The sequence below is a fragment of the Mesocricetus auratus genome, unplaced genomic scaffold (genome assembly GCF_017639785.1).
Source record: "Mesocricetus auratus isolate SY011 unplaced genomic scaffold, BCM_Maur_2.0 Super-Scaffold_6730, whole genome shotgun sequence".
In the NCBI taxonomy this organism is placed as follows: Eukaryota; Metazoa; Chordata; class Mammalia; order Rodentia; family Cricetidae; genus Mesocricetus; species Mesocricetus auratus.
Window position 1 is genome coordinate 49,238,350 of NW_024429184.1, and position 72,089 is coordinate 49,310,438.

At 38.8% G+C, this 72,089-nt stretch overlaps 1 protein-coding gene across 1 annotated transcript; it reads left to right on the top strand.

Annotated features, from left to right (window-relative positions):
• Positions 1–17,993: 17,993 nt before the first annotated feature.
• LOC121139013 (solute carrier family 7 member 13-like) lies at positions 17,994–29,515 on the top strand. Its single transcript, XM_040741994.1, has 4 exons — positions 17,994–18,678; positions 19,902–20,033; positions 28,081–28,442; positions 29,267–29,515. The coding sequence occupies exons 1-4, from the start codon at positions 17,994–17,996 to the stop codon at positions 29,513–29,515; spliced, it is 1,428 nt and encodes a 475-aa protein (XP_040597928.1).
• Positions 29,516–72,089: the final 42,574 nt, after the last annotated feature.

The following is a 72,089-nucleotide window of genomic DNA, read 5'->3' on the forward strand; positions in this document are numbered from 1 at the left end:
TCAACAGCAATGTAACTAATAGAGTCTCTGTGTGTTATTTGGGATTGACATGACACTGGGACCAGGCTGGCAAGAAGAGTTATTGTAACAGAGAACTACATGGCCCCCTGGAGAAGGGAGAAAGAGAAGAGCTCCTGAGCAAATTATGAGCATGTGGGGAGAAGGGAAGGAGACAGGAAACAGAGAAGAGGAGCAGAAGAGGGATGCGGAGAACATAAGGGAAAAAATAGATGAGAGAAAGAAAAGAGGTACCTTAATAGAGGGAGCCATTATAGGTTCAAAGAGAAATCTGGCACTAGTGAAATGTCCAGTGATCTACAAGGATAACCCCAACTAAGAATCTAAGTAATACTGGAGAAGCTACCTTAAATGCCCTTCCCCTATAATGACATTGATGACTTTACAATCTTAAATGCCATCTTAGAGCCTTCATCCAATATGTGATGGACATAGAAGCAGATACCCATGGCTAAGCAATTAGCTGTACTTCTGGAATCTAGTTGTAGAGAGGGACAAGGGATCAGCAAAGGGGTCATGATTGTGCTGAAGAAACACACATAAACAGTTGACCTGACCAAATGAAAGCACACAGACCCCAGCTGTAAAGCTGGGGAGCCAGCATTGAACAAAATCAAGCCACCTGAATGTGGGTGCCAGTTAGGAGGCCTGAGCAGTATAAGGGACTTCTGGCAATAGAACCAGTATTTATCCCTAGTACACAAATGGACTTTAGGGGCCCATTCCCCATGGAGGGATACTCTCTCATCCCAGATACATGGAAGAGGGCCTAGGACAAATGTTGTGGCAACTTTGATGATTCCCCCATGGAAGGCCTCATGCTCCCTGGGGAGTGGATGGGAGGTGGGATGGTGAGTCAGTGATGAGAATGGGAGGATGGGAGAGAGAGGGATCTGGGATTGACATGTAAAATAAAACTGTTTCTAAATTAAATAAATAAAACTAACAAGAAAACCTGAATAGGTATCAAGGGTGTGGTATGCATATTTTAATTTTTCAAATTATACAGAATAGTATACCCTCCTCTACCATATTGCATTCCTTTGAGTACCCTAGTTTAGTTGTATGAAATACAAGTAAGATATTTGCTTATAATTTCCTTGGCTTGTTGCTATGTACAGGAAAGTCTTTTTTCAAACCTTTGTTATTGACATGGTGTTTTTTAGTAAATTCTGAGGCCTTCAGCACATTTCCTACCAATAGTTGATCAATTTCATCATTACCTTGTGCTAGAGTGCCTGGTAGATGTGTTTTGGAATGCATGGGTGAAGTATGTGTGTATGTATGTATGTATGTATGTATGTATGTATGTATATGGGATGATACCTGTCCCTGAATATGTCTTATAATTAAATAATGAAGTCAATTATATATCACCTGGCATACATTCAGCAGTTTAAATACAAAAGACAACTATTTCTGCATATTGTGAATTAGTGACTGTGTTGAACCTTTTTTTATGATCAATTCAATACCAAAAGAATGGCATATAATTCTGACTTTCAGAAGGATCCAGTAGTTCTTTTTATAAGCTTAATTCTCTTGCTTTTTTTGATAATTGTTGTTAACCTCTCCCAAAAAAATTATTACAAGCATTTTGCCAGGGTTATCTGTAAACCCATGATTTGTCAATTTCTTCATTAGCAAAAGATACTATAATTTCTGCTAGATCTATTGCTGCTAATTGATGAAGTGCCAATTTTCATTTTAGAATCAACTCAGAGATAATTTCCACATAAGTTTTAAGTGTTTTACTTGCTTTATGTAGTAATAAGATCCATTCTCAGGCTGGAAAGATGACTCAGCCATTAAACGCTAGGATTACAACCAAAATATAAAATGATCCAGTCTATGACAATCGTCCAAATATAACATTATTTATTTCTACTTTAAGCTTCAGTCTTTGCTCATTTATAAAATCTTGCCAAAATACACGCTTTCTGTTTCCTCCTTGACATTTTGATTTATCCTCTAAAGCTATTGTATCATCCAGAGTAGTATGATACCTTACAATAGGCACAGGATTTCCTAATTGTTCTGAGTAGGATTATCCTCCACAGTGATCGGACCAATTTCAACATGGAGGTCTTTGAGAAGCCCCCCAAGGAGTTTCCTGATTATAAATGGTTTCCTTGTTTGTTTCTTGACAATCTACATTTATTGATCCAATATCGGCCTATGCTGCATCTTCTACATAATCCAGAAGGTTGGGGTCTTCTATTTGATATTTCTCAGAAAAACCATTATTTGTAGGAATGCCTTGCCTAGAATTTCTTCTCAGATGACCTGTTCCACCACAATTAAAGCATTAGGTATTTTGATGTCTCCTCATTCCTTTAGAGATATCTTCTCCTACACAAGCCTCAGTGTTATATTCAAAACTTCAACATTAGATGTGTGAAGGATCTATTCATCCATTGGTTCTGATCTGATCTTTAGGGCCCAAGTACCATTTTCCCCTCTAAATTAACATTTTTAAAAACTAGAGATTCAATGAGTACTCTTCTAGCCTCTGGATCTACTACCCCTATTTGCACAGCTTTAGTCAATCTTTGCAAAAAGTCACTAAAGGTTACTTTTGGGCCTTATATAGCCTTACTATATGACTCAATTCTTTTCCCTGGTTCTTGAGTCTTCTCCAAAGCATTCAAGGCTGCTGTATACCATAGGAAAAAGATATGTTCATTGTATTTAACTTGAGTTTCTGAATCAGAGTAATAGCCTTCACCAAGTATTTGATATTAGAAAGTCTCATAACCTCTGATTCTGCCTTGATGGACAAGGGCCTCAGTCTCTTTCCTCCAATATGACTTCCAATGCAACTATGGGCCAAGTTATAAAACTGCCGAGACTAATTGAAACAGGTAATTTGGAATTATTATATTTCTTGTAGCCCATGCCTTTACTAACTGCCTGACTTATGGTGAATGAATACCATAAGAAACTACTGCTTCTTTAGTATCTTTTAAATCTTTCATATGTATATGCTCCTATTTGTAGTCTGTATATCCTTCTGAGTGTACAATATTTGCTGACTTTTGAGTAGTAGTTACAGGATAGACCATAGCAGGTGATGATAATCTGCTATCTTTGAATCTGAAAGTTAGTGGCGATGTTAAATCTTTTTTATTATCTTTTGTTTGTACAGTAACTCCTAATGTATCAGTTTTCAGAAGGCCTTCTATGGCCTATATTCTAGATACCATTGTTTCTTGAACTTCTTGAACTGTAAAAACTTCCAAAGATTTCATTAAATCAGTCAGTTTCCTTTTCTCATCATTTATATTTGATTCCAGGGTTTTAATATTCTCATCCTTAGAAATTATATGTTGACATACAGATAGGCTTCCCAAAACAATGTTCTATCATCAAGCTTGCCATTACTCTTAAACATGAAATGTATTTTTTTCTGTTAAGAGTTCATTACCATGATCCATTTTGTGAATTATGTTTGTCAAATTATGATTGTTATGATTCAATTGTATGAATCCTTTTTATTAACCTCTTACTATCATTCTGTAAAGTCTGTATCATTTCTATAAGTTCCTCACTTTAGCTCTAGTATCAAATCATTTCTTTAAGGATATGATATGGATTACCAAGCTAATAACAATTAAGGCTAAGATTGCATATGTCCCAGGTAGGTTGTATATCTTTTTTCAAATTCCATCCATAGTAGAAGCAAAAACACTTTTTTCAATTCCTGGATAGTGATGGCATCCATCATTATTGTAGCACTAATTAGCAAATTGTAAAAATTCTTAATTAATTTACTTACGACCTTAAAATGAAAGATATCCAATAATTTACCTCAAATTAAATCCTTGCCTCTTGTGATCTTAACTTTAATTTACAATGGCCATGTTTGGCCAGCAGGTGGCAAAGGCATACCACCAAAGCACATCCAAGGACACTGACCCTCTGGTCTGATTTGTCCCAATGTTGTTCAATGTTTAGATTCTCCTTAGCCTCTCAGTAGACAAGAACAAGAATTCCTGTTTCTCCTTGTTTATAACCAGTCCACCCCTTCCCTGCAGCTATCTTACTTCGTGTCTGTCTGTACAGACCTCCAGTCGTCTCTGGTTAGCTAGTGGCCAACTCCAGTCTCTGACATTCAGAATGACTTTATTTGTACAAGCAAAGTATCACCACATACATTTGTGGACTGGTTGGATGAATATAGTGAAAAACACCATTCTACAAATAGCAATCTACACATTCAATCCATTTCTCCTCAAAATTCCAATACAGGAACTTATAGAAATGATACAGATTCAATTCCCAGGCCTTTAAAGAACAATATTCAGCTTCCAATAGAAGCACAAGAAACCCAGGATAACTAAAGCAATCCTGAATAATAAAATAACTACAGAGACATTGCCATCTCTGATTCAAGTTGTACAAAAAACCTTATAATAATAAATGTAGTATACTATTGGCATCAAAACAGACACATAGGTAATATATTCAAAATAAAGACCAAATCCAGATACCTGTGAACACCTGGAATTTTGTTGTTATTGTCATTTGTTTGTTTGTTTAAAGAACCAGAAATGTGCCCTGGTAAAAAGACAGAATATTCAACAAATGGAGTTAATTTGGATTGCTTCAAGTTGAAGAATCCCTGTGTGTGTGTGTGTGTGTGTGTGTGTGTGTGTGTGTGTGTGTGTGTGTGTGTGTGTGTCTGGGAGAAACTGCACTCCAAATGGATCAAATACCTGAACATGAAACTTGATAAATGGAATCTGTTGAAGAGAAAGTTGGAAAGAGCCTTGAACTCACTGACATAGTAAATGACTTTTTGAACAGAGCCCCCATTATCACGGGCACTAATATCGGCAATTAATAAATAGAACCTCATGGAATTGTGAAGCAGGAAATCATGGCAAAGGACACCGTCATTCAGAAAAAAAACTGCTGCCTACAGAACAGGAAATGGTTTCTACCAACAACACATCTAATATAGGGCTAATGTTAAAAATATATAAGTAACTCAAAAAACTAGATAAGAGGAAAAGAAATAACCCCACTTAAAATGGAGTACAATTCTCAACAGGAATCCCCCAAGGGGGAGAATCAAATGACTGAGGAATACTTACATAAATGTTCTACTTCCCTAGTTATCATGGAAATACAAATCCAAAACACTGTTAAATTTCATCTTATAACCATCATAATAAAAAATATCAATATAGTAAGTGACAGCTTATGATGATGAGTATGTGGAGTAAAGGCAATAAGCATCCATTGCTGGTAGAGTTGTAAATGTATACATCACTATGGCTATCAGTTTGGTGGCTACTCAGGAAGATGGGAATCAATATACTACAAGACCCACCAATAGCACTCAGGCATATAACAAAAAGATGCTTCATCTTATCACAAAAACATTTACTCAACCATGTTCATTTCTACTCTACTTATAATAGCAAGAAATTAGGCACTATGCAGATGTCTCTCAACATAAGAGTGGATAAAGAAATTATGATACATTTACACAATGTATTAATTGGCTGTTAAAAATGAAATTTACATGTAAATGTAAGGATCTATGAAAAATCATCCTATTTGAGTCATTCCAGACCCAGAAGGACCAGTATGACATGTACTATATTATAGGTTGATAATTAACTATAATGTCATTAATTATCAAGCTAAAATCCATAGAGCCATAGGGGTTAGATGTAGAAAAAGAAACTTGGGAGACAGATATATTTCACTAGGAAAGGGAATTAGAATAGAGAGTTATGGCTGGATGGGGAGAATAGCTAAAATGGGAGAGGAATGGTGTGGAATATTATTTTAACCTGGCAAAGATGTGTTGCATTTGTTTATGCTGCATGTGTTTAATGATGTAAGGATGTGTGTTTAATTATGTAAAAATGTGCTGTATCTGTTTCATATTGCCTACCTAAGGCAACTGATCGGTCTATTAAAAAGCTGAATGGCCAATAGCTAGGCAGGATACGGACAGGCTGGGCTGCTGCATACAGAGGAAAAAATAGGAAAAAAAGAGCAAGGAGCAAGAAAAGGAAGGAAGGAGGAAAAGAGAGGGACAGGCCCAGGGCAAGAAGGCAGGCAGGTGCCTGACAGACAGACTCAAGACAGAAGGAAAGTAGGATATACAGAAGGAAAGACAGGCAAAACGCCCCAACGCAAAAGGTAGATAGGTTAAGTTAAGTTAAAAAAGCTAGACAGAAATGAGTATTCAAATATAATAATATTTTTTCTCCATTCTTGATATTGTCATCTGGGAATGAGTAAGAAGCTAGAATCCCGGGGACTGGATTTAGCTATTCCCACTGGTCCCAGGTCTACCCTTTATGCCCAACATCTGTTCTCTTTTGCTGTTGCTTATTCTATATAGGTTTTTTTAAAAAAATAAAGACCTTTAATATCTCCCTTAATAACATTAAAGTTTTGTGAATATTTAATGATATGATTATTTCTGTTTAGATGGAAGGAATATGAATTTTGCTTCTTAATATACTAAGCATACACATATCATTTGATTGGGGGAATTGATACCATTAAAATTAAAGTTGAATTGAAAGTTATGTTTTTTTTGTTGTTTCATTGATGTTTTATGTTTTTGTACTTGGTCCCATTTTGTGCTTCAGTAACTATAGATTTATGTTCATTTATATTTTTGTCTACGCTTTTCACATTCCTTAATTAGAAGTGTTGCTCCTAATAATTTAGTAATGATGGTTGGGTGACATGAATTTTCTTAGCCTGCTTATATCATGTCCACATGGCTCAGACTTGGACCTCATTTTAATCTTTCCTCAAAGGTCCTCTTCCCATTGACACTCAGATACATTTTCTGTTTTCAGGCTCTAACTCCCCAATATATTCTCCTTAAATCTTTAGCCATCCAGATATTTCTTCCTATAATGTATCATATAATAAGACAGTATGCTATTTACATATTTATTGATTACTGTCATTCTCCCAAAAGAAGCTAAGTTTCATATTGACAACTATGTTGTCTCTTTTATCTATCAATGGTATATGTGTTCCTATAACAGTATCTGGTTCATACCTAATAAATATTTGCATTATGTACGAGTTTCTTGTCATTGACCTCCCCATGTCATTGAAGTACATTGTAAACTGATGATCATGTGGGACTTGTCTAAAACTCAGTTTATACGTATAGCTTCATGAAGAAAAAGCTTTTTCACACAGGGAAAAAACTGAAAAAGTCCAGGAGAAGAAAAATTATCTCTCTTCTCAGTCCACTCTTCTCAATACCTTGTGATGTAATTGAAGACAGGTCATAGGAAAGATAAAATTATCTGAGAAAGCTAAAGCTGAATCCATGACAACAGTAAGACTACCTGAATTTGAACTAAGCTCTAGTAGTGGCTGTAGAGGGATGTTGAAGGGTCTAATAACAAGACCTTCTTAGTCACTTCCCTAAAAATTCTCACAGTATTCTAGTAAATCTACACTAGGGACCAAGACATTAAAACCCATGGGCCATTAGGAAACATAATCCAAACTATTGCATTTGTATTCTCCATCTATAAATCATCCTTTCCTCCCATGAATACAAGAGGAAGATGAAAGCAATAACATACAGTAGTTCTGCCTTGAGAAAAAGTTATTTTACAAAGATGAGAGTTTGCTTAGTGTAAGCATTTAAGGAAGTTTAAAGAGTTTGAAGAGAAGAAGTGAGTAGGGGGCAACTTTAGGTTAAACAAACCTGAAAGTACAAAGTTGTGTAAATATTATATAAATTGAAAAACTTAAGTAACAGTAATTTGTTTTTCAAAGTCCTGGCTTTCTATGTGTACATTGATACACACACACACACACACACACACACACACACACACACACACACACACACAATTGTATATACACAAACCTGCAAAAATGTGCCCTTCTGTGCTATTTTTCCGGACATGAATTTTTTTAAAGAAATACCTTAAGTGGTAGCTGATGCATACCCTTGTCCTTTCTCTCTCCTTCCCCTGTTTCAGTTGCCTTAACATTAATATGGACTTTACTCTCTTTGAAGAAGAGTGTAAAAGCTACAATTCAAGGATAGGCAACAGAAATTTACAGGCAACCTGGTAATAGGACATGAAATTTTAACACTATAGAAATCACAGTAAAATATATGCATCAAGAGAAAGACAACGTATTGTTTATAAGAATGTGAAAATTAACTTTTGGTTGTAGTCATGTAATGGTTAATCACAATTTTCAACCTGATTGCAATGATAATCCCTTTAGAAGTTAGTAAATCCATGCCTTGGTGTGCCTGTATCTTGTTCAGTAAGAAGTCATGTTGAAGAGCCAGTAGGAGACAATACGTGTATTTTTCCTATGAATCAGTTAACCTCAGTTATTACTTACCCATAAAGCCTGTGTAGGTGAGGGATTCATATTTCTGTTTGTTTCTGTGAGTTTTAATTTTTTTCTGTAATTAACTTGTACCAAAACCCTTGTACCATACCGTAACTAAAATAAACAGTGGTGGACATAGAGATGGGTTAGAAGTTAAAAATGAGCATGGGCCTAGCACTTGTGAAGCATGATTTCATTACCCCTCTCTAAAACAGAAGGAAGGAATGAACAAATAAGGGGAGGAGTAAGAGGAGTAACTGAAATTGGCTGGCCTATATTTAAGTCTGAGCTTCTTTTGTAAGTAAGACAGTGATAGTAGTCAATTCTTGTATCTGATACATCACTCCTCCCCAAGTGAACAGGATAATATGAAAGGCCATTGCAGGAAGATGTGGAGAGCATTTGACAAGTAAGGAGCACAAGGTGCTAACTCCATTTGAACTCACCATTTAGGGATGGCCTTGTGTGCTTTGAAATGTTAATGTTAATGTTTTTAAAATTTAGATACTTGCTCTCTTTGATTACACTGGAGATTCTGGGACCTTCAGGGTTCAGATCTGTGGACATGGATTTGGATTCATGATAGGACTGTGGGGGAGGGAAGTATATTAATGAAGCATGTGTAGGCCTGGAGTGTGCTGAATTCTGCCTGTCACAAGAAGCAGAAAAGAAGGGATCCTGGAGATAGTCAAGAGGACCAGGGATAATGTGTGGACATGCCATGGATGAACTGAATTCAGGCCATATGGCAAAGCCACAAAATTTGATTGTCAGGTTATGACTTCAATAGTTATAGAATCTTTAAAGGAGAGGTTAAGGTCAATTGAGATCATTAGGGTAGGTCTCACCGCAAATGACTGGTTGTGATGCAAGAAGTGAAAAGTATACATGCTGAGGAAGATGATCTATGAAGACAGAGGAAGAAGATATAATCCACAATGAAAGCAGAGAGATCACAGAAGCAGCTCTATGGACACACCCTGGATTTTTAGGCTCTAGAATTATGAGGACATGAATATCTGTGGCTTTATGGCAACCCTAGCAATGTAACACTGGAATCTGGAAGGAAACAAATGTAAGAACTCTCAGTGACAAATCAATTTGTGAGAAAACTCAGATTATGGAGGAGGACAAGCAACAGGGCAGAGGCAAGCTGATTACAAGGAGTGGTGACTGGGCTACAAGGTACAGTCCACCTGTAACCGCATCACAGGGGCTTTAGATGAGACTTGACATCCTCAGGGATGAGTAGAGAGAACTGACATGGAGTCAGGCAACCTCATCATCTGCTCTGGCCTGCTCAACAGCTCTGAAGGCTTCAGATTATGAAATTTACATGTGATTATTCTGGAAAATGTTTGCACAGCCAAAATGTAAAAAATATTGTTATTTGAAGCATCATCTGATTGAATGCTCTGTCCCTCCATTCCCTAGCGCAGGTGATCAATGCACAAAGGCAATTCTCAGGATTCTGACTCTAGGCTCTAAGACAATGCCGTGGGCTAGCATGGGGAAACAAGAGACAGGATTCTTCTCCTGTACATTCTCATCTGTGGTCACAGCAGGAGGGTCCAATAACAGGACAGCATGGGGAGTAAGCAGCCAAGAAGCAGGGCCCAACGTCATGGAGCTTTTAGAATCTGTTCTATTTAGTGTCAGTTCTGCTGAGATTCCTGATTCAGCTCTAGGGAAGAAGGGATGCTTTGACTCCTTGTATGTAAAAGGAATGGGTATCATTGACATGAACCACAGTTAGTTACACTGTTAAGAAATGGAAAGAATGCAGTGAGGGCAGCTGCAAGGGAAGTTACACATGATGAATTTGCAGGGACTCAGATGAACCTAGCAGACATTATATTTCTTCATTTCTCGAGCCCCCTTTGGATCCACTTTGGCCCCGGTGACTCACCAATTAGAGACTGACTGAAATAGGTATTTAAAAACACACAAGTAGGATAGACAGACAGTCCTGAGTTTTGCTTTTTCCCACATCCCAGCTGGAGATACCCAGTAAAGTCAGAAGGAGGGTCCCGATAACTGTTCAGTGCTGGAAATGGAGCCAACTCTTCTCCTGAAATGACCCTTTTTGAGAATCATTGACATATTGATAAATTTATCTGAAGTGTAGTCAGATGTGATGCGTAGGACTAACCATGACTACACTCAGAAAATGCAATTACTACCTGATATTTTCCAGAGAGCAAATTTGCACCTTGATGATCCTGAAGAAAATTGGGAGGTAGAATTTTTTGTCATGGTATATTATGGGGTTATGATGATGTGTTGGTTACATTTCTATTACTTTTATAAAAAACACCATGATCAGGCAACTTACAAAGTCAAGAATTTAATTTGGCTTATAGTTTCAGAGGTTTAGAGTCCATGATTGTGGATCAAGTCACAGTAGCAGAAACAAAACCCTTTCATGTCAGAACTTCTAGAAGGAGGCAAAGAATGTGCTGGAAATGATATGAGACATATGAAACATCAGGCCTACCCACAATAACACCTTCTACTTCTTCCCAAAGAATTCCATCAGCTGTATACCTATTATTAAAACCTATTTTCCCATGGGGACAATTCTCATGCAAACCACCACAACTGAGAAGAAAATAGAGTAGAGAAGTTTCCTATGGAAGGTCTTGGGCTATCATGTTGATTTCTAAACTCCTCTGCATCAAGATCTTCTTTTTTATCCCCTCTCTCTGTAGTGATAGGATCTGGAAGAGAAGGATGAATACTCTGACCTATCAAGAGTGTATGTCCAGGACTTGGGCAATTGAGTCAAAAGTCTCTTAAACTCACATCTCTCCTCCCTTAAGGGATTAAGAAGTGTTTGATACAGTATTTCAGTGAAAATTAGAAATAAAACAGATTGTAGCTGACTATAAAAAACAATAGGTACTCCTATTATCAGGGGAAGACAAGAAAAATTAAATTTACCAGTGAATGGACCCTAGCTTCCAGGGGTGTCTCCTCATTGGTGGCCTTAGTCTCCCCTCCCTACATCAGATATGTGTCTCTCTGAATTGCTCCTCACTTCTGAGATATTTTATCCTCTCTGGGATTCTGTGTCCTTAGTCTTCACTCACCTTTAGAGGCTGCAGTCACTTCATATGGGGCCCTTGGTTGTCTCAAGGCTTATCCTTGACAGCATCACCGATCATATTCATCTAGGTTAAATGTGTACATGCTGATGTTGTGTCTGATTTTCTAAAAACATCTGTCTGTGAATGACTCGGTTTATATAGGGCGGTGTGGAAAGGAAGAAGCATGATGAATATTCCTGTAAGTTTGGCAGGATCTATAATAGCAGACAGACTTTTAGGCATCCAAGTGAGGGATTATCTTAGGTTTGACTATGCCCAGATGTGTGAGGAGATTATTGGCATTTGACTAACAGAGGTAGAAAGACCTATTCCCAAACTGGGAGGCACCATTTACTAAATCTGTGTCCTGAACAGAGTAAGTCAAATACAGGCAGCTAAGCAGGAATATTCATTGCTTTTTTCTTCCTGACTAGGTGAATTCTGTGTGACGCAGATGTATCAAATTCCTCCTACTATGACTGCCCCACCATGATGCACTATATCCTTCTACCATGAGCCCACCTAAGAATTTTCTTCTTTAAATTGTTTTTAACATGGTATTTTATCACAGCAATAGGGAAGAGGTCACTAAGACAGACAATATCACTGACTAGGTCTGAACCCACTGTGATCTGAAAACCAGTTCTATGCTTACTGATTCCCAGATTTCCAGATCCTCATCTTGATGCAGAATCTATGGTGCCACAGACTTATATTCAGATTCTACCCAGAACCTCATTTGCTTGAAAAGAGGGAAACACCCAACTTCACTTCTGAGCTACTTTCACTAGAAATGTAATACTCAAATCCAGCATCCTCCAAACACTCTTTTTTCATCTTCAGATCAGGTCACAAGATGCCCATTAGTCAGTGAATTGTGTTTACCCACAGGTCAAATGTCAACTCCCAAGGACAGTGTTCTCACAGTAAGGAGTTCATATGTGATCTGGATGTGGTTTATCCCTGAAATATATGTGCTAGAACCTTTATCCCAGTGTTTTTCAGGTTAGGTAGTGAATAGCAGAGGTGATGTCCAGTATGAAGTATTTAGGTCATGACACCACACATATTATGATTTGTAGCTACCTTAACAAATGACTTAGGTCTCACAGGGTATTAGTTTTCAGCATAGTTGGTTTTTGTAAGCAAGTAAGTCTGGTGTGTCTACCATTTTTTGTTTACTTTATTGTAAAAGGGTCCTTCCTGAACAGGGTTATCTCCCTTTCTGCTTCTTGACCCTGTTGTGACACTGTCATTGAGGTCCTTGCCATGGCTATTTTGCAAGAGACAGGCAAAAAAATCTAACACTGTGTAATCACAGGTATTAATGGCGTATTAAGATAAAAGCTTAAATTTTACTTGCGCTCACAAAATTGTTAAAATTTTGCAAGTAAATCCCTTGCTATGTGTTGTGGAACTTTCATGCTTCACTTAATTGATAAAAAAAGATTTAATATTAAAATTCTGACAGTTCTTTAAAACTTGTCTCTGGAACTCTTGGTTAGCTCATCAACAGCTCTTCCTACTCCTCCAGCTGAATGAGGTTTCTCTTCTCTTCTCTTCCTCTTCCTTCTCTGATTTCACCTCCCCTCCTGCCCTCCTCCTCCAACTCCTCCTTTTATGTGCTACCTTTCCCCCCTTCCTCTTGCTCTGATAGCTGCTCTGTAACTAAAGCCCATGTGATCATTGTGAGCTTGATGGGTGTAAGCTACTAAGAGAGGGCTGTTGTATCCAATATCCATGTATGAAACAAACAGAATGGCACATAAAATTCATTTGTAAAACATTCTAGCCAATAAAATGAAATATGATTTTATCAAATGCTTAGAGGACTAATAATATTGAAAGTAAACTGAACATTGTTCCTTTTCTTAGACCATGAAAAATTTTAAAGTAAATATCAAAATTGAAAAGGAATTATCAATTTTTTCTCTCCTTCCATTTTACCAGCTTTCTCTCTAAGTCTAGTTATACATATTGTCTCTTACAAATAAGGTGAACTTGTGTTTAACAAGGAAAGGTTTTATAAATTGGATATTTCATCCCCAACATTATTTGATGTGGATAGTTAGCATGAATGGTGCAATTTAATTAATAGCAAAAGGATCAGCTGTGTCCCTCTCATTTTTCATCTCTGCTTCTTTTGCCCCCTTTAATGCTGGTGTCTTCATACCTGCCATGCCTCTGTCTTTCTTACATTGATCCTTTTATCAGTGCAATATTACATGGTTTTTTTTGGTTTTTATGAGACAGGGTTTCTCTGTATTGTTTTTGAGGCTGTCGGTCCAGCCCAGCCTCGAACTCAGAGATCTGCCTGCCTCTGCCTCCCGAGTGCTGGGATTAAAGGCGTGCGCCACCACCGCCCAGCATAATGTTACATGTTTTTAAGGACATTTCCCCTGTTTGTCTTTGTAACTGGCACATTTTGTTTCATAATTCTGTGAATTTTTCCCCTCAATGATTCCATCAAACAAAATCAGCAACAGAAATATTTTCCAAATTTTCATTTTCAAATAATTCCTTCACATTTTTCTATAAAAATATTCTTATCTGAAGTACATGACATTATGTCATTGTTGCAATTTTTGACCAACCCATGTCAAATTATAAAAGAACAAATAAATGCCAGGTGTGGTGGCACATGCATTTAATCATAGCACTCAGGAGGAAAAGACAGGCCAATGCCTGAGTTCAAGTACATCCTGGTCTACAGAACCAGAAGACCTATGTGAAGACCCAGTCTCCAAAACAAAAGAACAAATAACAGTCAGCATTTCATTGTTTACAATATTATTCCAATACATATGTATAGGAAAAAATGAACATTTTATACTATGCTTCTCAACTACATTAAACAGACCTCCACCAGTGTTTGAAAAATAAGGCAAATCAAAACAACATACTTTGATATATGATAAATATTTCAAGCTATTGGATCATGGAAATGCTTACTTTTGAGGGCAACATATTAGATTTAATTTTGAGTACAACATACTGCATGCACACTCATGGCATTTTCCCTCACAAAAAGAGACAACTGGATGTTGTACAAATGAGTGAAACAAAGCATCCATTCTTTCTAATGCTGAATGTTTGAACACAGAGGATGGAAGAACACATTACAGCAATGTTTATTTTCCTGTGTTGTCTGTAAATGTAAACACAACATAATCAGATTCCTAATCCAGGGTGAAAATAGTTCAACTATCCCTACTTTTAAAATAATAGTCTATGAGGAGTAAATCATTACTCTTCATCTGTAAATTATTACACTAAGTAAGGAAGTTCCTAGTTCTCTTTGCCAGCTTCACAGGCAATGATTCACTCTGTTTTTTTGTAGGGACAGCATCTTGGGTGAAGTTCAGCGGTGCAGATGATACTTAGTATGCATGAAGCACTGGGTTCAAGCCACAGAACTAGAACAAAAAGAAAATCAAACAAGACGTAAAGAATACAATGGAAGGTGGGAAAGAAAGAAGGGAGAAAGTAGTAAAGAAGGTGTGAGGGAGGGAGGGAGACATAGAGAGAGGGAGAAATGGAGAAAGGGAGGGAGGAAAGAGCAAGGAGGATATTTCTCCTAACCATGTAGAGATTAGGTTATTTAAGATTGCTAATAAATCGGAATAAAAGGATTATAAGGAGAAGACATACGAGTTGTTAAATGCACACGTGTTCCAGATTCACGCATACTGTGAAACTCAAAGTCCAGATGATTGATGCTTCCAATGGAAGAGATTGATGCTTACAAAGGGAGCTGTGGACTATTTTACAGCAGGTAGTAACTGGTTTGTAGGTGGAATAAATAGATTTAGAGTGGCTGAGGGCAAAGTTCCTCTAGAGTCTAATTTTCAACTTTTTTGTGTGTGTTTAATTTTCAACTTCTTTGTAATATGTTTCATTTTCTGTGATGAGTGATTTTTTTCTGTTCTTTGGCTAGGGTTTTAGAATATCTTCTGTCCTTTAACTGTTAGTAATATACACAGCAAGGCACTTGTGTCTGCTTGTCATCTGTTTAGGAGTCTTCTCAGTGTATAACATCATGAAAATGGGACAAGAGAACCATCTTGAGTTTCTGTTTATGAAGCTGCTAATGCTGTCTTAGTCACCTTGTCTAATTACCTCCTCTTGGCTCAAAAAGATTCACAGAGACTGAACCAACAACCAGGGAACCTATATGGGACTGACCAACGCCCTCTATTTATGGTACAGCTGTGTGACTTGGCCTTCTTGTGGGACTCCCAACAGTGGAAGTGGGGCCTGTCTCTGACTCTTTTACTGGCTTTTCCTATTCTTCATACCGTTCAAAGCCTTAATACAAAGTAAGGTGCTTAGTCTAACTGAAACTTGATTTGTCAGGTTTTGTTGATATCCATGGTTGACCTGCCCTTTCCTGAACAAAAATGAAGAGGGAGTGAATTGGAGAGGGGGTGAAAACATAGGGAGTTGTTGGGGGTAATTGTTGAAATCAGACTGTGCATTTATATAATTTACTCCTAATTGTAAAGGAGAAAAGAAAAGCAGTGGTTTTTTTAAAGTTGTGTGTTGGTCAAGGAGACTTCCTTTTAAAAGACACTTTGAGTCTATCTTAAGGAAGAACAATAATTACAGCCTGTGGATTGACACATAAGTTAAATATCTATCAAATACTACTCACTGATCACAGAATGGTACATTTTGAAAATAGAAGGGAGCCACCCTGTAATTTGTCCAGGTGAGAAGATACTGTAAGGCTATACGGTGTGTTAAAATCATATCAGAGAAACCAATCTCCCAAATTTATCAAACAATGTCAAACCTAGGAAATGGTATAATTCCTTCACTTGAACCCCATAAAGTGATGGACATTTAATTTGCTATGGCATGGTCCCACACCATTGTATCAATTGATACCTGCTATATATATTAAGAACCTACAAGCAGAAGATTCCACAACTGCCCTTGGAGTTTGACTCTCCTTGCATCCTTGGTTTTGATAGGACCTATTCAACTGCCTACCCATCCACTTGCTTGCCCATCTAGACTTGGACTTGACCTTCCTATTTCCTGATCTCAGACCCTGGCTTTGCCTTTATACTGACATATGGACTAACTTGTTATAGTTTGGGTTGTGAGCTTGCCGTTAATGGCTAAGCCATCTCTCCAACCCAACTAGACTTACTTCTTAAACCGAATCTCTAACAGCTCCAGAAACAGCTATCTCCACGCAATAATTTAGTTCATTATATTATCAGTATAGACTCTCTGCCTAAATCAGATGTGCTTGAACTCTTGTCAGGCTCTTTCTTTATCTCATATTCATTCTTTAAATAAATATATGTACACAAATAGATACATTTATTGTGTACTGTTATAGAAGAGTTAATACTTGTAATTGAGACTGACAAAAGAGTTTGCATTCATGTTGGCCAAGCTACCAATGTAGGTGGAATTAAGTGCCAAGGAAACTGCTGAACCTTGTGAATTTATAGTCATTCAATAAGTTCTGACACTGTACCACAAAGGTGTTTGCATGTTTCTTCCAAAGTATTATGAGAGTAATCAGCTTTATTTCCTTGGTGATATGTACATTTATGGAGCTGGGAATTTCAATTAAAAATCATTTTATTATGACTTCTAAAACTTTTTATAAAAAATACATTTTCTATAAAATCTCCTGTGCCTGTTAAAGCATGACTCACAGCATGACTTTTGTTAACAACTTTTCTTTATCCTATAGCTCAAATTATGTGTTTGAACAGTAGAAGACCATTAACACAAGCCTTCTAATCAGATGGGAAAACAAAATGGCTTTTTAAATTACATACATATTCCCTTTTAAATGTTTTTCTGTGTATCTGGTTTGATAGGCTATTTTTTAATGTGAATATGAGTTATCATGTAATGTCTTTTAGTCTGCTAAAAGTCAGTTAGGACAGATCTGCTATTTGTGAATGACTTAGTTTTTCTTTATCTTGGAAGTCCTATGAACATTTCCTCCAAAAGATGGAGTTTTGTTTTCCTAAGCTAAACAAAACAAATTTTAAAGATAGAAAATTGTGTTAAACAATCACAGTTGGTCACTTCAGACCAATGACCTGTAGACAGAAATTTCCCCACTGAACAATTTCTGATCAGAACAATTAATTTATGCCCTGCAGCCAGAGCATTTTCCAAGAGCTAAGAGTTATTCTTAGAGCCTGCATTAGAGTTAGGAACAGTGTCCTAGCATTGGGAGTTCTGGCCGAGCTTCACACTATAATCATGGCCTGTCTTTTTTGAAGTTCCTTTCTTTTTCAACTGAATGTCCTATTTTGATAATAATTAAAAGACAAGTCAAATTAAATGCTAATAGGTAATCTATTTCATTTCACTTAACTGTGTCACAAGTATTTTGCTAATTATTGAAAATAGACTAGTTTTATTAAAGTGGAACAGATGGGCTACACAATTTTAAAACTGCAGAGGGTCCATGAATATATCTTACAGTAATACGTTGAGACATATTTACAGAATATAATTTAGATAGAATTACTTTTTTCAATTATAATGGATAAAAGAAAGCAAATACAGCTTAAGAGAGAGCTTGGATATTTCTGGGGGGTCAATTTTTTAATTATTAATATAATTGGTGCAGGAATTTTTGTGTCCCCTAAGGGGGTGCTTGAGTACTCTTGCATGAATGTGGGAGTCTCCTTGTGTATTTGGGCTGCCTGTGCTGTGCTATCCATGACCAGTTCTCTCTGCTTTGCAGAGATAGGGATAGCCTTCCCATACAGTGGGGCTCACTACTATTTTATCAAGAGATGCTTTGGCTCCTCGATTGCATTCCTGAGACTTTGGACATCCTTGTTTATGGGCCCAGGTGTAGTTGCTAGTCAAGCTTTGCTACTCGCCGAGTATGGCATTCAGCCTTTCTTTTCCAGCTGCTCTGCCCCGAGTCTACCAAAGAAATGTCTGGCCCTGGCGGTGCTGTGGATTGTGGGGATTCTGAATTCTCGTGGTGTAAAGGAGCTGTCATGGCTTCAGACAGTGAGCACAGTGCTAAAGATGGGCATACTCGGCTTCATATCTCTCAGTGGGGTGTTTATGCTGGTGAGAAGAAAAAGAGAGAATATAGGAAGACTTGAAAATGCTTTTGATGCTGAGTTTCCAATGATCTCTCAGTTAACAGAAGCCTTTTTCCAAGGATACTTTGCATTTTCAGGCGGGGAATGCTTTACATATGTAGCAGGTAATTATCAAACTTCTGGGGGGAAATCAGGTCATGGTGATACAGTGCATGAATGAAATAAACATCTTTAATTGTATTTTGAATTAATATTAAAGATTTAATTATCATCCTTTACTTTCTCAATGTTTTTACCAATCTGGCAATTACTTTCATGGCAAAATTTGTCTTGTTGAACAATCTCTCCTTTTCCTCTTTCTTTTCTGGGACCAAATATTGGAGACTCTGAAATGAATCTAGTTTTCTTTCTGTGAATGTGTGAATGCTCAGGTTGTAGAAATAGTTGGCCCCTTGGAACTGAATTCAGGAAGACCAGATTGTGCTGGTGTAGTGACCATAGCACATTTAGGCTCTTTACTATTGTTGCTCATTCAATTTTTTGGATTATATTTTCTTATAGCGTTTTCCTTTTGTTGATGAATGTAATCTCACACCCTCCTCTCTCTGTCTCTGTCTCTCTGTTTGTCTCTCTGTCTCTGTCTCTGTCTCTGTCTCTGTCTCTGTCTCTCTCTCTCTCTCTCTCTCTCTCTCTCTCAGCTACTTGAAGTAGTTTCATGTTGTTTCCATGCCAGAGATGTCTCAGACTTACATAGCTGTCTCTGCATTAGAAGATCTAGAACACTGCTATCAATCTCTTGAATAATGTTGAATTTTGTTCAGACTGATGACAGTAAAGAGAGGGGGGCATGTGAAGATCCTTTCTTGAGGTTAAATCTCATGAAGTTTCTGCTCACTTTCTATTCCTATACTCTGAATACAGACCCTACTTCTTACTTGGGTTGCTTGGACATGGAGAAAGGATGCAAATGGAACAGGCATCATGAGCCCATTCTCTATGTCTTCAGAATAGAATCAGTGTGCCACAATTTGCTTCTTAGTGTGTGTGAGTATGTAAGGTGAATTTGTGTGTGTGTGTGTGTGTGTGTGTGTGTGTATGAGAGAGAGAGAGAGAGAGAGAGAGAAAGAATGCAGTCCAAAATTTGACACATAAACAATTTAAAGATAAATTTAAGATACATTTTTTTATTTTTGTTTTTCGAAACAGTGTTTCTTGTGGCTTTGGAGGCTGTCCTGGAACTCACTCTGTAGACCAGGCTGGCCTTGAACTCACAGAGATCTGCCTGCTTCTGCCTCTGGAGTGTTGGGATTAAAGGAATGCGCCACCAACACCTGGCTAAGACACATATTTTAAACAAAGATTGATGTTTCTCTTTTATTCATTATAGGAGAACTGAAGAAACCCAATAAAACAATTCCTAGATGCATATTTACAGCACTGCCTCTGGTAACTGTGGTGTATTTACTGGCTAACATTTCCTACCTGACGGTTCTGACACCCAGGGAAATCATCTCAACAGGTTAGTACCCAAATGACAAGACAATAAATAAAGTGCATTCCTTACAGTACAATTAATTGTCAGTTTTGCTATTCATTATGAATTCACATGATGATTATTCTATAGTGGGTCCACTTATTTTCAAATCTGGTTGAAAAGAGTATGATTTGGTTTATTAGCAAGATTCATGTACCAGCACAGTCTTGCATTTTATCATAGCCTGGGAAAGGTATGTAGAGTACCTGTAATGTCATAGATCAAATCCAAAACATTAATTATTATGACTATGGTTAGGGTTATATTGCTTTTGTGATCTCAGTTGAGTGACAAAATCAGTAACAGGATTTCAAAAACTTTCAAAATGTTTGCTTTTCAATAATTTCAGAAGCAGTAAGAAGTACAAATTTGAAATTTATGATATCAGTTGAATAAGGAAACACTGAATGTTAACTGATAACTATCATTAACATATAAAATAGTTATCTTAAAGTATTCTAAAATTTTGTGGTGGACAAGGGCCCTGAATATATTGAAAGTTCTTTAGAAATTATTATCTTACATCCCAAATTGTAGAATGAAAACAAAAAAAATATACCAGGTTGTAAAGGGAAGCCTTTTTCTTGAGAGAAGCCTTCCCACTAGCCTGGTTCTAGAGCCGCATCTGTCCCAAATAAACACACAGGAGGCTATATTAATTATGAAGCTGTTGGCCTTATTTGTTTCTTACTGGCCAGCTCTGACTTAAGTAATTACCCCATAATTGTTAATCTAAGTATTTCTCTTACCGGAGAACTTTCTGGGCTTCCTACCCCATGGCGTTACATCTTGACTCTCTGTGTTTCTCCTTCCCAGAGTCCTCCTGGACTCCTAGTCCCACCTATCTAGATTCCTATTGGCCGAACAGTGCTTTATTGACATAATCACAGGACTTCCCACACCATCTCCTCTTTTCTGTCTAAACAAAAAGAAAGGTCTTAACTTTAACATAGTCAAATTATATATAAAAGAACAGTTATCAAGTAAGAGCATAGTTACAATATTTTGCTTATCAACATTTAGCAAGATTTAAAGAAAGTATCATCCATCCCATCCTTGTGAGTCCAAAGTTCTATATGTAGCTTATCTTTTATCATAACTAAGGAAAACTATAATTATAACTATCTATCTTCAACTCCATCAAAGACCACAGAAGGATAATATATAAACACTAGAAATGACAGAGACATCTTGCCACCTGGACAGTCACCCAAAGTTCCTCTGTAACGTTCGGGCATCCATCTTCAGCCCATAGGCCACAGTGTGTCTGGAACACTTCTCAGTAAAGCAGGAAATTTTAAACTGTCCATCTGCATCAGCAGTCTGTCAGTCATTTTTCTGTGTCCTGCAGAAAGTCTCATAGACTCTTCCATGAAGCAGGAACCCTATAAGACTGAGTTCAGCAGTCACTTTCCTGTGTGTCCTGCATGTCCAGATTATACAACAACAGTCAAGCAGTATAGGCAAGAGCAGTTTCTTGCCCAAATGGCTAATCTTGCCATGTTGAAAGCAAACTCCATAACAAGTTTCTTCAATGCCCATCTTCCTCTCAGACGTAATTGGTGCTGCCAGGAGCAGACATTTCTCATTGTCAAGAAAAACCCTAAACCATTTTAAATGCCATTTTCTGAAGGTCTTTGAGAGGTTTGAAGACTGTTTATCTATCTCAAATATATTTCTGTATATCTAGAAAACCTAGCTTACCTAACTATAAATTCAGACTATTATAACTATCTATAGTCTGTATTTAATTATGCATTATGTTTTAAAAGATCAGTATAAGCGCAATACTTAATCAAGAGGAGAAATATACCCATCACAAAATTGACCTTGAATTAGTATCAATAAATGAAAAACAATACCCATACCATAATTCCCCTTTTTACCATTAAAAAGAGATTGGTTGTGATCATTAGCCAATTATAAACAACCCCATTTAAATGAAAACAGAGATTTATAAACAAGATGGGAATTAGGACGTCGCTCATTCCAAACTGCTTCATGCTGGAAGGGGGCGCTGTTCATACCATGGGGATCATGACAAAACTCAGAAACATATATAAGTCCTTATTTTCAGGGTCTGTGAAGCTCCATCATCTTAGCTTTCTCAATTGTTGAAACACCTGGTCCACTGCTTTCTGGGGTCTTGGTTCATCAAACCACAGAAGCCTGGAAGGAATCCTCAGCTTTTCATTTTCTGTAGAAACATAAATGAAAACTCCTTTTCTAAGTAACATATCCTTATACTTAAATTTTGAAGTCAAAGCCGGGTGTTGGTGGCACACGCCTTTAATCCCAGCACTCGGGAGGCAGAGGCCGGCAGATCTCTGTGAGTTCGAGGCCAGCCTGGTCTACAGAGCAAATGCCAGGACAGCCTCCAGAACAATACAGAGAAACCCTGTCTCGAAAAATCAAAAAAAATTTTTGAAGTCAAGGCATTTTCAAAAGATAGAAGTTGGATTAATTCAGCAGCATTTATAATCAAGTGTACTTTAGCAGCTGTTCCTGAGCAATCAAAAAACTGAAAAACACAATAGCATACAGTATCCAGACTCTCTGTGTATTTTCCATCTTTACATGGCTTATTTATTTATCTATTATTACTTTATTTCTTTTGCTTTTATTTATTTTTCTCTGAGGCAGGGTTTCTCTTTGGAAATCTGCCTGCCTCTGCCTCTGCAGCAAATCCTACCAGCGTGCGCTACCACAGCCAGCTTCTCTATTATTTACTACTTTGCCGTTTCATTTTGTCTCTCAATCTTACATATATTTTTAAACACACTGTAAACCTTTAGAAGTTTTTCTTCATCCAAGTCTGACTTTACTGTAAATCTTTATGTTTTTCTGGCCACATGTCTTATCTGTTAAAACCGTGGCTGTTTTAAACTGCCGTTTTTCCAAGATGGCGGGCGTAAGTGTGACTCCAGCTGCCGACTTGGAGATGTGGTCACTGCCACTTCCAGCTGTGCTTACACACCTTTCAATTGTTAGCAGAGCCTCTCAAAAGAACCTTGCTGGTTTTTTTCTTTTTCTTGCTTATGATGAGCCGTCAGGAAGACTCCCTTAAGCGAATCGCATGAGTCTCTGCTTGTTGCTAGCTATACAGAGCCCACCTGAGAAAATGCTGCTACCAAAAATCTGTGCTTCTCTCCGTTCTTCTGTTTCTAAAATTCCTTTAAAGCTTTTGTCATTCTGCATGGAAACTCATGATCCCACTCCTGATGACCATTTTGTAAAGGGAAGCCTTTTTCTTTAGAGATCTTCCTGCCAGCCTGGTTCTAGAGTCGCATCAGTCCCAAATAAACACACGGGAAGCTATATTAATTATGAAGATGTTGGCCTTACTTGTTTCTTACTGGCTAGCTCTGACTTAAGTAATTACCCCATAATTGTTAATCTAAGTATTTCTCTTACAGGAGAACTTTCCGGGCTTCCTACCCCATGGCGTTACATCTTGACTCTCTGTGTTTCTCCTTCCCAGAGTCCTCCTGGACTCCTAGTCCCACCTATCTAGATTCCTATTGGCCCAACAGTGCTTTATTGACATAATCACAGGACTTCCCACATCACCAAGTAATGTGATACTTGCTTATAGTTCACAATATGAGAAGCTGTGCCAGGATATAGCAACATTAAAATAAGCCTTCATATGTATATAGATCATGTATGTGTGTATGTATATATGTATATATATATATATATATATACATATATATATATGTATTCAAGTATGTTACACAAATTGAAAGACTATCATGAGATAAACAAGCACCCTAATCCCTAAATTGAATAACAGATTCAAAGGATAAAAGAAAATAGGGGCTAAAAAGTAAAACAAGGAAAATTTAATACCAGCAATTTTCTTACACCATCTTTCAACTTCTAGTTATCACATTCTGAGATAAATTTACTACCAGGTATTTTGAAACTAATCCATTTTTAGCAACTGTTCTTATTTTGGTGAGTATCTGACACATTGAAGGTCAACCTAAGGGAAGTTTTAGAAAACACACTATTTATTGATGCGTAACTACATATTTACATAACATTGTGTTGTGGTTTGTTATATTGTATTGAATGTGTAATACTAAGATCATTACTCTCCACAAACACGATCCTTTATCTATTCGTAGAGCATTCAAGCCTAGTAAAGAGTTTAACAACAGAAAACTGCCTGAACTGGAGTGTGACTGGTCTAGAACTTTCCCTGTGGTGTGTTATTTCAGGGATGACATGTTTTGGGTCTAGGTATCCTAGTGATGAGAACACAAAATGGAACCAAGCTTCTGTGGGAACAAACCAAATATCCCTGGACAAACCCAGGCAGTGAATCATTAACTGCTTTGACTGTGGGTGTCACCAAGGCCAATGACCATCTAGAATTGCTGCTGCGATTTACTGAAGCTTGTGTTTATTATGCCTGATAGTTCTCTGGCCATAATGAACATTTATATGTTGTAAAATTTTCTCTGGCATGTTGTAGTAGTTGAAATCTTTGTATAGGAAGCATAGTAGTCGGGACTTCGGTGGGAAACTTGGAAAATTTCTGACTAATGTTACTGGCAATTTGGTTTTTACTGTTTCCCTTTTGTGGCTTCTAATTTTCTGATTTAATTTAAACTACAAATTACTATATATAAGTTTTAACACCTATTATTTTATATTTTATTAGGAATCCAAATTAAGAAAATATTCGGAACCGTTTGTAAAAATGTAGAATTCTGGAAAGTCATTATATCATCAGCTATGGCAGCAAAATTAAAGATCATTAAAATACTCATTAGTTTCCAGTAAATGACACAGGTAAACCTGTATAGTAGATGACTCAGAGACTTTTAAAGGTCATGTTGTTGGTGGGTACTAAGAGGACAATGGTTATAAGGTATGAATGATGAAAATGTCAGGCTCTAGATCCTCATAGGAAATAACTTGTCAACAATGGCGGTCAGTTGGGATAGGACTGTCCGTGTTTTGTTACTGATTGTTAATACTAAATTTAAATAGGTACATGACTTATATAACTAGTTTGGAAAGTTATCAACACAGGAAATAAGCACTTAATGTTATTAATTTAAAGGGTGGGGGCATATTTTGTCAATGGAACATAACAAAAAGACCTGGCAGGAAATAAGAGATTTTTCTAAGACAGTATGAATTGGATGTTACATTTTATTCAAAGCACAGTGTAAAAAAGTTATGCCAACTTGCTATATTAGTTCCTGTGGTTTATAAAGAATAGAGCACTAGCAGTCACTAATGTGTAAGGTGTTCAATACTTAGTGTCAGATTTCTGACCCATCTCCTCACTTACTGTTCCCTTAAGGGGAAAAGTAAAACACACATTGTTGAAAGTTCTACAAAGAGTACCCTGTTAGAATGAGGAGTGTGAAAATAGCCTTGTAAGGATTCCTGGGTTCACCATTTTCACCCGAAGAAACAAAAATCTTCCAGAAATCCTGCTGAAACAGTATTCAGAGTGCCCACACAGTGCTCTAGAGGCTTCTAAGCCACACTAAAACCAGGACATTAACATATAGCAAGACAATGTAAAATGTAAAGCATTTTGTAAAACATGAAGAGGTTATTTGGCGACAAAAGTTAAGGCTTCCTTGTTCAGGCACAACAGGTAGGAAGCTTGTCTCAACTGCCAGGTATGTTTAAGGGGATGGGTATGTAAGTAAATATTTTAAAATTAGTATCTGATACATAGATGCATTCATTTTTCAGAGGGTAACTTTGTAAAATTACCTTCCAGTGAAGAATGTATGCACTCACAAGTCCCTCTTCAAAGTCCTACTTTTGGTGGTTTCCTTGGTGGGTAACTGTACAACTATTAAGAACTGAACATGTGATGGGTTAAGTCAAATACTTAAATGATGTCATTCTTTGAGGTATCATGTCTAAGTCATTTTATTTTCAATGATATTTTTATTTAGTCATTTATTTTTTCCTTCTCTTCCTTTGGATCCTCAGGCTTGCTATATGCCCTTAGGTTGCCTGCAATAAGCTCCTTCTGCCCCCTGCTTTCCAAGTTCTATCATTACAGGTGTGTTCCACCAAGCACAGCTTTAAAGCACAATTTCTATCAGCAAAAACACCTATCTAAAAAGTTACAAAATCTATCGGTTCAGAATGAGTACGTGATTTGTGTTTAAATAACAAAATGGTGGGAATGATCTAAAATACTTATATGGATGTATACGTACATATAATCAAAATATGCTAAAAAGAGAACAAAAGCAAATGCAAGCACTCAATCACAAAAGCATTTATTTTTTATTTCAAGTGTTCATTTTAAATTTTTATCAAAGACATATGAAGTAGTTTTAAATGTAATAAATGTGGAAATGAGTAAAAGACAGACAACACTCACTTGTGGAATAGAAATGGAGATCATTTAGGGAGGAGTTATTGTTAATTTTTCCACTCACTAATGGCAGAGCTATACATAACCTGCCTCTGGTTGTCTTAAATTACAGTTGTAGACCACCCACCAAGAATCTAAGTGAGATTTCCATTGCAGTGTGGGGCAAACATTTCTAACTCTATCTGAAAGTATACAGCATGTAGTGTGAGTGTGCTCCAGCAGCAAGACATTACTTGAAATGAATTGGAGCTGCAGCGTGAGGAGGGGCTCTTTTAAATAATACCCCAAATTGTGGGATATTCAAGAGAAAAGTGATGTGGCATCAAGTCTTTCTAAAATGGATTAATAACTGGGCATGGTGGCATGTACCTGTAATCCCAGAACTGGGGAATTGAGACATGAGGATCATGAGTTTGATGCTAACCTGAGCTACACAGTAAGTTCTAGGACAGTTTGAATTACATAGAAAACCCTATTTCTAAACAAACAACTTTTGAAAAGTCTTATGGTTTGTTTTGGCACAGTATACTGAAGTCATAGGGTCTTTCCCAGAAACCAACTACCTATGTACAAAATGATGACTCAGAGGACATCTGCTTTCCAAGGACAGACAGGCTCTTCCATTCTATTGAAACCTGAAGACCTGTCAATCTGTTAGAATGCTCTGTCCTACAACACATATCTACACAGTACAAACTTGGCTCAAGAAAATTCCCACAAAGGATGGATATTGGTAATAACAACTGAAAGTTTAAACCACTGTTCATTATATTTCTTCACCTTTAATCGCCAAAGGAATACAAAAAAGAATGTTTTGTACAAATTGGTCCACTGTAGTGGTTCCCAACTTCAATATCATCAACATTTTAGAGTGTCTGATTTTGTTTTGGGGTTGTGGGTATTGAACCCAGTCCCTCACAGATGATAGACAAGTGTTCTGACATTGAGATAATTCTATGAAGCTGTCCTGACCATCACCAGAATCAATGACTGCTACACACTATGATGCTAACAGCAAACTCCTACCTGATTTATGGAATATTAGACAATCGCCCAGACATTGTCACATTGACTCTTAAGGAGTAAAGTCACCTGTAGCTGGGAACCACTATTCTGAAGCTTAGACAAGCCTACATAAGTATTTCAACTATTTGTAACATGTATATTCGTCTTCTATGTACTTTATGTTGTACTATAATTGGGTGTCTCTTTTCTCTGCTAGCAGTGCTCTGCTGCACTTTCTGACTCTGGATCAGTTTGTATGCTAGTCTAAGACAATAAGCATGCCTTCATTATCTCATCTACAAAATTTCTTAAGTACTTATTGAAAAGTATCTATTGTGCCCATCAGTGATTGAATTAATTATGAGATATATATATATATATATATATATATATATATATATATAAGAAAGGAGGTATCTCTGTCTTCATAAAGTTCCTGGTCTTTGGAGGAAGACATTAGAAACAACTTTTCATGGAGTAGTGTGATGAACTAAAGGAATATAAACCTAAGATACTAAAGTGTGAAAAAGGAATAATAGCGTTAAAATCTCATCTTAGATCTTTAGATTTTGTTTTCTTTGTGAAATATTATTGTTGAATGTTCTACCATTAGATTTTATGTCTCAATATACTTGATTTATTTGTATTTTTTCTCTGCAGATGCTGTGGCTATTACATGGACTGACAGAGTTATCCCACAATTAACATGGACTGTTCCTTTTGCTATTTCTGCCTCATTGTTTAGCAACCTTGTGATTTGTGTACTTGAATCAGGAAGAGTGTTATATATTGCAAGCGAACAAGGCCAGCTGCCCTTGATGTTTAGTACTCTTAATGCTCATTCATCCCCCTTCATAGCTGTACTTCTAAATGTCAGTATGGGATCCATTGCAATTGTCTTAACAAACTTAATTGAACTGATAAACTATCTTTATTTTATGGATTCCATTTGGACTATGTTATCTATGATAGGAATCCTGAAACTGAGGTACCAGGAGCCCAATCTACACAGACCTTATAAGGTAAAAATGGGCTGGGTAAATTTGTTGTATGTGAAGCATAACTGTATTTGAACAATATAGTCAGAAAATGCAGGAGTAGATATGTTATTACTCAGCAATTTGCTAAGCAAATAACAGCAATCTGTCTTCATTTTCATTTTAAATTTTGGTTAATTGGTTTTACTCAATAGAAATCTCCTCAATTTCTTCCTGAGTTTAGGTAAATCAAAAGTAGGTCTTTAGGTGAGACACAGGGTGTTATGAATCTTTTGACATGGGATATTTCTTTGTTTCGTTATGTTCTTACCTGTGCATGCCATTATCCTCTATAGCCAAGAACAGATTTAACAATTGAGAAATAGATGCTATTCTGAAATCCCAATGTCTCTTGTTTAACAACAAATTTTGTTTCTTCAACTTTTGTACTTGTGACCTTTAATCCTAGATGAGGAAATAGTTCTCAGGAGAGGGGATGGTTCTTTAATCCTAGAAAAAGATATATTCTTTGAAAGGTGTTTGGGATCTTCACTGTGTCCTAGAAACTCCTTCTGAATAATCCTTGCTATCTATGCCCAGGGTGGTTATCACATTAGCAAATGTTTGAGACTATTTCCTTTCATTAAAATTCAGAAATAGTAGGTCATTCTCTCAAACCAGACTATCACCAGCAGGAGTCTTCAACACTTCTTTTGGGGCATTTTTCTGAGTGCTGGGCATGTCTGCATAATAAAGTATCTTATTTGGTCTGATTTCATCATTAGCATAGTACTTTTGCTTGTGTAGATATGTAGTTGTCACACGTGAATTTTCACATCTAATAACTTCCTTTAATTATGCCTTTCCAGGTGTTTTTGCTGTTCCTCTTCATAGCAATGGCCATCAGCCTGTGCTTGGTCTTGATTCCCCTTGTCAAGTCTCCAAAGATGCATTATATCTATGTGCTTCTCTTCCTTCTCAGTGGACTGCTGTTTTATGTGCCATTGATTCACTATAAAGTGAAGCTGGTTTGGTTTGAGAAAGTGACCTGCTATCTTCAATTACTGTTCAACATTTGCATCCCAGATGCATGTGAACAACAGACATCAGAAATATAAAATTAAAAAATAATAAGCTTTAAAAATCAAGTTCCAAATTAACTGAAATAATGTAAATAAAAGTATGAAGGAGTGCCTGTTTTTAAAATCAGGAAACAATTGTTGCATAAACCAAAGCTCTGTTTTGATGAGGAAAATCTCAGTTTCTGTAGCTCCATATACTAATGATATATTTTTCATTCTTTTGCTTATTCTTTAGAACTTACATTTTCTATTGAGTTTATAGTTTTGTTAAAATCAAAGTTAATGATTTAAAAATTTTGAAGTATTCTCTTTATAATTTTTGAGTCTTTATTTGGTGAAGACTTAAAATAAAAAGATCACGTTTATATGGTCTGTTTGCACTTCCATGTTAGAGTTGTCGATTTGATCTTACCAAGATACCTCTCCTCTTGTAAATTGCACCTTCTCCTTTCCTCAGCCTGTCTCTGTGGATCTTATTCATTCATTTCTTGTAAGACCCACCTGGATAACCTCAATTGACCTACACCACTGTAAAGGTTTTATACCAGGGATAGACACAGTATGAGGTACTGAGTTACAGCTTTGATATGTAGAGTATAAGCAATTCTTCTAAAACAGGTCCCTACACATCCCTGCCCTTGTTGATCTTCTCTAGGGAGCTTGGTTTTCCTTCTTCTCATGGCCACCAGCATTACCAGTGCTCTGAATGGTCCCTGCTCATGATTCCCAACAGTTGTTTGTCATCAGTTCTTTCTTTGGCAATGAGCAAGAATCCAAGATGTTTGAGGCCAGCCTGGTCTACAAAGTAAGTGCCAGCACAGGCTCCAAAGCTACACAGAGAAACCCTGTCTCACGAAAGGCACTATTTTGAGAGATAATTGAGTATTTAAAAGGTAAGGTCTAACAGGAGTCATTGGAGGCACACCTTTGAAAACAATAGGTAAACAACACCCATTCTTGCTACTCTGTGTTTCCTGTTGCCATGTGATGCAGAATATTGTTAATTAACACACTGTCATCATGATGAGGCTCTGTCTAACCTGAGACAAATGGAACCAGTCAACCCTCTGAACCCTGAACTCTTTGAAACAATGGCCCAAAGGAAATATTCATTCTTTGAACTGCTAATCCCAGATCAATAAAAAGTTAATTTAGCAAGCTACAAATATATACTTACCTATAACTAGAGGTAGATCCAGTTCCAGGAATCTGTGTAGATCATCCAATGTCAACTGGTCTCCATGACTCAAAAAAATCACATGAGGAATGGCTTTTCTTTTTTTTATGTTTTTATTACTTTACTTTTAAATAGCTTGCTTCACATGTCAATCCCAGTTCCCTTTCCCTCCCCTCCTCCCGCACCCCTCCACCATCCCCTCAGTCTCCCACCCTATCCCCACATCCTTCCACATAGGGGATATCCCGACTCTGTCATTTTGCTCAGAGCAGGGTCCAGGCACTCCCCTAAGAGTCCAGGCTGAGAGAGCATCTCTCATTGTGTTATGAACATAAGTCCATTTGTACGCCAGGGATAAACACTGATCTACTGCCCAGGGCCCCATATGTTGCCCAGGCCTCCTCACTGACTCTCACACTCAGGGGGTCTGGATCAGTCCTACGATGGCCTCCCAACTGTCAGTCTGGGGTTCAAGAGCTCCCTCTTGTTCAGATCAGCTGTCTCTGCTGGTTTTGCTAGCCCATTCTTTGCCAATTTGCTCATCGCTCCTCTCTCTCTCTGTCACTGGGTTCCATGGGTTCAGTTCAGTGTTTAACTGTGGGTATTTGCCTCTGCTTCCATCATTCACTGGATGAAGGTTCTAGAATGGCATATAGGGTAGATGTCAAGTTCATTATCAGGAATGGGCATTTAAGGTAGTCTCTCCACTATTGCTTAGCTTGCCAGTTGGTGTCATCCCTTTAGATCACTAGACATCTCACTGGTGCCAGATCTCTCTTCTAACCTATGACTCCCTCTATTTTGGTATTTCTCATCCTGTTCTCCCCCTATGGCTTTTCTATATCCTGAATGCATATTATAACCCAGATACTGGGGAAATTACTTCGTGTTTCTACCTCACATTAGCCTACATCTCAAGTTAATGTTCTTATCACATTTCAATAGACACATAAAAAGAAGCATAGGCACAAACACATCTAATGACAATGTCTAGAGCTGTGGTTTGAACTCATGCTGGCTGACTGAGGACGGGTGATTTGCAGTCACTTTCCCAGAGACTTTGATCTATCCCATGAGCTTTATCCTGGTGTAATGAGGAAAGTATTTGGTTTATATGTCTTCAAAGATTACCAATGTAAGGTTTCAGTCACATGGAAAGATATCACACTGAGTGAATTACATATAAGGACAATATTTGTTGTATACTTACTAGGAGCTACAGGCAAGATCCGGGGCCTGGAGCTCTTGTCCAATGAATAGCCAATAGCATGAGGCCATATTCAGAACAGAAATTCATCAGAAGAACCATAGGGCTCCTGCTTTATTCCCATGAGTTCCCAATCATGCCATTAGCACAAAGCCTATATTGAAGGTCATATAACCTTTGTTAAAAGAGATCCAACATCGTTAACTTTTATTTTTCTGTACCATGCTCTGTTCTCCTCTTTGTGGAAACACTTTTCTTCTGCATCATTGAGGCACTTGACAGGCTTGAGTGTTGCTGTCATTGTTACTCTGCTGCATAAGTTGGATACTGATGCTGCAAGCTTTTTGCTACTGTCCTGAGATTTTTGTGTACTCACAGATCAGGATAAGAAGGACTAACATTCTACAATCCAACCAGTATGAAGTCAGAAACACTTCACTTGCTTATAAAGTACATAGCTACTGCAGCCTGGGATCTGGTAATAAATGAGATGGAGAAGAATAGAGTTTTTTCCAAGAAGCTCATCTCCCTACACCAGCTGAAGCCTGCAAGGACTGGGTGCTTCCACCAGTTATGGTCACTCACATCTATGCAAACAGAATTAGCTGAGATTCTCAAATCCACTCTTAAAATCAGATTCCACAGATGTCAGGATCCTTAGTTCAGTTTTCTGTGCTCTCATCCAAGAAAGGAAGATTCTAGTCCCTCCCTTAATGATTTCCTTTCCTTTCCCATAGTCCTTTTCCTCAAAGTTCAGCTGGCTGCTGCTTTAGTTCTTTGTGAGAGATGAAGTGGGTCAGAGGCATGAGCCATAGACCTTCAAATATCCCCACATTTACAATTTTACCTTAATAGCATTAAATTTATCAAACTACTTTGTAAGTGTCAAAAACATTATTTCCTTTTAGTTTATTACTCAACTTGTTGGAGCATCTATGCACATAAGAAATAAATAAGGAATAAATACTACATATGTATCACGTATAGGCAAGACTATTGGAAAAGCAAGCCATACATACTGCTTCTACACTTTGGGTTTTGTTTCTGTCTCAAAATTATAGTTCCTAGTGCTTAATAAAATTTGAAGCTACAATTCTGTTTTTAAATATTATATTAAATCTCTTCACAAAGTTTTGAGAGCTGCTTCATTTTTCAGGTTGTTTTTGTTGTGTTATGCTATCTTAATACAAAAACTGACTTGTTTTTGTAAATCCCTGTATTGGTTTAGTTACAAATATTTTAGTCTAGTAATTTGGGATTCTGAGTTGGAATAAATTATAGTTCTTTGGCCAAATTACTTATATACTTTTTGTATATACCTACCCCAAAATATAAATTAACATATATATATGCTTACATAAACTAATTAATTCCCATTATTTTCCCCTTCTCATTTTTAATGAAGAGGTATTCTAAGACTATTCACATATTTCCTAGACCTGGTATTAGCTCATTATGCAAGGTTTTCACTTCATAAAATTCACTTTTGCTTTTGGCTTCAGTTATCTAAGGAAACTAAGTTTCCATCACATATCCTAGATTGAGCCATAATAGTGACTGTGAGACCTGAGACCATGCCCTATCTTCTCCACAGTTCCTAAGACTATTAAAACTTCCAAGATGTAAGATTAGAACCACCATTATTCACCCCTTAGGTGGAAGATTCTAGTTCAGCATTCTTTACGAAGTTGAAAAATCTCTACAAAGCCAGAAGTCATGTTGTCTTTTACAACTGGAGCTACTTCTCTTTCTTCCTTTATTTCAACCCATGGGAGTTCACTAGCATGTCTTGTAAAGCAAGTATCATTGTAACAAACTCTGATTTTTATCATGTAATACCGTGCTTTCTCCTTTTTGTTGATCCCATAAGATTTTCATCTGTAGAATCCTTGGTTTTATTTAAATTATTGATGTAATTTTTCTTTTAGTGCTATGAATACACAATCTCACTGCATCCTAGATGTTGACATCTCTGATAAGAGCTGTGTTCATCTCATTTAGCAGGATAAGTTGAGTCATGCCCTGGGCTGCCCTCAGCATTCTGTTACTACTTCACATTTGTCTGTTGGATGTAAGTGTTATGGTGTGGACCTCCATGAGTTTATTTCACATTGAACTATTTCACCATGTTGGATTTATACTTCTTATATTTTATCAAACAGGGGTGATACTAGATAACATTTTTTTCAATAACCTTGTCCCTACACTTCAAAATTTTTAAATTTCTTCTTTATTTGTCCTATGCTCCTGCACTAATAACTCACTAATGTTACTATATCCATTTCCATGTTTGCAATTTTTTTCATAAACTGTTAAGATCCTCTGTGAACCCTGCCCATTTAACTTACAAAAGTACTTCTCCACTCCTCAGTACCCTTTGGTTCCTTATTACAATTTCTCTCCATTTGGTGTTCTTACTTTACTATTTAGACTTTTGATTTTCTTTAGTTTTTTCCATACTTTCCTTTTGTTATTCTCATATCTCAAATGAATGCTGTACAGTCTTGTTTCAGTAGTGTAGTACAGAGAAGTACAATACAGTCTTACCAGATCACCAAAGCACAGGCAAGAAGGAGTCAGAAGTGTTAGAGTTAGGAGAGTCAGAGTTACTAAGAAAACAAGGTACACAGATCAAAGGCAGGTGACAATGGGAAGCACACTCAGGCTACTACATAAATGTCCAGGTAAACAAATAGGGCTTCTTGGAGACTGGGGCTCTGTGACCCCATGTTTGTTGCCTTGTCTTACCAAAGTTTAATTTCAGACCTCAAAAGCATGGGATAAAATGTTTCTGTTGTGTCAAAGCATTAACTTTATAGTAATGATTTACACCATCTTTAAAATTAATACAATGCTGGGGCTAGGTTAGGGGGTTAAGAGAAGTTCCTTCTCTTACAGATAACTTAGGCAGGATATCCAGCACAACCATCTGTAACTACAGTTCCAGGCAATCTGACACCCTCTTCTTGGTTCCTTAGACACCAAGCATGTATTTGATAAACAGATTTACATGCAAGACAAACAACTATACACATAAATAATTAATTGCATAATTAACTAATCAATATGATTACAGTCTATGTTTTTAAAAGAAGAGTTTCATTTCTCAAATAATGTGCATATTGGAAACTATGGCAGTATTACTCCATCTGATAAAACAAACTCCATCATCCTAAGAACCTTGTAATCAAATATATATCTCACTAACTACACCTAGCACATACATTCACATCTCATTCATCTGAAAGAGTTATACAGGAAAACTGTTTGTGCACAGAAAATGAAAATCAGGCAGATACTAGATGAAGCATGAAAATTACAAATAGAAACCTGCCAAGTTCTCAGTATCTCCGTGATTTTGGTTTCCTCATCTGTGTTAAACACTTGTGTTAAAAGGCCCAAGACAGGGAAACTGTGATAATATGCATGCTATGCTCTAGTAATAAACAGTATTTGATCACAAACTAGAGGAGCCTGTGTGTTTCCATCATGATGAATACTAACTGATGTTTCCTGCAGGAGCAGCTACCCAGGATCAGAAGGTGAATCAGCCTGAGTAATCTGTTTCTGTCTCTGAACTGCCCTGTGACCTCCCCACTCCCTGTGGGGCCAATTATGTGGTTCAGAGACACAAGGCAGAGCCCACACATAATATGTAGTTTCACAGAAGAGAAGTTCCCAAGAGTCACAAATGTTACAGGGTGTATAAAGAGAAACAACCTGGACATTTCCATCTGCATCAGTAATGTCACACCTGCTGATTCTGGTACCTGCTACTGTGTGAAGATGCAGAAGATGGGCTCTGGTGACAAGGAGATTCAGTCTGGGAAAGGCACCAAGTTGTCTGATTATGGTAAGCACTGCATTGTCCTCCTTATCTCTGATATCTCCAATGGGTCAAAACAGTGTTAGAGGTTCTGTGAGCAACAATGAGGAAGCAAGTGCAGAAGTGACCCTCGGATTCCTATGCTGATTTTACTTCAACTGTGAACCAAGGAAACTGAGGCAAGGACTGCTATATGTTATAAGGTTCCCTTCTGGTAAATGGAGGTGAATTCACTCCCTTTTCTGCCCGCCCAGCAGTGCTCACCTTCCTCAACCTGTCCAGTGATAGGCTCAGACCTGGACTACTACCTCCAGAGTGGACTTCCTCACTGATTAAGTCTTCTCTTTCTGTCTCAATCACCTAGAGTCTAGTTATGCCATGTTCCATTCTAGATGTCAAATGAGACAGCAAGAAGCAGGCAATCAGGTGCTCTTTGTCTAAGATGTGTGTCTCCTCCCTCCCAAGAGGAAAAACACATCATGGCAGAAAGTGACAGGGCCAGGGAACAGCATGATATTCTCATTTCCTCTTCATCCCCAGAACACTGAGAACCTTCAAGACATGTTCATATTCCTGGTGGAATCCCTCAGCCCTAGGTTAGATGATGGCACCAAACTCTAATTCACTTTGGGACTATCTGAAAATAGTTTATATCAGGGACTCACAGTCACTGAAGATTTTCCATAATATAGGCTTATATTCTGGAGAGAGTCTCCATGTAATGTACCTCCAATCACCAGCTAAGGCAAATGAACAATCACTTTGAATTACTTGACAGTGGCCTGATGTCTCCTATCTGTGTCTTAATTCCAGAAATTTTACAGCATGAAGGACAGTTTAAGATATGATCCCTATTTTCCAGTTCCCTGTTCATGACCACTTAGCCACTTATTGCTGGGATATGGCCTGGAACCCACCTATCATTCCAGGCCAACTTTTCATTGTCCATGTATGAGATATCATCTCTATTTAGAGCCCTAATACATAAGAGATGCTGGACCAGAATTTCTTGAACTCAACATTTCCATTCATCACTAGCTTCCTAAATGTCATTCATAATCACTCCATATTGGATCTGAGAACTGTTGCCCTGTGTAAACAAAATGTAATATCCCAGAAAATAGGTACTCTAATTCAGATCCCAGGCCACCAAATGGTTCATTTGTTTTGAATTGTGGCTATTAACAGAGACAAAGTGGATGTCCTCATATAATCACAGTCCTGGTCATGAGGCACATGTCTGCCCTCTGGAACAGACCTGTTGGTCTTGAGGGTGAGTTAGTTTATAAGGATAAACTAACCATTTTCCCACCTGAGTGTGATGTAGCAAGTCTTCTAACATCCCCTCAACGTAGAGAGATAGGGAGAGTTACTTCATCCTAACTAAAGACATATAAGTTCTAGGAAATGTAATGACTAGGCAACGCCAACCATCAAGTGCCTCAGGTAAGATGTAATCTATATTGTTCCAGTGATTCAAGCTTCATCTGCCATGCCATTTATCCTAAAGATGCCCTTGATGAGAATGTAGGCAAAAGGACGGAAGCAAAAATAGCCATTTGCTATGTGACAACTCTATCATGTAATTTTCTACATAAGTATGTGTTACAATAAAGGTTTCATTTGTTCCCTTTAGAGAAGAAGATCCCGAGGTTCATAAAGGACTTCTGAGTAGGTAAGGAAGAATCGAGGTTTGACTACAGCACACTGCCTCATAGACTAAGGTAGTTTATGTGACATTCTTCCTAAGTAACTAATGCTTTGAGTAGCAGCCACAGAATACTGTTGCCTCCTGTACCCCATATTGAAAATGAGAAGAAGGAGGAGGAGGAGGAGAAGAAGAACAAGAACAAGGACAAGAACAAGAACAAGAACAAGAAGAACAAGAACAAGAAGAAGAACAAGAAGAACAAGAACAACAAGAAGAACAAGAAGAAGAAGAAGAAGAAGAAGAAGAAGAAGAAGAACAAGAACAAGACCAAGAAGAACAAGAACAAGAAGAACAAGAACAAGAACAAGAAGAAGAACAAGAACAAGAACAAGAAGAACAAGAAGAAGAAGAAGAAGAACAAGAAGAAGAAGAAGAACAAGAACAAGAAGAACAAGAACAAGAAGAAGAAGAACAAGAACAAGAACAAGAAGAACAAGAAGAAGAAGAAGAAGAAGAAGAAGAACAAGAAGAAGAACAAGAAGAAGAACAAGAACAAGAAGAACAAGAAGAAGAACAAGAAGAAGAACAAGAAGAAGAAGAAGAAGAAGAAGAAGAAGAAGAAGAAGAAGAAGAAGAAGAAGAAGAAGAAGAAGAAGAAGAAGAAGAAGAAAAAGAAGAAAGACAGGTTAGTCTGGGGCTCCTGGAATAAAAGCCCCTTCTGTCTAGAGATACCTGAAGCAGGGGCATGACATAGAATTCCTCAAGTCAAATTCTTTGGGAAGAAGTAGAGGTAGTGCCAGTGGCAGGGTTATTAAAGTAGTGACAGTTGCTTTGTTGTGGTAAATGAAATATAAGGGCACAAGAAATGGTCTCTGAGACACAGCAGTGAAGAGGAGACAGACCCTCAGTTTCAGCCTCAATATCATCTTGTATGGCATGGTGATCCTGTAGTGGGAAAGGCTGGCCCTTCTGGAAGCCAACTGACACAGCAGCATGTCAAAAATCTGTTGGCATACCAGGGTTGTACAACCTTGGATAATTTATTGAACCTGAGCCTTAGCTTTCCCATCTGTAGAATGTGGATATCTGCATCCACTTTTCCAGTGTGCCATGACTACTCAGAGAACTGCTGAGAATCTGGCGTTAGGAAGCCCTAGGATGAGAAAACTTTACTACCTTTGGAGTCCTCAGTCAAGGTACCTGGTAGGTGTTCCTTTAGGAAGGATAAACCATGCACATATTCTTGGTTGGTGATGGCAGGCTCATTAGAAGCATCAATACTACAGTGGTCTGCAGGAGAGAGGAATGAATCTAAATGCCTGGATACGCACAGTTACTCTCTAATGTGCCAGGGACAAGACCTTCCACACAGGGCCTCACATGATATTCTCTCCCTGATAGCACAGTATATAGACTGATTATACTGAAGGCATGTAGTTATATAACATACCTAAAAAGACGGCTGACTTGTACAAAATATTGCATCAATGTGAGCTGTGTTACTCAGAGATTATGTCACCTTGGACTCTTCACTGTCTCTTTCCAGGCCTTAGTTATTAATGAAAATAGGTTAGTGCTAGTGGCTTTCCACCTGGCTCTCTTTGGAACAACCTGGTAAACTGAGATGAATCTCATGTCCAAGTTCCTTTAATTGGTCTGATATGGGTCTTGGCATCTGAAATATCAGATACAAGCTGGATGGCAACAGTAGACACTTGCAATTATTCCCTTGATATAGTTTTTAAGTGACTAATCTGAAGCATGACAGCCCTTATGTTTCAGAAAAGTAGGAACCAACCTCATGCACACAAACCCATGCACATACCCAAGTAATACAAGATAGACATATCTCATGGAGGAGACCCCAGGGTCTCTAATGCCAAAGTAAAATGGAGCCCTGATCAACTCCAATCTCAGGGCACAACTTGCCTACATTGCACATGTCTGTATTAGAACAATTTCTGAGACAGAAATTCCTCTGTTTCAATGCAGAACTCTATTTTATTGACACAGTATGTCACTAAGCCCTGCCCTTCTATCTTCCAAGTTCGTTGTTCTCTATAGTTAGGCCCTATGGAGGAAGTGCTTTCCTGATTGTACTGTAAAAACCACTGCCCAATGTAGTGACAGAATCGCTAAGAAAGTTGAAGATATCAGACCCATGGAATACCTGCAAAGGAAAGCTGCTAACAGACAATGGAACCAGCCCAAGAGGAAAAAGCATGTTGTACTAAACATAATTCCACCACCAACAGGCATTCCAAGTCAAAGAAGAATGAGCAATCAATGTTCATTTATATCACTCAACATTAATGGCCTTAACTCACTCATAAAAAGACACAGATGAACAGAATGGATTTGAAGACAGAACCCATCCTTCTGCTGCATTAAAGAAACACACCTCACCCTCAAAGACAGACATTACCTGAGAGTTAAAGAAACAAGCAGGGGTAGCGATCCTAATATCTAACAAATTAGACTTTAAAATAAAATCAATCAAAAGAGATGAAGGAGGTCATTACATACTCATCACAGGTGAAATCAACCAAGATGAAGTGTCTATCCTTAACATCTATTCCCCAAATACAAAGGCATGCACATTCGTAAAAGAAACATTACTAATACTTAAATCACATATAAAGCCCCACGCACTTATAGTGGGAGATTTCAACACACCACTCTCACCACTAGACAGGAATTCCAGACAGAAACTCAACAAAGAAGCAAAGGGTCTAATAGAAGTAATGACCAAACTGGGATTAACAGACATCTATAGAACATTTCATCCACATGAAAAAGAATATATCTTCTTCTCACCATTACATGGAACCTTCTCAAAAATCGACCACATACTTGGCAATATATCCAACCTCAGCAGCTTCAAAAACATTGGAATAACTCCATGCATCTTATCAGACCACCATACTTTAAAATTAGAATTCAACAACAACACAAATTGCAGAAAACCTACAAACTCATGGAAAGTGAATAATGCACAACTGCACCATTCCTGGGTCAAAGAAGAAACAAAAAAAGAAATTAAAGACTTCCTAGAATTCATTGAGAATGAAGACACAACATACCCAAGCCTATGGGACACTTTGAAACCAGTGCTTCGGGGGAAGTTCTTAGCACTAAGTGCCCACATGAAGAAACTGGAGAATAGTTATACTAGAGAATTAACAGCACAGCTGAAAACTCTAGAACACAAAGAAGCAAGCTCCCTCAGGAGGAGTAGACGCCAGGAAATAATCAAATTTAGGGCTGAAATCAATAAAGCAGAAACTAGGAAAACAATACAAAGAATCAGCGCAACGAAGAGTTGATTCTTTGAGAAAATTAACAAGATAGAAAAAACTTTGTCCAAACTTACCAAACAGCAGAGCATGAACATGCAAATTAACAAAAATCAGAAATGAAAAGTGGGACATAACAATGGACTCTAAGGAAATTCAGAGAATCATCAGGTCATACTTTGAAAATCTGTACTCCACAAGATTCTAAAATTTTAAAGGAAATAGATGACTTCCTGGATAGCTATCACTTGCCAATATTAAATCAAGAACAGATAAGCAATTTAAATAGACCTATAACCCCTATGGAAATACAAGCAGTCATCAAAAGTCTCCCAACAAAAAAAAGCCCAGGTCCAGATGGCCTCAGTGCAGAATTCTACCAAAAATTCAAAGAACAGTTTATGCCAATTCTTCTCAAAGTATTCCACGCAATAGAAGCAGAAGGGTCTTTGCCAAACTCTTTCTACGAGGCTTCAATAACCTTGATCCCCAAGCCACACAAAGATACAACTAAGAAAGAGAACTTCAGACCAATATCCCTCAGGAACATTGATTCAAAAATACTCAATAAAATACTGGCAAATCGGATCCAAGAACACATCAAAACAGTCATTCACCACGATCAAGTAGGTTTCATCCCAGGGATGCAGGGCTGGTTCAACATACGAATATACATCAAAGTAATCCACCATATCAACAAGCTGAAAAACAAACAACACATGATCATCTCACTTGAAGCTGAAAAAGCCTTTGACAAAATCCAACATCCCTTCAAGATAAAGGCTTTGGAGAGATCTGGGATAACAGGAACATACCTAAACATAATAAAAGCTATATACAGCAAACCAACAGCCAACATCAAACTAAATGGACAGAAACTCAACGCAATTGTTCTAAAATCAGGAACAAGACAAGGCTGTCCAATCTCTCCATTCCTTTTCAATGTTGTACTTGTAGTTCTAGCCAGAGCCATATGACAACAAAAGCAGATCAAGAGGATACAAATTGGAAAGGAAGAGGTCAAACTTTCACTATTTGCAGATGATATGATAGTTTACATAAATGACCCAAAGAACTCTACCAGGGGACTCTTATAGCTTATTAACACCTTCAGCAAAGTAGCAGGCTACAAGATTAACTCAAGAAAATCAGTAGCCCTACTCTATACAGATGATAAAAGCTGAGAAAGAAATCAGGGAAGCATCACCCTTTACAATTGCCACAAACAATATAAAATACCTTGGGGGTAATGCTAACCAAACAAGTGAAAGACCTGTATCACAAGAACTTTGAATCTTTAAAGAAAGAAATTAAAGAAGCCCTGAGAAAATGGAAAGTTCTCCCATGCTCTTGGATAGGTAGGATCAATGTAGTAAAAATGGCAATCCTGCCAAAAGGAAGCTACAGATTCAATGCAATCCCCATTAAAATCCCAGGACAATTCTTCACAGACCTTGAAAGAAAAATAATCACTTTTGTATGGAAAAACAAAAGACCCAGGATAGTCAAAACAACCCTGTTCAACAAGGGAACATCCGGAGGAATCACCATCCCTGACTTCAAGCTCTATTATAGAGCTATAGTCCTGAAAACAGCTTGGTATTGGATCAAAAACAGACAGGTAGATCAATGGAATAGATTTGAAAACCCTGATATTAACCCACACATGTATGAACATCTGATCTTTGACAAAGAAGCTAAAGTATACAACAGAAAAGAGAAAACATCTTCAACAAATGGTGCCGGCGTAACTGGACGCTGGCATGTAGAAGAATACAGATTGATCCATGTTTATCGCCATGCACAAAACTTAAGTCCAAATGGATCAAAGACCTTAACATAAATCCAGCCACACTGAACCTCTTAGAAAGTGGGTGGTACCCTTGAACGAATTGGTACAGGAGACAGCTTCTTGAACATAACACCACTAGCACAGACGTTGAGATCAACAATTAATAAATGGGACCTCCTGAAACTGAGAAGCTTCTGTAAGGCAAACGACATAGTCAGCAAGACAAAATGCAGCCTACAGAATGGGAAAAATATTCAATAACCCCACATCTGACAGAGGGCTGATCTCCAAAATTTACAAGGAACTCAAGAAGCAAGTCTGCAAAACACCAAAGGATCCAATTAAAAAGTGGGCTGCAGAACTAAATAGAGAATTTTCAATAGAGGAGTCTAAAATGGCTGAGAGGCACTTGAGGAAGTGATCAGCATCCTTAGCCATCCAGGAAATGCAAATCAAAACAACTCTGAGATACCATCTCACTCTTGTCAGAATGGCTAAGATCAAAAAAACACCAATGAAAATTTATGCTGGAGAGGATGTGGTAAAAGGGGAACACTCCTCCATTGCTGGTGGGAGTGCCAACTGGTTCAGCCACTTTGGAAATCAGTATGGAGATTCCTACCACAAGACCCAGCAACTCCACTCTTAGACATATATCCAAATGATGCCCATTCATACAAGGATGTCTGTTCCACTATGTTCATAGCAGCATTATTTGTAATAGCCAGAACTTGGAAGCAACCTAGATGTCCCTCAACCGAAGAGTGGATAGAGAAAATGTGGTACATTTACACAATGGAGTACTATTCAGCAGAAAAAAAATGGAATCCTGAGATTTTTCAGGCAAATGGATGGCACTAGAAGAAACCATCCTGAGTGAGGTAACCCAGTCACAAAAAGAGAAACATGGCATGTACTCTCTCATATATGGATATTAGACATAGATCTGGGGAGTGCCAGCCTACAATCCCATGGCCAGAGATTCTGGGAAACAGAACCTTCATTCAGTGGCTGATGGAAGAAGAGGCAGATTCCCACGGCTAAGCACTGAGCTGAATTTAAGAAAGCCAGTGACAGCTGAGCGGTGGTGGTGCATGCCTTTAATCCCAGCACTCGGGAGGTAGAGGCAGGCGGATATCTGTGAGTTCGAGTCCAGGCTGGAACTACAGACTCCAAAACAATATAGAGAAACCCTGTCTCGAAAAACCAAAAAAAAAAAAAAAAAAAAAAAAAAGAAAAGAAAAGAAAGAAATCCAGTGACAGAGAGGGAGGACTATTGACCAAAGGGATTAAGCCTGGGATGGAGAGGATGTGGAGAGAGGAGAACACTCCTGCACTACTGGTGGGAGTGCCAACTCGTACAGACACTTTGGAAAGCAGTATGGAGATTCCTCAGGAAATGGGAATCAATCTGCCACAAGACCCAGCAATTCCACTCTTAGGCATATATCCAAATTAGGCAAATTCATACAACAAGGGCATCTGCTCCACTGTGTTCATAGCAGCATTCCAGCCAGAACCTGGAAGCAACCTAGATGCCCCTCAACTGAAGAGTAGATAGAGAAAATGTGGTACATTTACACAATGGAGTATTACTCAGCAAAAAAAAAAAAAAAAAACAATGGAATCTTTAAATTCGCAGGTAAATGGATAGCACTGGAATAAACCATCCTGAGTGAGGTAACCCAGTCTCAAAAAGACAAACATGGTATATATTCACTCATATATGGATTTTAGACATGGATCAGGATAGTGCCAGTCTGCACTTCCACTGATAGAGAGTCTGGGAAACAGGAAAGAACCTAAAAGATATGCATAGTACCCAAGAGAAGAGGAATGAGGCACGGCCCTCTGAACAGATGGGGAACATGGCGAGGGGGGGGGGAGTGGGAGCTGGGAAGAAGAGAAGGGGAGAAGAGGAAGAGAGAGTAGGTCTTGGGGGAACAGGAAGTTTGAGTGGGGGGGGTAGAATAGGGGGAAGAGAGAATCATAGGCTAGAAGACAGATGAGGCACCAGAGTGACCTCTAGTGATCTAAAGGGATGACACCAATTGGCAAGCTAAGCAATAGTGGAGAGACCACCTGGAATGTCCATTCCTGATAATGAACTTGATGTCTATAACCATCCGGGAGCCTTCATCCAGTGACTGATAGAAGCAGAGGCAAACACCCACAGTTAACCACTCAACTGAACCCAAGAAACCCAGTGACAGAGAGAGAGGAGCAATGAGCAAATTGGCAAAAAATGAGCTGGCAAAACCAGCAGAGACAGCTGATCTGAACAGGGGAGAGCTCTTGGACCCCAGACTGACAGCGGGGAGGCCAGCATGGGACTGATCAGACCCCCCCGAATGTGAGTGTCAGTGAGGAGGCCTAGGCAACCTATGGGGCCCTGAGCAGTGGATCAGTGTTTATTCCTGGAATACAAACAGACATCGTGTGCCCATAGCACATCGAGGGTTGCTCTCTCAGCCTGGACTCTTAGGGGAGTGCCTGACCTTACCCTGAGTGAAATGACAGACTCTAGATATCCCCTATGTGGAAGGAATTGGCCATAGGGTGGGAGGCTGGGTGGGGGGATAGGGGGTGTGGGAGGAGGGAGGGAGAGGAAACTGGAATGGCATGTAAAACAAGCTATTTAAAATTAAAATAAAAAATTTCAAAAAAATTCAAAATATAAGTAAAACAACACTAAATTCTGGTAGTTTCATATTTCTTAAAAACAGTTAGAGAACCCTTCATAGAAATAAAAATAGCGTGTGATGGTAACATTCTTATATATACCTGAGATGGTGGCAAACACATGCTAAGCACTTAGGAGGCTAACTAAGGCAAGCGAGTCTTGAATGAGGCTAGCTTGCACTACATAGCAAGTCCATGTCTCAGAAAATCAAACCCAAACCCAAACATGCTATAACATGTAGCCATGTAATGTTAACCTAGCCTTTACTGATATATACCATGTGAGAAAAGTGAAGCTCAGAGATATATCAAAGATCATCAGTATATATGTAGCTGATGTGGACTCAGAAATCCACAATTCATTTCTTAAGTTCTATGTTAATTAATTTCCAAGAAATATAAATTCAAAGTGTGGGTTTTCTGTCTTATAGTTTGCTTACACTGCCATGGAGGCAGGCCTCTGATGCTGGGAAGAAGCACTGATGAGATAAAGATGAGTATGATTGTGGAAAGGTGGGAAGAAGGATCAGTGATCCACAATTTGCAATTTATGGAAACTGTTAGGGCAGAAGAGATCAGGAGAAAAGAGCAGTAGTTAAGACAAGAAACACCAGGAACTCAGGAAATGGGAGATAATCATGCATCAGTCTCCAACAAGAGGTTTTTCATTGGCCCTATCATCCTCATAGTCAAAATGGTACCTAGGGAACTGTTAATGAGAGAGCCTATGGGGTTGAATGTCTGAGAAACAGAATTTGATTCTTGACTTCCACATTTTTAAGTCCTCTGGCAGTTTATTTGTTCATCACATTATTTTATTACAAAATCTGGTTTGTCTGGGAAACTTCAAAACTTGGGAGCCCACATATAACAGGCACCAAGTGTTCAAAAATGAATTGTGAGCTATTTATTTATTCCGTTGCTCAACATCCTTTTGTTGGGCTATTGAGGTATCCTCTGAAGATCTTAATGTCTTTGTCATGTGTTCTGTTTGAGTAAATGGGATAGGAAGGCAGAGGTGATAATGAGGAAAGGCACAGGTATTATCAGAACATGTACTGGGAACTTTCACAAGTAGAAAAATACTCACCCTTGTTCTTTCTGAGTGCTCCCCTGACCCTGTTTTAGTATCCTTGTAGCTGCTAAAGTGTTTGAATGGAAGGATGTAGTAAGTCAGTTCTCTTTTCACAGTTATTTCATAGGCTTAATTTTCTGCTATGTTGATAATTTTGAACTTTTCGAAATTCATGCTTCAGGGCTGAGTTCTCCCCACTCTCCTTTCCCTACTTCTTGCAGACTGATGATAAAATTAACCAACTGATCATATCGTCCTTCTACGTGTCACTTTTATTAAAAGATTTTTAACCGTTCAGTTGATAAGAACTATCACTCAGAATTGCTGTGAACACTGAGAGTTGCATCTTTTCATCTGCTTTGACCATATTCCACCATCTTCTGGTAAAATGTGGCATTACAATATAATGTGTAAATAGTGAACTTTTTCTATCTTTCTTATTTAAATTAGAAACAAGCTTTATTTCACATGTCAATCCCAGCTCCCTCACCCTCCCCTCCTTCCCCCGCCTCCCACTAACCCCTCCAACCCCTCTCCCAATCCCCCCTCCACTCCCCAGGGAGTGTGAGGCCCTCCATGGGGAATCTCCAAAGTCTGTCATATCATCCAGGGCAGGGCCTAGGCCCCTAGTCCCTCCATGTATCCAGGCTGAGAGAGCATCCCTTCATTTGGAATGGGTTCCCAAAGTCCTTTTGTATGCCAGGGATAAATACTGATCTACTATCCAAGGCCGCATAAATTGCCTAGGCCTCCTCAGTGACACCCAAATTTAGGAGGCCTGGATCAGTCTCATGCTGGCCTCTCAGTCACCAGTCTGGGGTCCATGAGCTCTGCCTTGTTCAGGTCAGCAGTATCTCTGGGTTTCACCCATCCGGTCTTGACCCCTTTGCTCATCACTCCTCCCTCTCTACAACTGGGTCCAGGAGTCAGTGTTTAGCTGCTTCTTCTGCCTCTGCTTCCATCAGTCACTGGATGAAGGTTCTAAGGTGGCATATAAGGTAGTTATCAATCTCATTAATGGGGAAGGGCATTTAAGGTAGCCTCTCCAATAGTGGATATCTTTTCATTTGCAGGTTAATATAGTTAGAATGAAAAGAATGCCCAGATTATCTCATAATAAATATATTAAAACCATCTTATAATCATATTATTAGTGATACAAATCATGCTTATATTTTCTAATAGGCTAAAACGGGTTTCTTCTGAATCTTATTGTCATCTTTCACTACTGTCTACTATACACTTGGAATTTGTCTTTTTTTATTATGTGCCCTCAGAACTCTTATCTTACTATTTACTTTTTCACCCTTTTCCACATCTCCTGGCTTGTGTGATATAATTTATTATGATCTTTTTCATTCCTTAAAAATGTCTGTCAATAAATCCTCTTTTCCATGATGTGTAAAGGGTACTGAAACATGTATTTAAGGACTTCCATGTATATGTGACATAATACCAAGAACAGAGAACATGCTCTAGCAAAATCTAGTCATCTTCACATCCTAATACATATGATACCACTGCTTATTAATCATAGGGACGGCATGGTGGATCTGCTCAGTCATCATAGGTTAGGGACTGTTCTGATTACAGAGAAGCAGAAAAGATCCAGGCTGGACTCTGGAAGGCCATGCTAAGTCATCTGTAGACCATACTTCTTTAAGAGTCCAAAATTAGCACCTAGACCTGGGGATTAGACATGCAGAACATGAGGCCATGGGGAACAATTCAGACTCAAACCCTACCAGAAATTATTTCACTCCTAATTATTGTATATAAATTGAATAAAATACTTATTATGTTACCTTAAAACTGGCTTCTTAAATCATTGTTTCCTGTTCTGTTTTCCCTGGTCTTGGTTTTAGGGCATACCTTTCAGTATTTCATGAAATGGTGCTTTTAGTATTAATTACTAAATTTGTTTGAAAATTGTTCCAGTGGTGCAAAGTTATCATATTCTTTATTGTATTAGTTCGGAGAAGTTATTTTATCCTTTTCTCAGATATAGTTATTTAAATGATTAGATATACCCGTCTTTATTCGACTGTTTGGTTGGCGGTCTACCATAAATGTTTTAAGGTGCCTTTTTATATTTGACTTGAGTAGAATATGAATGCAGAAAAATATACAAGAGAGAAAGGAGCTAGAAGGTAACATTAGCATACAAAATAAAAATCTTTTAAAATTAAAAATCAAGTTGTCAGTATCAGTGCATTGAAGATTAAGTTTCCTGTTTGAGTCTGAATTTTCTAGTAGCTCATTTAAAGAAGGAAAACCTGTGTGCCTTAAAGTCTGCAGAGAATTAAAACAAGTTAGTTCTAATTAGTTGCCATAGATAGCTTCCATACCACCCAAGCACATTCCAAGGTAGTTTCTTGCTGTGACTTTGTGATTGTAGCTCACAAAGACAATTCTAGGCTGTACTAATAACCAGTATCTGAAGGAAGGTTGCCCACAGAGCCATCTGAGGAAACAGTCATCAGTGAGAAGGGGATAGTAAGTGCATTGCATGCATTGAGGAGGTGCCTCTTCAGCCTTTCACATGGAGGCAGGATGAGGGTCACCTTTGAAGCCTGCCTGAATTTTCAGTCCAGAAATTGGACTTTGCTGCATTGCTCAAATTAGAAGGGAAAAAAATCACCCAAAAGCATTAACAAATTCCATGGATCACTATATTTAAAAAAAATCCCTAGTGTTTATGCTGAAATAATTCCAATATGGAAATTCTGTAAAGATTTTGAACTGAATTAACCTGTGTGGGATTAATACTTCAGTAAGTTGGGCATCATTTATAAAAACTTACTTTGATTGTTGAAAAGTAGATCACTAGCCCTTCTTTCAACAATTAGCAGAGGACAAGCTCATTTATCTATTAAAAGAAAACCTGGCCCAGAGGAAAGCTTATCTCACTTGTTTCCCATAGGACTGAAAAGGTTTGGCCTGGATGGGAGAGCTTTAACTTTGAAGCCTTGTCCACACACCTCTTCCGGGCCAATTGCTCTAGCATTTATAAAACCAGCAGAGAGATTCCAGTAGAGGGTGCCTGAGGCCACTTCGTGTTTGTAATCCCATCCAGGGGATTAACTCATGGGTTCATCTGGGTAGTTCTCTGGATGCAAATGGAATTCTCCCTGTTCTTGTAAACCATCTAAAGTTATATTTGTGCTCCGGGCTATGGCCCTGTTACCTGCTTGGTGTGCCTGCTCTGGCTTCACTTTAGACCAACTTAGAAGCGCCCCGCTTTAGCGGTGCCAGAGCTGCCTGGCTTCAGGTTTAAAGTGCCTGTAGGTTAGTGCTTGGCATCTTGCATTTCTGTGGCTTCAGTTGCTCATAACATTCTCTGCCACAGTGAACACAATGTTCCTTTGAGTGGCGTAGGGTCAACAGAAAGGTGAGCAGGGAATTCTTCGGGTGCAAGAGGGTGTTTCATGTGCCTCTAGGAGACATCTGCACTCAGAGGGCAGAAGAAAAGGATTAGGATAAGACCCCATCTCGGTGCACACTATACAACAGCATTAGGTGGTTCATCTTCCTAGCCAGCATCAAACTGAAAAGTAACCTCTCTCCAGTGTAAAGACACTAGGTTTAGCTTCACATGTTCACTAATCCAGGCTCTCGCTGAGATAGGAAGTTCAGCACTGGCCCTTTTCTGTAGATTATCCCCTTTGTAGTTCTTTCTCAGACATGACAAGCTGGGGGCCTTGCTCAGTGCTGTCCAGTACCAAATTAAGGAGGATGTATCTGTGACTGTGTACAAAAGCCAGCCATGTAAAGTGGCCTCTCTTTTAGGAAGAAGTGCCCTTCCCCGGCAGGAGCCATTGTTGGCAATTTTAGTTCTATTAAATATTGATTTTAATGAGTCAAATATTGAGAATGTTTTATCATTAAATTGTAATCTAAGTCTTTTCAAATCCATTCTAATTTTTTCAATAAATAATCATTTTGAAATATTATTCATGGGGTGTGGAAGCTGAGGCAGGATTATCATGAGATTGGGAACAGAGTGGATTACATAGTGAGATCTTGTCTCAAAACAACAGAAGTATTTCTCTTCTTTTGAAATGTTTAGTTAAGCATGACCTTTCTAAAGTGTATGGCAATATAATGCACATGCAAGTAATTTAAACATCAGTAAATGTATTTGTTTATGGAACAAAGAAAAAAGTTTTGAGACCATCCACCAAGTTATTTGGCACACTCAATTGAAAATGATCTCTATGATAATTTAGAGAATGGAAATACAGTATGTGTATCTGCTGTGTTATATTCTTCATTATTAATATTCTTTATTCTTTGCTTGTCAGGAATAAACAAAAATTCAAAGTAGGAACATTGTATTATGACTTCTTGGCAAGTTGTGCAAAATAACTGTTTTTTATTATTTTTGAGAAAAATCTCTTATGTAGCCTGAGCTGGCCTCAAACTCACAATGTAGTCAAGGATGAACATGAACTCCCGATCTTCCTATTTCACCACTCTTGGGCCTGGAGTATGGTCTTGGGAAAGAGTATGGTTTTCTGAGGGGCTGGGGATCACTGATATGGCTTTGTACATGTTAGGCAATCACTCTAGCAACTGAGTGGAATGAGGCTCCCTAAGTTGCTAGTTAATGAGGTTCTTGGTGTTCCCAGAGGTGAGTAGGAGTCACAGAATACTTACAGCTCAAAGATGAGTCCCCTTCAAGCTCAGGTCAGAGGAGACAGAGTAATGATGGTTTGTAGCTCTTGATTTGAAGCACGGGCAGGAACAGAGTATCATTTGCCCAAAATTCCTAATGGAAAGAAATGCTGGTTAATAAAATAAAAGAGTGGAAGGATCATGTTTTTTTGTCTCCACAGTGTCTCTTCACACCTTTTAATTTGGTCACACTTCTAGGACCTGTGGGCCTGGGCCTTTATTCAGTTTTAATAGCTCTGCCTATGTAACATATGCATTCCTGTCAAAGACACATAAAATGCAAAGCTCTGTCCAGTCATTGACAACTTCCCACAAGGTATGAAAAGCCAACTTCTTATTCTTTGAAATACCGGAGACAGTTAAATCTACAACTAACAAACTATTTCTATTTTATTATTCTTTGAATAAATAAAAACAAAAATAAGGAAAAGTCAAATAGAGTGGGTCCTAGCAGAGAAAAATATGGCTACTCACCTACAGCCACTTGTAAATATGTGCAGTGTGATGCAGACAGAGACATAAGTGCCAACACTGCAGACACACATGACCCCATGCAAACTATTTCATAAAAAGAGTGGGTGTCTATACCATGATACGGATACTTATTTCCCATAAATCACATTGTACTGCTGTTGTTAGACACTAGATGGAGCCCTAACACATGCATACACTAGTGTTTGAGTAGACTGGTGAGCTATTAGCTAAAACTAAAGCACCAGGTTGAAAAATACATTACAGAAATGACACAATAAAGTTAACAGCTTTTTTTTTTGGTTTTTTATTATTATTTTTTTTTATTTTCCATTTTAAATTTAGATAAGAAACAAGGTTGCTTCACAAGTCAGTTCGAGGTCCCTCTCCCTTTCCCTCCCCTCCTCCCGTGTCCTCTCCCCATCCCCCCCCCCGTTATCCCCTCATTCCCCCAGGGAGGGTGAGGCCCTCCATGGGGGTGTCCATAGTCTGTCATTTCATATAGGGCAGGGCCTAGACCCTTCCCCAAGAGTTCAGGGTGAGAGTGCACCTCACATTGTTCTATGGGAGTCCAGAGTCCGTGTGTATACTTGGGATGGGTACTGATCTGCTGTCCAAGGCTCAATAGATTACCTAGGCCTCCTCACTGACACTCAGATTCAGGGGGTCTTGATCAGTCCCATGCTGGATTCCCAGGCTGATGCCTGGGATTCAAGAGTTAACCTTTGTCTGGTCAGCTGTTTCTGGGGGTTAAACCAGCCCAGTCTTAATCCCTTTGATCATCAATCCTCCCTCTCTGATACTGGCTTTCTTGAGTTCAGCTCAGTACTTAACCAGCCACTAAATGAAGTTTCTGTTTCCCAGACTCTCTGGCCATAGGATTGTAGGCTGGCACTCCCCAGATCTATGTCTAAAATCCATATATGAGAGAGTACATGCCATGTTTCTCTTTTTGTGACTGGGTTACCTCACTCAGGATGGTTTCTTCTAGTGTCATCCATTTGCCTGCGAATCTCATGATTCCATTATTTTTTTCTGCTGAATAGTACTCCATTGTGTAGATGTACCACATTTTCTCTATCCACTCTTCGGGTGAGGGACATCTAGGTTCCTTCCAAGTTCTGGCTATTACAAATAAAGCTGCTATGAACATAGTGGAACAGACATCTTTGTTATATGAATGGGCATCTTTTGGATATATGCCTAAGAGTGGAGTTGCTGGGTCTTGTGGTAGGTTTATTCCCATTTTTCTGAGGAATCTCCATACTGCTTTCCAAAGTGGCTGAACCAGTTGGCACTCCCACCAGCAATGGAGGAGTGACCCCTTTCACCACATCCTCTCCAGCATAAATTGTCATTGGTGTTTTTGATTTTAGCCATTCTGACAGGAGTGAGATGGTATCTCAGAGTTGCTTTGATTTGCATTTCCCGGATGGCTAAGGATGTTGAGCACTTTCTCAAGTGCCTCTCGGCCATTTTAGACTCCTCTATTGAAAACTCTCTATTTAGTTCTGCAGCCCACTTCTTAATTGGGTCCTTTGCTGTTTTGGAGACTTGCTTCTTGAGTTCTTTGTAAATTTTGGAGATCAACCCTCTGTCAGATGTGGGATTAGTGAATATTTTTCCCATTCTGTGGGCTGCCTTTTTGTCTTGCTGACTGTGTCCTTTGCCTTACAGAAGCTTCTCAGTTTCAGTAGGTCCCATTTATTAATTGTTGATCTCACTGTCTGTGCTACTGGTGTTATGTTCAGGAAGCTGTCTCCTGTACCAATTCGTTCAAGGGTACCACCCACTTTCTCTTCTAAGAGGTTCAGTGTGGCTGGATTTATGTTGAGGTCTTTGATCCATTTGGACTTAAGTTTTGTGCATGGCGATAAACATGGATCAATCCGCATTCTTCTACATGCCAGTCTCCAATTATGCCAGCACCATTTGTTGAAGATGCTTTCTTTATTCCATTGTATATTTTTAGCTTCTTTGTCAAAGATCAGATGTTCGTACGTGTGTGGGTTAATACCCGGATTTTCAATTCGATTCCATTGGTCTGCCTGTCTATTTTTGTGCCAATACCAAGCTGTTTTCAGGACTATAGCTCTATAATAGAGCTTGAGGTCAGGGATAGTGATGCCTCCGGACGTTGCCTTGTTGAACAGGGTTGTTTTGGCTATCCTGGGTCTTTTGTTTTTCCATACAAAATTGATTATTGTTCTTTCAAGGTCTGTGAAGAATTGTGCTGGGATTTTAATGGGGATAGCATTGAATCTGTAGATTGCTTTTGGCAGGATTGCCATTTTTACTACATTGATCCTACCTATCCAAGAGCATGGGAGATCTTTCCATTTTCTGAGGGCTTCTTTAATTTCCTTCTTTAAAGATTCAAAGTTCTTGTGATACAGGTCTTTCACTTGTTTGGTTAGCGTTACCCCAAGGTATTTTATGTTGTTTGTGGCAATTGTAAAGGGTGATGTTTCTCTGATTTCTCTTTCAGCCCTTTTATCATCTGTATATAGTAGGGCTATTGACTTTCTTGAGTTGATCTTGTAACCTGCCACTTTGCTGAAGGTGTTAATCAGCTGTAAGAGTTCCCTGGTAGAGTTCTTTGGGTCATTGATGTAAACTATCATATCATCTGCAAACAGTGAAAGTTTGACTTCTTCCTTCCCAATTTGTATCCCCTTGATCCCCCTTTGTTGTCGTATGGCAATAGCTAGAACTTCAAGTACCATGTTGAAAAGGTATGGAGAGAGTGGACAGCCTTGTTTTGTTCCTGATTTTAGAGGAATTGCGTTGAGTTTCTGTCCATTTAGTTTGATGTTGGCTGTTGGTTTACTGTATATGGCTTTTATTATGTTTAAATATGTCCCTGTTATCCCAGATCTCTCCAAGACCTTTATCATGAAGGGGTGTTGGATTTTGTCAAAGGCTTTTTCTGCATCTAGTGAGATGATCATGTGATTTTTGTTTTTCAGCTTGTTTATATGGTGGATTACGTTGATGGATTTTCGTATGTTAAACCATCCCTGCATCCCTGGGATGAAACCTACTTGATCGTGGTGAATGATTGTTTTGATGTGTTCTTGGATCCGATTTGCCAGTATTTTATTGAGTATTTTTGCATCAATGTTCATGAGGGATATTGTTCTGAAGTTCTCTTTCTTGGTTATATCTTTGTGTGGCTTGGGGATCAAGGTTATTGAAGCCTCATAGAAAGAGTTTGGCAAAGACCCTTCTGCTTCTATTGTGTGGAACATTTTGAGGAGAATTGGTATAAGCTGTTCTTTGAATTTGTGGTAGAATTCTGCACTGAGGCCATCTGGACCTGGACTTTTTTTTGTTGGGAGACTTTTGATGACAGCTTCTATTTCCATAGGGGTTATAGGTCTATTTAAATTGCTTATCTGTTCTTGATTTAGTTTTGGCAAATGATAGCTGTCCAGGAAGTCATCCATTTCCTTTAAATTTTCGAATTTTGTGGAGTACAGGTTTTCAAAGTATGACCTAATGATTCTCTGGATTTCCTCAGAGTCCGTTGTTACGTCCTCCTTTTCATTTCTGATTTTGTTAATTTGCGTGTTCACTCTCTGCTGTTTGGTAAGTTTGAACAAAGGATTGTCTATCTTGTTGATTTTCTCAAAGAACCAACTCTTCGTTGCATTGATTCTTTGTATTGTTTTCCTGGTTTCTACTTTGTTGATTTCAGCCCTCAATTTGATTATTTCCTGGCGTCTACTCCTCCTGGGGGAGTTTGCTTCTTTGTGTTCTAGAGCTTTTAGCTGTGATGTTAATTCTCTCGTATAACTGTTTTCCTGTTTCTTCATGTGAGCACTTAGTGCTATGAACTTCCCCCGTAGCACTGCTTTCAAAGTGTCCCATAGGTTTGGGTATGTTGTGTCTTCATTCTCATTGAATTCGAGGAAGTCTTTAATTTCTTTTTTTATTTCCTCTTTGACCCAGGGATGGTGCAGTTGAGCATTATTCAATTTCCATGAGTTTGTAGGTTTTCTGCAATTTGTGTTGTTGTTGAATTCTAATTTTAAGGCATGGTGGTCTGATAAGATGCATGGAGTTATTCCAATGTTTTTGTAGCTGCTGAGGTTTGATATGTTGCCAAGTATGTGGTCGATTTTTGAGAAGGTTCCATGTGGTGGTGAGAAGAAGGTATATTCTTTTTTATGTGGATGAAATGTTCTATAGATATCTGTTAATCCCAGTTGGGTCATTACTTCTATTAGACCCTTTGCTTCTTTGTTGAGTTTCTGTCTGGTATTCTTGTCTAATGGTGAGAGTGGTGTGTTGAAATCTCCCACTATAACGGTGTGGGGCTTTAGATGAGATTTAAGTTCTAATAATGTTTCTTTAACGAATGTGGATGCCTTTGTATTGGGGGCATAGATGTTCAGGATAGACACTTCATCTTGGTGGGTTTCACCTGTGATGAGTATGTAATGACCTCCTTCATCTCTTTTGATTGATTTTATTTTAAAGTCTAGTTTGTTAGATATTAGGATTGCTACCCCTGCTTGTTTCTTGGGTCCATTTGATTGAAAAAATTTTTCCCAACCTTTAACTCTCAAGTAATGTCTGTCTTTGAGGGTGAGGTGTGTTTCTTGTATGCAGCAGAAGGAAGGGTTCTGTCTTCGAATCCATTCTGCTAGTCTGTGTCTTTTTATGGGTGAGTTAAGGCCGTTAATATTGAGGGATATTAATGACCATTGATTGCTCATCCTTCTTCGATTTGCGATGGTTGTTGTTGGTGGAATTATGGGTGGAATTTCACCCCTTTGTTCTTTTGGCTGTTGGTAGAGAGGGATTCTCTAATGCTTATGTTTTTCTGGTTGTAGTTAGCTTCCTTGGGTTGGAGTTTTCCTTCCAAAATTTTCTGTAGGGCTGGGTTAGTGGACACATATTGGTTGAATCTAGTTTTGTCATGGAATATCTTGTTTTCTCCGTCTATAGTGATTGAGAGCTTTGCCGGGTATAGTAGTCTGGGCTGGCATCCATGGTCTCTTAGTGTAGGTAGAATATTTATCCAGGACCTTCTGGCTTTCAGAGTTTCCATGGAGAAATCAGGTGTAATTCTGATAGGTCTGCCTTTATATGTTACTTGACCTTTTTCCTTAGCTGCTCTTAATATTCTTTCTTTATTCTGTATGTTTGGGGTCTTGATTATTATGTGGCGAGGGATTTTTTTCGTGGCCCACTCTATTTGGTGTTCTGTAGGCTTCTTGTACCTTCATTGGCATGTCTTTCTTAAGGTTGGGAAAGTTTTCTTCTATGATTTTGTTGAATATGCCTTCTGCCCCTTTGAGGTGGATTTCTTCTCCTTCTTCTATACCTATTATTCTTAGGTTTGGTCTTTTCATGGTGTCCCATAATTCCTGGATGTTTTGTGTTAAGGATTTGTTGGATTTAAGGTTTTCTTTGGTTGATAAATCCATTTCTCCTAATATATCTTCAACACTTGAGATTCTCTCTTCCATCTCTTCTATTCTGTTGGTAATGCTTGTATTGGTAGTGCCTGACTGTTTGTCCAGCTTTTCTATTTTCTGCCGTTCTTCAGATTGTGTTTTTTTTAGTGTCTCTATTTCAGTTTTCAACCCTTGCAGCGTTTGCATTGCTTCTTGCAATTTTCTGTTTATCTGTTCGTCCGTTTCTTGCCTTTTATGAATTTTTTGGTTTGTTCTTTCTTCCATTTCTTGCATTTTTTGGTTTGTTTTTTGTTCCATTTCTCGCATTTTGTGCTTTGTTTCTTCTTCCATTTCCTGCCTTTTTTGGTTTGTTTCTTCTTCCATTTTTTTCATTTTTTGCTTTGTTTTTTCTACCATTTCTTGCATTTTTTGCTTTGTTTCTTCTTCCATTTCCTGCCTTTTTTGGTATGTTTCTTCTTCTAATTCTTGCATTTTTTGCTTTGCTTTTTCTTCCATTTCTTGCATTTTTTGCTTCATTTCTTCTTCCATTTCGTGCCTTTTTTGGTTTGTTTTTTCTTTCAATTCTTGCATTTTTTGGTTTGTTTTTTCTTCCATTTCTTGCATTTTTTTGGTTTGTTTTTTCTTCCATTTCTTTGAGGGATTTTCCAATATCCTCTTTTAGGGCCTCTATCATTTTCATGAAAGTGCTTTTAAGGTCGTTCTCTTCTGCTTCCTTCACGTTAGAATATTGGGGTCTTGCTGGTGTGGAGTCTCTAGAATCTGGCGGTGTCATATTTGTTTTTCTGTTGCTGACTGTGTTTTTGTATTGTCTCTTTCCCATCTCTTCTTCTAGTGGGTGCAGAAAGAGCCCCTTCCTGGTCTGGGGACCAGAGTTCCCTTTTGGTGGGTGCTAGTAAGTCCGGTAATCTGGTGGTTCTTCTATACCTTGTCCAAATGCTGGTCCGTGGGTGGAGAAGAAGAACAGGAATCTGGGGCGCTTAGCCTCCTACCTGGTCCCCTGGACCCTATGCTGGGTCCTGTTGTACCTGATCCGGAACAGCTACTCCCCTGGTCTCCCTGGCTCCTCTAGTTTCCTGGTCTCTTTGGTGGGAGAGAAGATCTAGAGTCTGGGGTGCTTGGCTCCCGCCGGGATTGGGAGCTCTGTGCAGTTCCCAGTTGATCTGCAGGCTCTGGAACACAGGCCGGGAAGCTGGCCTGTTTACCTGATGATGCCAGAGGGACAGCTACTTCCCTGTACTCCCAGCCTCCTCTAGTTTCCTGGACTCGTTGGTGGGAGAGAAAATCTGGAGTCTGGGGTGCTTGGCTCCCGCCGGGATTGGGAGCTCTGTGCAGTTCCCAGTTGATCTGCAGGCTCTGGAACACAGGCCGGGAAGCTGGCCTGTTTACCTGATGCTCCCACCGGGATTGGGAGCTCTGTGCAGTTCCCAGGCGATCTGCAGGCTCTGGAACAGAGGCCGGGAAGCCGGCCTGTTTACCTGATGATGCCAGAGGGACAGCTACTTCAAGTTAACAGCTTTTATATTCATAGTTATATGTCTTTCCAAACCCAAATATGTCACATAAATTTATATGGTTATAAAATACATATTCTTCATTTCAAAAATCTTTTTTTTCCCTGCAACTCGTACAACCACTTTGGAAAGCAGTATGGAGATTCCTCAGGAAAATGGGAATCAATCAAACCACAAGACCCAGCAATTCTACTCTTAGGCATACAACAAGGGTATCTGCTCCACTATGTTCATAGCAGCATAATAGCCAGAACCTGGAAGCAACCTAGATGCCCCTCTACTGAACAGTGGATATAGAAAATATGGTACATTTGCACAATGGAGTATTACTCAGCAGAAAAAAACAATAGAATCTTGAAATTTGCAGGTAAATGGATAGCACTGGAAGAAACCATCCTGAGTGAGGTAACCCAGTCGCAAAAACACAAACATGGTATGTACTCACTCATATATGGATTTTAACATGGATCAGGAGAGTGCCAGTCTGCACTTCCACTGACAGAGAGTCTGGGAAACAGGAAATAACCTAAAAGATATGCATAGTACCCAAGAGAAGAGGAATGAGGCAAGATCCTCTGAACAGATGGGGAATACGCCGAGGGGTGGGGGACAGTGGGACCTGCGAAGAAGAGAGGGGGAGAAGAGGAAGAGAGAGTAGGTCATGAGTGAACAGGAAGGTTGAGTGGGGGGGTAGAATAGGAGGAAGAGGGAATCATAGGTTAGAAGACAGATCAGGCACTCTGTCTCTAGTGATCTAAAGGGATGACACCAATTGGCAAGCTAAGCAATAGTGGAGAGACCGCCTCGTATGCCCATTCCTGATAATGAACTTGATGTCTATAACCATCCGGGAGCCTTCATCCAGTGACTGATGGAAGCAGAGGCAAACACCCACAGTTAACCACTCAACTGAACCCAAGGAACACAGTGACAGAGAGAGAGGAACGATGAACAAATTGGCAAAGAATGGGCTGGCAAAACCAGCAGAGACAGCTGATCTGAACAGGGGAGAGCTCTTGGACCCCAGAGCGACAGCGGAGAGGCCAGCATGGGACTGATCCGGACCCCCGAATGTGAGTGTCAGTGAGGAGGCCTGGGCAACCTATGGGGCCCTGAGCAGTGGATCAGTGTTTATCCCTGGAATACAAACAGACATCGTGTGTCCATAGCACAAAGAGGGATGCTCTCTCAGCCTGGACTCTTAAGGGAGTGCCTGGACCCTCCTCTGAGTCAAATGACAGACTCTAGATATCCCCTATGTGGAAAGAATTGGCAATAGGGTGGTAGGCTGGCGGGGGATGGGGAGGTGCAGGAGGAGGGGAGGGAGAAGGAACTGGGATTGACATGTAAAACAAGCTATTTAAAATTAAAATAAAATTTTTTAAAAATCTTTTATTAGAGGACATGTAGCTCCAGTTTTATTTTTGGATCCAGCTCTTTTAAATAGTTACTGTGTTCAGCATAAGATATTATACAAGTGAGGTTAGTATATCTTCTGGTAATGAAGATGTTTTCCAATAAGCTGCTTTTCAAAAGGCTTTGAAGAGCTGAAAACACTGGATAGAAAACAGAGAAATAGAACTGTAATGTGAAACTATTTGGTGATTTAAGTTCCATTTGAACAAGGGAGCAGTAATTGAGTACCTGTGTATCAGAACCCCAAGTTTAGAGTTTTCAAACATAAACATCACCAGTTTTCAAATGGACGCTGAGTGCTAAGATTCCTTCTCTGTGAGAGAAAGCCAGTATCTAAGTAGCTGAAAAATTTAAGAGACCATAGTGTTAATAAATGGCAGAATGACGGAGTCCATGTCAGGCTGTTGAAGACTAAATGCATAAATTAATGTAAAATTTAACATTCAAATTTTATTTACTCTCTCTTCACTCATCAGCTGATTCTATGAAATAAATGTGGAGGGGAAGGGAGGTTCCTTCCTCTATCGTCCAAACAGTATGCCTTTCATGTCGTTATCTCTCCTTGTCATATCCTTTTCCCCCAATCTGATTTTGCAATTTCTTTCAACTAGAGTGCCCAGTCTGTTGTTTAATTTCCTTGACACTCTCAAGAGCTGGAAGTAAATGCAGTCTTATTCCTTTCTTGTTCAGTCTTCAAACCAACCCTTTGTTCTTATGTTTCCAGTCCTACTTCATTTCTTTGTCTGTTCTGTTTCACTAAATCTTGTCAAAGGATATCACAGGGGAGGGAATTGCATACAGAAAGTAAGGATGGAGTTTATGGAATGAGACAACCTGTATCACGATGCCATTTAGTTCACTGGCTGTGTGTTCTAAGGTAGGTCACTTGACTTCCCTGTGCCTCATTTTTCTCAATTTACAAGAAAGCAACACCTATTTACTGGGTCACTGTCAACATACAGTGTCACATGGAATAATCATCAAAATACTTTGTATATGATGAATACTCAATAAATGTTATCATCATCATTGTGTCATCGTTTATCCCTAAATGATCCACGAAGCAAAGTTCTTGAGAAATTAATTAGTGTTTTTTTCTCCATGCCTGTTCCTTTCTTTAAACAGTTTGTGACTTAATTATGAACTTATCCTAGTGACAACTATTTCCCGTGGCTGTCGTGTAAGCACCCTGGCTATGAACATGACCCATGGAGTGAGTTGACACTTAACTCTGTAGGTCTGAACCAGCACCACTGATCACTTCTGCGTTGATAGGGCCTATCTAGGCAGTGTTCCATCTATCATATCCCAACAGTTGGGCATTTGTTATTCTCATTTCTTGGGAGTGATTCTCTTCCTAAGGCCTTTCAATGCTCTCCCACGGTTTAAGGGAGAATAGATTTACTTCTAGGCTTAGCTCTGGAACTGGCTGTGGATGGCCTTTCTCTTAGTGCGGTGTCCCATTTCCCACTGCATGGACTGTCGCACTTTAATGCCCAGCCCTGAGACATCAGCTCAGCTCAGACTTAGGTTTACTTGGTCTCTCTAGGTTTATTTCTTTTCCTGGCTTTGGCATCCATAATTGTGTTTTTGTAGTTTTTACTTAGGCCTTCCCTCAATATATATTAATTAGAATTGTTCTGCTTGAAGAAGTTTGTTTTTTGTTTTTTGTTTTTTGTTGTTGTTGTTGTTGCTTTTCTCCTAGTGGCCCAGTCAACCATATGGACTTGAAGTCATTTTTATCACTTGGAAAAGAAACCTTCACTAGGAAGATAAATGAGACAGGTAAAGCAAATTGTGCTGTGCCGAGGTAATATGAGCTGCTATGCCTTGTGTCTCTCCATTCAGGTCAATCACATGCTAAAACAGTCATCAAGGCCTATCAAGCTTCACTCTAAAATCACTTTTAGATTTACCTACAAAGTTCTCTGCCTTTCATTTTCATGGACTTTGTGAATGTGCCTGAATTTCTCAGTATCTTTCACCTGGTCTTCTTAGCTTCAGCCTTGTCTCCCTTAAATCCATTTGAGTTTGAAATTGCTTTCTGAAGCCCAGGTCTGGTCACAGCCTATCCCTGCAGGGATGACTGCACAGCTCAGAGGCTCCAGGCTACTCTGAGTGATCACTTATTAATGTGCTGTTCATCATTATTACTCCCATTTTCCCCCAGATCAGGAAGCTCCAGTATTCTTAGAATCTGGCTTGGCACTTTTATTGGTAGTGAAACTCTAAATGCATTTTATGTGTGGACTTACAAACCTCACTGTTCTAAGAAGTTATTCTAACAGCATAGCTGAGAGAAATATGTTTGGGTGAGGAGCTTGAGGACTGTTTAAAAATGTGTACTTGACTTAATCAGCTCCAGAGGGCTCAAGGCAAATTGTTTTCTTGGCCAAGGAAAGGACTTTTTGAGTTTTAATTAATAAGTTAGAAATGCACTATGTTGTCATAGGAATTTGATGAGCGTGAAGGTGAAAAATAAATTTATTTTAAAAGTTACTAGATTGGTCGGACTGACATAGGGAGGAATACAAGCATTAAAGTGGGCACACATTGACAGAAAAAGATACAAATTGGGGGAAAACAGCTCCAATCACAGTTTTTTCTTGGGATAAGTTTGGTGATAAGTTTTTGTAACAATGAATAACTAAAAGAAGTTTGCAGTTGGGCTGGAGAGATGGCTCAGAGATTAAGAGCACCGACTGCTCTTCCAGAGGTCGTAAGTTCAATTCCCAGTAACCACATGGTGGCTCACAGTCATCTCTAATGAGATCTGATGTCCTCTTCTGGCTTGCAGACATGGAGGCAGGGTGTTGTATTCATAATCAATCAATAAATAAATCTTTAAAAAAAGAAGTTTGCAGTGAAACAACTAAAAGCAAGGACCACAAGCAACTCTCACTAAAGTCTGCAGAATAGAGAAGAGTTAGGGGAGGTTACAGAGAGACAATGATTTCAAATTTGGAGCATGTCATGTTACAGAAAGAAGAAATGTATATAATTTGTCATGAAAACAGGATGGAAAATCTGAAGATAGGCATTGGGTGTGACTGGATTGAGGCAGTGGTCTATGGGGTAAAGGGAGACTGTAAGTTATGTAACTTCAGGAGTTTCAGGCTACACAGACCTTTACTATTCTCCATGCTGAGAAATCTGTAAGATATACAGAGCAGGCCATTGAAAAACAGTGGAAAGAATCAGCATGATGATTCACACACTTCCAGAGACTGATGGGCTTCTGGCAGAATTTTCCTGTCTGACATTCATACATGGGAAAACAAGGAGAAGTGCTTCACTTAATATAAATGTGATTGCATTTCTTACTTGGATCTTAAGAGAGTTTCAACTCTATAATATGTCTGACACCAAAGCAGAGCTGTAGTAAGACACAATATCTTATTCATATTTGTGTTGCTGTGGCAGATAATGTACAGAAGCAATTTTAAGTAAACCTGTCTCATGACTTTAGAGGGTTTTATCTGAGACAGGCTGAACTCATTGCTTTAGGTTGGGTGAGGCAGAACATCATGAGATCAGCAGTGTGTGATAGAAGCTATCCCTTTATGATAATCCTGAAGCAGAGAGAAAGATGCCAAGGCAACAGGACAGGGGGACAGACCCCTCCCTCAAAAGCCATGACCCCAGAGACCCAATTCCCTCAACTATAGGTCTCTTACTGCCCAGCCAAGGCATCAGAATTAGTCCATCTATGAAGAAAATTCATGACCAAATGACTTCCACAAAGCCCACCTCTGAACATTTTTCAGAGAACACATAGTCCAATGTAGTATTGAAGCAAACTGGCTTTTAATTATCTGTCCGTATTTGAGCTCTGAGAGTGTGAGACTTTCAAGTCTCAAATCCCCCTTCCATGAGATATTTAGGAGGATACTATTAGTCACTTCATGAAGTTGCATAATGTTTAATTACGTCTTCAAAGTCATATTTGGAAGACTCAATACAAATTAGCTAACAAAAAGTCAGAAGTTGTAAATGTATTTGGAAAACAATAGTCGTTCATGCATGGATCCTGAAACAGTAAGTGTTCAGCCTGGGAGTGACCTCACCTAGAAATACACTGGCATTGGAAGATAGTATTGTTTTCTTGCATCTGTATTAAATAATCATTCTGACAACCTACAAAAAACATTCTAATAGTTATGGGGAAATAGGTGTTCTTCTGCCTGTCTGTTACCTCAGCATTACTTGGCATCATTGCAGTAATCTAAGCATAGGACATTTTATCTTGCCCTTTCTTACAATATATATATGTATATATATGTATATATATGTATATATATACACAACATGTTTTATTTTGTGAAGTAAGAGGATAACAGATACTTTGGTATGGTCATTACTCTTGTCTTGGTGGAAAATGAAAACAATAAGTGAATGAATATATGTAAATTCATAGAAATCATCCACAACTCCTTATACTGTGTTGGTTTGAAATGTCAAAGAAATGCTATAACTATGTAAGGAGTAAATAGAACAGGGATAAGAAAGGTCAAAGAAGAAGCTTAAGAAAATAGTGGACAAAGACATACCTTCACCTTTGTTTCTGTGATTTAACTTGACCTCTTTTTGAACAAGAGGAAGGAGAGAAGGAATGGAAGAGTAAGAAGGAAGGGGAAATTGGATTGAATTATCGTCTTAGTACAGCCAAGTACAACAATGACCTCTAGGAGAAAAACCTGAGGCACCTTGATATGCTAAACAAAGAAAGGAAATTCAAACTATTATTTTCATAAAACGTTTCAAAGAGCAACCATTTGAATTTTTATTATGGAGGAAAAGTCCTCATACAGCTCACCCCACCAACCTTAAAGATGAATACAAAGAGGTAAGAGGGAATTAGAGAAGAGGCCACAATTCCTAGGGGAGTGGGGCGGGCAGAATCTCAGACATGTAAAAATTTCAGGTAAAACTTGGAAGTTATATGAATGATGCTAATTTAGATTATCACTTCAAATCAACTGTGATGTCACCTGGGGTATTATGAAAACCAATTTTCTTCACCTATGATGACTATATAATAAGCCAGGTTGACTTGTACTAACATTTCTTAAGGTCTGCTAAGGATTGCGTCATCTCCCTCTCTCCTATTAAGGAAATTTAATTAGTGTTTATGGCTTTGTTTTAATAAACATTCAAAACAAAACCACAGTGAGAGCAACCTGCCCTTGTGTATACCTTAGCTATTTACTAAATTTCCTTCTCTTTTAAAGTTCTTAAACATAAGAAGCATCAAGCATCCTGTTATTCCTAGTCCACCAGGTTTGCACCTGGTGCTGTGCTCTCAGTGAGCAACCTACATTGTGCCATGGCTATAGAATTTACAAATGATGGACAACTGCTTATTATACGCTTAAGCTGTAGTGGTAATCTCAGGAGTGCTGTTTGCTGCTATTTAACAAATCTTTTTTGTTTGTTTGTTTGTTTTTCAAGATAGGGTTTCTCTGTGTAACCATGGTTGTCCTGGAGCTCACTGTATAGACCAGGCTGGCCTCAAACGTACAGAGATCAGTCTGCGTCTGCCTCCCGAGTGCTGGGATTAAAAGCATGAGTCACCACGACTCAGCAACAAATCTTTATAAATATACTGCTAGACCTTTCACTCAGTGATAAACTTCTCAGTTTTAAAATTAATCATATTCTATGTATTATTTTCCTAGTTACTGCTAAAATAAAATAAAAGTACCTCAACTCTGATATAACACAGCAGAAGCTGGAAACTTTCAGTTCTAGTGGTTTTAAGTCTGAAATCAAGATGCCAGCACAGCCACATGACCTCTACATCCCTCACCTCAGAATCCTTCCCTCTCCTCCCAGTATCTCTTCCCAGCTTCTGGTAGTTTGCTGTCAAACTCTGATGTTTCTTAGCTCATAAGAGCAGGCTTCAAATTCTTCCTCTAAGACATAAGCCTCCATCCATGCCTAGTTTTCCTTTTATGAAAACAATAATCATATTAGGTTGAGGTCTCATCCTGTTCAATGTAAATAATTATAATTCCAGTGTTGCTACTTACAGATGAAGTCTTCTTCAAAGACAGTGACTGTTAAGGTGTCAGCATACCCATCTGGGCACATCATGCACCTCACTTTACTCTTTCCATTTACAATCATTAACTGTATAACTACAGGTGATCACCAAGTACAGTTCAGGATCAGATAGTGCGTGGGGGGACTGTTTACCTGTCTAAGACTACAGAAGATCAAGCCTTTGTTTCAGGGTATATCTCCTAACACAAACAGCCCTAAATAAAAGATATTGCTAGTAGGTGCCACTTCACTTAAGTGCATTGGTTGTCATCTGAGCCAGTTCTGACTGTGTTTCAGTGCATACTTTGCTGCTCATGGGTTATGTAGCTACAAAGGGCAATGGGAAGCAGCAGCTAGCATTAGAAACAATGCTTTTGTGGATGAGCAGACACATTCTCACTGAGGACCTGAATTGCTTTGTTTGGGGCTTAGTTTGTCTTTTGCTTATTAACAGTCATGGAGGAAAGAGTTTTCCAGGCCATGTGGGAATCTGCAAGAAGTAGGTCAAATGTCCAAAGCTGGAAGCACTAACAGACAGGAGAGCAGAACACACATTTGCCTTGTAGGTGAACAGAGCAGCATCAGGCTTTGTAGATAAGGTGGCAGAGGTATTCAAAAGGGCCATTTTCCAGATAACAGCACTGTGAGAAGGTGGAATTCAGAACAGCTGCTTAATTTACCATTGAGTTCAGCCTTCGGGCGATACTAATGTGAATCTCCTGCCTGGCCTCACTGATCCCAGAAACAGGAGAATTAGTCTGCTCTGTTATTAGGAAAGACATTCTGAGGGGTGGAGTCTGTGCCCAAGGCCTTTCAGAGGAAAACCATTCTGTCTGAAATATCTGAGGATCATCTTAGCTTAGTGCTTATGTTCTCTGCTGGAAGCTGGCCATGCCCAAGACTTATACTGCTCACAATTTGTCTACATTTACAGCCATTACCTGCCACCATTGTTCTGTCTTGGATTTTGCTAAATACTAGTTACTAAGTCACCTAACTCTGTTGCATGACTGTTCCTGGGAAACAACAATTTGCAGATGATGAGATCTGGTGTCCACAGCACCCACTCGTCAATCTCTGTGTCTTCTATGTTTATTCATATAAAAAAAGAAAATGCACACAGAGGACTTTTGAAAAGCAAACATTTGTACAAAAAAACTGAAGCTTTTCACATTCTTTGGTGTTGACATCAGCCTTTTGGAAGGTAATTATTACACCGAGTGATTGTTAGCACAGAGCACAAGGCCCTCATGACTTCATCTTATGCAGTCAGCATTTCTATTGAACTGCAAGCAAGGCATTCATATTACCAACCGATTTTTGTCTCTCTGTCATTCGCCTGGATGAGTATATTTCCTTGCTCATTTTAATCAACTATCTTTGCTTTGACATGTAATTATTCAAATCTTCTCTATATAGAAAACAAGAAGTTCCTCGCAGGGACTCTACACAGAGGGAAGACAGTAGCTTGCAAGAATTTCTGCTTGTGAGCTCTAGGGCCTGCCAGATGTTTTCATACTGAAAACGGATAACTCTTTAGTCTTGGTTTATCTACCAGCAAAATATGGGTGACAGTAATTCCACTGTTTCTTGGGACATTGATGAAAATTGAAGGAGATCACATCAAAACAGAGAGAGAAACTTTTCCTCTTCTCTTCTTTTATAACGCAGAGTCAACAAAGCATGGAGGGGCAATTTCTCTTCTATTAAACCATAGCTAGTTATCCATAGCCATAAATTAATTTCTGGTGCTAAAAAAAGAGATAGGGAAATCCCTCAGGCTAAGGGCTCCCTCCCACATTACTGCTCTCACTCCTAAATTTCATGTGGAAGGTCTCCATATTACAAACAGCTTCTGATTTTTTAATTGGAAACCAGAAATTCTTCTGAACTGCTTGTTAGGTCTGTTCATTTGGTGGAAAAACTCTCAGACTCAGGAAAGTGTTACTTATTTTTACCTAGTTATTATAAAGTGTGCAGCTCAGCCAACTAGATATGATACAACCATGTATCTGTAACGTCTATGCTGTAACGGACTTCCTAGAGAACTGAATGTGCAATGATGTAGGCATGGAATAGGTACAGAAGGAGGATCAGCTACTTCCAGCTGAGGTTCAAAAGAACTGTCACTCACAGGACATAGGCACCCTGTGAGATTTATACTTGCTTATGTACTTTGTTCAGACTCTCAGATACCAAGTAGTCCCACCACATTTACCTGGCCCACAAAGGCAACATCTACATTCTGGTTTAGATGATTACGGCTTAGACCATAACAACTTTCTTTGCTCTAGTTGCATAATGCAACAATGATACTTAACCAGTTGTCACTTTGCAGGAGCCCAAGACTCAGGTGTATCCAATATTCTCACTATCTTCTCTGGTACAAGAATACTCTAAATGCTGATGTGAAGTAATTCATTGATTAGGTAAAACAAAGTGGCTCTGTTTAATATAACCCAGTGGCTGTGTCACCTGTCCACATCTCCAGTAGCAACCAATGATATTTTGTTTCTGGCCTATGCTGTGAGCTTCTTACCTTCATGTCTTTGTCCGAGCTGTCCCCCATGCCAGCAGTGTCAGCTCCCCTATCATTTGAGCATTTAAATCCAAATGTTCCTCTGAAACGTGCATTCTTTCTGCCAACCTGGTCCCTGAGCCACATGACTCCCAAATGAACACACAGGACACTATGTTAATTATAAAGATGTTGGCTGTTTGCTATGGTTTCTCATTGGCTAACTCTGAATTAATTATTAACCCATAACTGCTAATCTGAGTATTTCCACATGGTCTTCTCTTACCAGAGAAAAGGTCCGGACCTCCTACTTCTCTTGTGTCCTACATGGTGACTGACTGCCTCCGTTTCCCAGAATCCTCCAACATAAGTGTGTGTGTGTGTGTGTGTGTGTGTGTGTGTAGCATAATCAGGGATTATAAGATTTTACATGTAATATGTATTTGGTTTCTATCTGATTTTTTTCTTAGAGGTGATAAATTCACTTCATTTCTCTTTTTAAGGCAGAGAAATTGAGAACAGGGAGATGTTACAGTTTACATTGTACATGTTTCCACCAAAGGGCCCAAGTATAGACTTCAAGTTTGCAGATCTACTCATCAAAATGTGACTGAGTCAAGAAGGCTCTGACAAATGGACATTGGGTGCCCATCCCACAATGAGAGATGCACTCTCACCCTGGACTCCTGGGGGAGGTTCTAGGCCCTGTCCTGGATGAAATGACAGACTATGGACACCCCCATGGAAGAACTCACCCTTCCTAGGGGAAGGAGGGAGTATTGGGTAGGTGGTGGGAGGGGTGGGAGGAAGGGAGGGAAAGGGAGAGGGACATGAGATTGACATGTGAAGAAACCTTGTTTCTAATTTGAATTTAAATTTAAAAATAAATTTTTTAATAAAAAAGAAGGCTCTGACAGCCATAAATGGGACATCCATACAAATTCTACAACCATCAAGGCTCAGAGAAAACCATTACAAAAGGGAGCAGAAAGGGGAGAGCTGAAGGATTTGAAGAAGGGTTATGATATACTGTCTTTTGGGTAGGACAGGATCATTGTACTCATGAACTCATAATGGTTGGGATTAACTACACAAAAACTAAAGAAGATCAATACAGCTAGAACTCTGGCATAGGTGGAAGAAATCCAGGCCCACTTCGTTCCAAGAAGCTTTGGATGGTGATGGTTCCCGGGAAAAAGAGAACCATTATTATTTTTGAAGGTGTGGGTCACTTGTAGGTTTCCCATGTTCAAGTGGATAGCTTCCCACCCCTATGTACTTTAAGCAACACTAACAAAATCCTGTGAGTTATAAAAAGAAGAAAATACATAAAGTTTGGAGAGGGTCAAATTGAGGTAAACATTGGAGGAGATACCTGGGGGTTAGATAAGATCATGCTTCATCTCACACACACACTTGTATACAGACTTCTCAAAAGCAATTCCCATGTACCAGGTTACTACCTAACCCTGATATGCCCCACTTTCCAATAATTTCTTTCAGTACTCTCCCCCTCCAACTATCTCCTAACTTGATCCCTCATGTTCCCATTGCCACCTGCCCCCAGATCACCCAAGAGTTCTCTTTTATTTCCCCTTCCTGGGGAAGTCCTTGTTACCTAGCTACTCTGAGTCAGTGGGTTGTAGTATGATTATCCTTTACTTTACAGCTAATATCTACTTATGAGTAAGTACATGCCATGTTTGTCTTTCTGGGTCCGGGTTACCTCACTCAGGATAATTTTTGGCTGGACTCCTAACAATAGTGGATACATGGCCTGAACTAGCCATCACCTTTGGTGATACTGATGACTACCCCAATTGTCATTAGAAAGCCTTCATCCAGTAACTGATGGAAGCAGATACAGATGCCCTCAGCCAAATATTAGGCCAAGCTCAGGGAATCCTGCAAAAGAGAGAGAGAGGGAAAGGATTGCAGGAGACAGAGGGATCAAGGACATCACAAGAAAACCCACTGAAACAAATAACCTGGGCTCGTAGGAGCTCGTAGACTCTGAACCAACAAGCAGGGAGCCTGCTTGGAACTGACCTAGATCTTCTGAAGTCCTGTGTATATGTCAATAAATTACTGCTGGCCAATAGGAATCTAGATAGGTGGGGCTAGGAGTCCAGGAGGATTCTGGGAAGGAGAAACAAAAGAGAATTCAAGATGTAACGCCATGGGGGTAGGAAACATGGAACTATTCTCCGGTAAGAGAAATACTTAGATTAACAATTATGGGGTAATTACTTAAGGCAGAGCTAGCCAGTAAGAGACAAGCAAGGCCAACAGCTTCATAATGAATATAGCCTCCTGTGTGTTTATTTGGGACTGATGCGGATCTAGAACCAGGCTGGCACGGCAGAGCCCAGGCAGCTGGCGGGGGATAAACCAAAGCGGCTAGCAAAGAAAAAGCTTCTCTTAACAATTTTATAGCTTGGTGTACTTGTAGGACTTTTAACAATGGGAGCAGGGGCTATCCCTAACACTTTCTCTGGCTCTTGGGAACCTATTCCTCATACTGGATTGCCTTGCCAAGCCTTAATACAAAGGGAGGTGCTTACTCTTACTGGAACTTGATATGCCATGCTTTGTTGATATTCATGGGAGGCCTTCCCGTCTCTGAACAGAAAAAGAGAAGTGGATGGGGGGAGGAAATAGGAATAGAGGAAGATGGGTAAACACTGAGATGTAAAATTAATTAATTAATTAAATTGGCTAATCCAGATGGATCCATAATTTAACAGTATTGTTGGGAAAAGGTAGAAACTAAAATATAGAGCCTGACTTTAGGAAAAGGCCATTTTCACAAGGTTATAAGGGTTCCTTTAAATGATATGTATCTTGTTCCTGTATCATTTTCTAGATCCTTTTCTGTGACCCCCACTGTCATCAAATGAATGGCTTTGTCCCATGAGAGCCTCTACCATGATGTTCTGGCCACCACAGGTCCAGAAACAATAGATCCAACTTAGTATGGTAACCTCTGAAACCACAAACCAAAGAAAACCATTCCTGTGTAAGCTGATTTCCTTAGGTTTTCTTACAGCAGCACAAAAGTGACAATTACAGAAAGTGAGTTACTTGCCAATTGTCAATATGAGATTGTGAATTGAAAAGGATGGACATGGTAATGCCATGATTATTTTAGACTTGTATCTTCATTATAATCACTTGCCTTTGTGTTACAGGCTTTGTAAGAACTTTGAGGAATGGTATGGTCATTTAACTCACAGCCACCAGTGTGAAGTCTCTTTAACTATAGAAGGCAGAAGACAGAGTCTATAAAGCTTGAGCTGTGTTAAATTAGCCAGAGCCTGCTGAGATTTGAGAGAGTAACTTAACCTTCTCTAGTAATATAATATTCAAACTAGCAGTGTATGCAGAGCACACAGCTCAAGAAAGCTGATATCAGTTTTCACAGTTCAAAATCATGTCTAACAGCTACTTTGTTTTTCTTCCCTGAGAAAGTTCTTATAAGTCAGATAAAGATCTGATATGAAATTTGATGGTCATAGTTTGTGGTTTCATCCATTCAGTCATGCAACTAGTTATTTACTGATTCATTAGATAACCAGTGTTCAATTTGTACCATATATTAATCTGTACTATCAGAATAAAGTAAAAATTAAGCCCCTAATCTTATTATTGATAAAGTTCTAGAATAAATTCATTGAGTAAATTAGCAATAAAAGGATATCAAATAACAACTTAGTAATAACTCTGAAGAAAGAAAAGAATATTGGAAGTGTGAATTTTCAAAGTATTATTTTGTGTAATAATGATACTATTATGTCAAGATCAGGGGATCTCTCAGCAATCTAGTACTCATCATAC

Bases quoted from the DNA above. Each gene is read 5' to 3' on its own strand.
- LOC121139013 (XM_040741994.1), top strand. From the start codon at position 17,994: ATGGATAAAAGAAAGCAAATACAGCTTAAGAGAGAGCTTGGATATTTC. The intron at 18,679-19,901 runs GTAATTATCAAA...TATTCATTATAG, and splicing joins ATGCTTTACATATGTAGCAG to GAGAACTGAAGAAACCCAAT. The intron at 20,034-28,080 runs GTTAGTACCCAA...TTTTCTCTGCAG, and splicing joins CAGGGAAATCATCTCAACAG to ATGCTGTGGCTATTACATGG.